At 51.5% G+C, this 71677-nt stretch overlaps 2 protein-coding genes across 2 annotated transcripts in view; both read right to left on the reverse strand.

Moving 5' to 3' along the window:
* Nucleotides 1-2943: 2943 nt before the first annotated feature.
* Nucleotides 2944-39236, reverse strand: LOC144508742 (cobalamin binding intrinsic factor-like). Its single transcript, XM_078237050.1, has 9 exons — nt 39170-39236; nt 33110-33286; nt 27711-27860; nt 23696-23848; nt 18387-18556; nt 14366-14552; nt 8488-8821; nt 7074-7189; nt 2944-3020 (listed from the first exon to the last, which is right to left on the reverse strand). Exons 1-9 carry the CDS (start codon nt 39234-39236, stop codon nt 2944-2946), a joined length of 1431 nt encoding a protein of 476 aa, XP_078093176.1.
* Nucleotides 39237-57693: 18457 nt separating this feature from the next.
* LOC144508382 (transcobalamin-1-like) overlaps nt 57694-71677 on the reverse strand; it is a 58396-nt gene continuing 44412 nt past the window's right edge. Inside the window, exon 9 of the mRNA XM_078236250.1 lies at nt 57694-58938. Within this exon, the coding sequence (XP_078092376.1) occupies nt 58877-58938 (62 nt within the window). The 3' untranslated portion in view covers nt 57694-58876. The remainder of the gene's footprint in view (nt 58939-71677) is intronic.

Genomic DNA, 71677 nt, shown 5'->3' on the forward strand with positions numbered 1-71677 from the left:
AGGGAGAGAGAGAGAGAGAGAGATGACAGGAGAGAGAGACAGAGAGTGACAGGGGAGAGAGACAGAGAGTGAAGAGAGCAGGAGAGAGACAGAGAGTGACAGGGAGAGAGACAGAGAGTGACAGAGAGAGAGACAGAGAGTGACAGGGAGAGAGACAGAGAGTGACAGAGAGGAGAGAGACAGAGGAGTGAAGAGAGAGACAGAGAGTGACAGGGAGAGAGACAGAGAGTGACAGGAGAGAGAGACAGAGAGTGACAGGGAGAGAGACAGAGACAGAGAGTGACAGGGAGAGAGACAGAGAGAGAGTGACAGAGAGAGAGAGACAGAGAGAGACAGAGAGTGACAGGGAGAGAGAGAGACAGAGAGTGACAGAGAGAGTGACAGAGAGAGAGAGACAGAGAGTGACAGGGAGAGTGACAGGAGAGAGAGTGACAGAGAGAGAGACAGAGAGAGACAGGAGAGTGACAGAGAGAGAGAGAGACAGAGAGTGACAGAGAGAGTGACAGAGAGAGAGAGACAGAGAGTGACAGAGGGAAAGGAGAGAGACAGAGAGTGACAGAGAGAGTGACAGAGAGAGAGAGAGACAGAGAGAGACAGGAGAGAGACAGAGAGTGACAGAGAAGAGAGAGACAGAGAGTGACAGGGAGAGAGACAGAGAGAGACAGGAGAGTGACAGAGAGAGAGAACAGAGAGAGACAGAGAGTGACAGAGAGAGAGAGACAGAGAGTGACAGAGAGAGTGACAGAGAGAAGAGAGAGACAGAGAGAGAGAGAGACAGAGAGTGACAGGAGAGTGACAGGAGAGAGAGAGTGACAGAGAGAGAGACAGAGAGAGACAGAGAGTGACAGAGAGAGAGAGAGACAGAGAGTGACAGAGAGAAGAGAGAGACAGAGAGTGACAGGAGAGAGAGACAGAGAGTGACAGAGAGAGTGACAGAGAGAGAGAGAGACAGAGAGTGACAGGGAGAGAAGACAGGGAGAGAGAGTGACAGAGAGAGAGAGACAGAGAGTGACAGGGAGAGAGACGGAAGAGAGAGAGACAGAGAGTGACAGAGAGAGACAGAGAGAGAAGAGAGCAGAGAGAGAGAGAGACAGAGAGTGACAGAGAGAGAGAGAGACAGAGAGTGACAGGGAGAGAGACAGAGAGTGACAGAGAGAGTGACAGAGAGAGAGAGAGACAGAGAGTGACAGGGAGTGACAGGGAGAGTGACAGGGAGAGAGAGTGACAGAGAGAGAGACAGAGAGAGACAGAGAGTGACAGAGAGAGAGAGAGACAGAGAGTGACAGAGAGAGTGACAGAGAGAGAGAGAGACAGAGAGAGAGTGACAGAGAGAGAGTGACAGAGAGAGAGAGAGACAGAGAGTGACAGAGAGAAACAGGGAGAGAGACAGAGGCTGACACTGGAATTTTACAGTCCGGCCTGCCGTGGGAATCAGGGCGGGCGAGGGGCAGGTGTCCATTGTCCTGGGGTGGGATTTTACAATTTTGGGATGAACAATCCCACCCTGCGAGACAGCGAGACAAGGAGACAGAAACTAAGATACAGAGAGAGAGGCCCACAGAGAGACTGATAGGGAAAGGCAGAGCAAGAGAGAGAGCGAGCTAGACAAAGATAGACAGGCAGAGAAACAGAGTTGGAGACACAGGGGGCGATCTGACCAAAAAAATTCCAAGTGCCAAACGAGCGTGAAAATGGGTGAAAATCACGTCAGTTTTTTTGGGCGACTTAAAAATCTTACCTGACTGCTAAAAAAAAGGGAAAACTTGAAATCTGCCAGTCGGGGGAGTGGGCGGGGCCTCAATTGCCCAAAAGCCGGCTGATAGCAGCAGGGGGCACAATTGCGCCGGTGCAGAATTCTGTGCTCTGAAAGCACAGAAATCTGTCACTGCCTCTCGCAGCTCGAGTCAGCCTCCGTGGCCGAAACCCCTGCCCCAGCTACCACTGGGCTCTGTGGATCGTAAACCACCCCCCTGTCTGGAATGACTCCGAACCTTCCTCTCCCACCCGGATTGATCGCAACATCCCCACCAGGATCACCGGCGACCCAGCCCAGAATAATCGCGACGACCCCTTCACCAACCAATCGCCAGTTGCAGAGAGGCAGCGGGCTCCCCCTCTCTGTTGACCGCTAGGTGCAGAGTGGGAGCGGCCCCCCTTCCTACCCCTACTGATCGCCGATTGCAGAGTGGCAGCAGTCCCCACACCCCCACCGAACAGCTGGCCCAGCCCCCCTCAGTTGGCCAAGCCTCCTCGGTCCCCAACCCTTGGCACTGCCCGGTGACTAGGTGAGCAGTGCCAGGGTGCCAGGTTGGCAGTGTCAAGTTGATAGGGCACACCCCTTGGCACTGACCAGTGACCGGTGGGCAGTGCCAGGGTGCCAGGTTGGCAGTGCCAAGTTGATAGGGCACACCCCATGGCACTGGCCAGAGACCGGTGGGCAGTGCCAGGGTGCCAGGTTGGCAGAGCCAGGTTGACAGGGCACACCCCTTGGCACTGACCAGTGACCGGTGGGCAGTGCCAGGGTGCCAGGTTGGCAGAGCCAGGTTGACAGGGCACACCCCCTGCCCCCACCCTCTCGGGAGGGGGGGCGGGGTTAATGGGGACCACATGTGATCCTCACCAGTGAAAACATCCCCAGGGAGGACGCAAAGGCGACAGCACCCTGAGCTCACGAATAATATTTAAACCTGTCTGTCCGAAGAAAAACTCTCAACTCTGTCCGTGCTGTTAGACAACAAGAAAGTTTAATTCCTTGCCTTCTGAGATAGTCATGCCATGAATGTTATTCTGAACAACATGTTTTGCTGTGTGATCCGTCATTGTGGAGATGAGATTTGAGGTGAAGATTTGGGAAGCACAGTCAGGAGGAGCTCGGGATGAGAGTGAGAGCTCGGGACGAGTTGGGTTCGTAGTGAATCTTGTCAATCCCATCAGGCGACTGGATTATTTGTTCGGAATGAGTCGGTGGGTGAATATTGCCAGGATGGTATCCCCGTCCGACGGTGTAAACTCTTCCAGATCTGTCATCGGATAAGAATCACAAAGTCGCAGAGTTTTACAGCACAGAGAGAGAGAGACCCTTCGGTGCGCTGTGTCAGCACCAACTGCACCTAAACACCAATCGACTCCAGTCCCATTTTCCAGCACTTGGTCCGCAGCCTTGTACGCTACGTAGTTTCCAGTGCTCATCTCAACGCTTCTGAAATGTTGGCCATGATGCCGGCGTTGGACTGGGGTGGGCACAGTAAGAAGTCTCACAACACCAGGTTAAACTCCAACAGGTTTATTTGGTAGCACGAGCTTTCGGAACTCTGCTCCTTCATCAGGTGAGAGATGATACCACTCACCTGATGAAGGAGCAGAGCTCCGAAAGCTCCTGATTCCAAATGAACCTGATGGACTTTAACCTGGTGTTGTGAGACTTCTTACTGTTCTTAAACATTGTGAGGGGTTCCCGCTTCGACCACCTCTTTAGGTAGCGGGTTCCAGACTCCCGCCACCCTCTTTTCCTCACATGGGGGAGGGGGGAGTGAGGGGAAGGGGGGAGTGAGGGGGAGGGGGGAGTGAGGGGGAGGGGGGGTGTGAGGGGGAGGGGAGAGTGAGGGGGAGGGGAGAGTGAGGGGGAGGGGGGAGTGAGGGGGATTGAGGGGGAGGGGGAGTGAGGGGGAGGGGGAGTGAGGGGGAGGGGGAGGGGGAGTGAGGGGGAGGGGGGAGTGAGGGGAGGGGGGAGTGAGGGGAGGGGGGAGTGAGGGGGAGGGGGAGTGAGGGGGTGGGGGGTGTGAGGGGGTGGGGGGAGTGAGGGGGAGGGGGGAGTGAGGGGGAGGGGGAGTGAGGGGGAGGGGAGAGTGAGGGGAGGGGGGAGTGATGGGGAGGGGGGAGTGATGGGGAGGGGGGAGTGAGGGGGTGGGGGGAGTGAGGGGGAGGGGACAGTGAGGGGGAGGGGACAGTGAGGGGGAGGGGGGAGTGAGGGAGAGTGAGGGGGTGGGGGGAGTGAGGGGGAGGGGGAGTGAGGGGGAGGGGGAGTGAGGGGGTGGGGGGAGTGAGGGGGAGGGGGAGTGAGAGGGAGGGGGGAGTGAGGGGGTGGGGGGAGTGAGGGGGAGGGGGAGTGAGGGGGAGGGGGAGTGAGGCGGAGGGGGAGTGAGGGGGAGGGGGGAGTGAGGGGGAGGGGGGAGTGAGGGGGAGGAGGGAGTGAGGGGGAGGGGAGAGTGAGGGGGAGGGGGAGTGAGGGGGAGGGGGGAGTGAGGCGGAAGGAGAGTGAGGGGGTGGGGGAGTGAGGGAGTGGGGGGAATGAGGGGGTGGGGGGAGTGAGGGGGTGGGGGGAGTGAGGGGGAGGGGGAGTGAGGGGGTGGGGGAGTGAGGGGGAAGGGGAGTGAGGGGGAGGGGGGAGTGAGGGGGAGGGGAAGGTGAGGGGGGGAGTGAGGGGGAGGGGGGAGTGAGGGGGAGGGGGGAGTGAGGGGGAGGGGGGAGGGAGGGGGAGGGGGGAGAGTAAATACAAGTTACTCTTTCAATACTGTAATTCTGCGTATAATAATAATCACAAAATGATTTTCCTCACATCCCCTCTGTCCGCCTGCCCCCCACCTTAAATCTATGCCCCCTGGTTATTGATCGCTTTACTCAGGGGAAGGTTCCTTCCGAACCACCCTGTCATTGCCCCTCATAATTTTCAACAACTCACTCAGGTCCCCCTCGGCCTTCTCTGCTCGACGGAAAACAACTCCAGCCTAACCAGCCTCTCTTCATCGCTGAGACGCTCCTGGTGAATCTCCTCTGCACCCTCCCTCGTGCAATCATATTCTTCCTGTAGTGGGCGGTACGGTGGCACAGTGGTTAACACTGCTGCCTCACAGCTCCAGGGACCTGGGTTCAGTTCCCAGCTTGGGCCACTGTCTGTGTTGAGTTTGCACATTCTCCCCGTGTCTGCATGGGTTTCCTCCCAAAGTCTAAAGATGTGCGGGTTAGGTGCACTGGCCATGCTAAATTGTCCCTTAGTGTCAGGGGGACGAGCGAGGCTAAATGCATGGGGCTCGGGAGATGGGGCCTGGGTGGGATTGTGATCAGTGCAGACTCGATGGGCTCATTCTGTACTATATGATTCTACAGTGTGGCAAGCAAAACTGTGCCAGGAATCTAGCTGTGGCCTAACCAGTGTTTTATACAGCTCCTTCATATCCTCCCTGCTCTTATATTCTGTGTTTGATCAAAGAACATGGGGTTAGATTCATTCTCTGAAACAGCTCCAACATTTGCTGAGAGATGTCACAGGGCAAGAAATGGAATGAAACCATTCACAGCTGGTGGGCAGGATTGTCGAGCTTGTGTGAGTGTGTGTGCAAGTGAGTGCGCGAGTCTGTGTGCGTGCATGTGTGTGTGTGTCTGTGCGCGTGTGAGTGTGCGTGAGTGTGCGAGTCTGTGCGTGTGTGTGTGTGCGCGTATGTGCGTGCGAGTGTGCGTGAATGTGCGCGTGTGTGTGTGTGAATGTGCGAGTCTGTGCGTGCGCGTGTGTGTGTGCGCGTATGTGCGTGCGAGTGTGCGTGAATGTGCGAGTCTGTGCGTGCGAGTGTGCGTGAATGTGCGAGTCTGTGCGTGTGAATGTGCGAGTCTGTGCGTGCGTGTGTGTGTGTGCGCGTATGTGCGTGCGAGTGTGGGTGCGAGTGTGCGTGCGAGTGTGTGTGTGTGAGTGTGTGTGCATGTGTGCACGTGGGCGTGCGAGTGTGCGTGCGAGTGTGTGCGCACACGTCAGTGCGCGTGAGTGTGTGTGAGTCATAGAATCATAGAGGTTTACAGCATGGAAACAGGCCCTTCGGCCCATCTTGTCCATGTCACCCTTTTTTTTAAAAACCCTAAACTAATCCCAATTGCCCGCATTTGGCCCATATCCCTCTATACCCATCGTACCCATGTAACTATCTAAATGCTTTTTAAAAGACAAAATTGTACCACCCTCTACTACTACCTCCGGCAGCTTGCTCCAGACACTCACCATCCTCTCTGTGAAAAAATTGTCCCTCTGGACACTTTTGTATCTCTCCCCTCTCACCTTAAACCTATGCCCTCTAGTTTTAGACTCCCATACCTTTGGGAAAAGATATTCACTATCTACCTTGTCTATGCCCCTCATTATTTTATAGACCTCTATAAGGTCACCCCTCAGCCTCCTACGCTCCAGAGAAAGAAGTCCCAATCTATCCAGCCTCTCCTTATAACTCAATCCATCCAGTCCCGGTAGCAGCCGAGTAAATCTTTTCTGCACTCTTTCTAGTTTAATAATATCCTTTCTATAATAGGGTGACCAGAGCTGCACACAGTATTCCAAGTGTGGCCTCACCAATGTCTTGTACAACTTCAACAAGACGTCCCAACTCCTGTATTCAACGTTCTGACCTATGAAACCAAGCATGCCGAATGCCTTCTTCACCACTCTGTCCACCTGTGACTCCACTTTCAAGGAGCTATGAACATGTACCCCTAGATCTCTTTGTTCTGTAACTCTCCCCAACGCACTACTATTAATTGAGTGTGTGTGTGAGTGCATGAGCGCGTGAGTGTGTGTGTGCGCGTGAGTGCGTGTGTGTGCGCGGGAGTGCGTGTGTGTGCGTGTGAGTGCGCGTGCGGGCAAGTGCGTGTGCGGGCGAGTGCGTGTGCGGGCGAGTGCGTGTGCGGGCGAGTGCGTGTGCGGGCAAGTGCGTGTGCGGGCGAGTGCATGTGCGGGCAAGTGCGTGTGCGATGAAGTGCATGTGCGGGCAAGTGCGTGTGCGGGCAAGTGCGCGTGCGGGCGAGTGCGTGTGCGGGCGAGTGCGTGTGTGTGCGCGTGAGTGCGTGTGTGTGTGCGCGTGAGTGCGCGTGCGGGCAAGTGCGGGCGAGTGCGTGTGCGGGCGAGTGCGCGAGGGCGTGGGTGTGTGGCTGAGTGTGTGGGTGAGTGCGGGGGCGAGCGCGCGGATGAGTGCGTGCGAGAGTGTGTGAATGTGTGTGTGTTTATGAGTGAATGGGTGTGTGAGTATGTGAGAGAGTTTCTGGGACAGAGGCACTTTGTTCCGATTGAATCTGCAGGGATTCCGATCCCATGTACTCACCGTTAATTTGATGATTTTGTCCGGTGATAAAATACCACTGAGTTGTGAACATGTTCGGATACAAACCGTTGATGCCAGTGATGACAACACCCCAGGGTGTCTGGAGATAGTCCAATCTGACAGGAAGACAAAGAGAAATCCATGTCAGTCTAAATCTCAGAATCAAAACCACAACTACCCCCAGACACAGACGGCTGATCAGTAATACCCTCAGTACCGAGGGAGTGCTGCACTGTCAGAGGGTCAGTACTGAGGGAGTGCTGCACTGTCAGAGGGTCAGTACTGAGGGAGTGCTGCACTGTCAGAGGGTCAGTACTGAGGGAGTGCTGCACTGTCAGAGGGTCAGTACTGAGGGAGTGCCGCACTGTCAGAGGGTCAGTACTGAGGGAGCGCTGCACTGTCAGAGGGTCAGTACTGAGGGAGTGCTGCACTGTCAGAGGGTCAGTACTGAGGGAGTGCCACACTGTCAGAGGGTCAGTACTGAGGGAGTGCCGCACTGTCAGAGGGTCAGTACTGAGGGAGTGCCGCACTGTCAGAGGGTCAGTACTGAGGGAGTGCCGCACTGTCAGGGGGTCAGTACTGAGGGAGTGCTGCACTGTCAGGGGGTCAGTACTGAGGGAGTGCTGCACTGTCAGGGGGTCAGTACTGAGGGAGCGCCGCACTGTCAGAGGGTCAGTACTGAGGGAGTGCTGCACTGTCAGAGGGTCAGTACTGAGGGAGTGCTGCACTGTCAGAGGGTCAGTCCTGAGATAGTGTTGCACTGTCAGAGGGTCAGTACTGAGGGAGTGCTGCACTGTCAGAGGATCAGTACTGAGGGAGTGTTGCAGTGTCAGCGGGTCAGTACTGAGGGAGTGCTGCACTGTCAGAGGGTCAGTACTGAGGGAGTGCCGCACTGTCAGAGGGTCAGTACTGAGGGAGTGCTGCACTGTCAGAGGGTCAGTACTGAGGGAGTGCCACACTGTCAGAGGGTCAGTACTGAGGGAGTGCCGCACTGTCAGAGGGTCAGTACTGAGGGAGTGCCGCACTGTCAGAGGGTCAGTACTGAGGGAGTGCCGCACTGTCAGGGGGTCAGTACTGAGGGAGTGCTGCACTGTCAGGGGGTCAGTACTGAGGGAGTGCTGCACTGTCAGAGGGTCAGTACTGAGGGAGTGCTGCACTGTCAGAGGGTCAGTACTGAGGGAGTGTCGCACTGTCAGAGGGTCAGTACTGAGGGAGTGCCGCACTGTCAGAGAGTCAGTACTGAGGGAGTGCCGCACTGTCAGAGTGTCAGTACTGAGGGAGTGCTGCACTGTCAGAGGGTCAGTACTGAGGGAGTGCCGCACTGTCAGAGTGTCAGTACTGAGGGAGTGCTGCACTGTCAGAGGGTCAGTACTGAGGGAGTGCTGCACTGTCAGGGGGTCAGTGTGCCGCCTACCTGAACCTTTCCGGTGAGATCCTTTCTGCCTCCTTCAGGATGTCGAGTGCCGAGGATCCCAGGGGAACGTTGAGTATCAGCCATTGGGTGAAGTTGTTGTTGACGGCGTCCATTACGGTGTAGTTGACGGAGATGTATCCCGTGGAGGAGGCGGTGGAGGCGGTGATGATCCTGGCCATGTGGACTCTGTGGGTGCGTGTCTGCGAGGTGTGGGTTGGATGTGTGGGGGTGGGTGTCGGATGGGTGGGGGTGGGTGTCGGATGGGTGGGGGTAGTGGTGGCAGCTCTGGGGTAGGCGGCAATCGGGCTCTTTCTGAATAAGGAGGGGAGGTCATCTGGGGAGAGAAGATGGTCAGATCAGTATTACTTATCTCCAGCAGCAGGGGGAGAGAGCGAGCGAGCGTGGGGGAGGAGACAATGATCGAGATTGTCAGCTCAGCTCATTTATTCGTGTCACAAGTCGGCATACCTTAACACTGCAATGAAGTTACTGTGAAAAGAGAGTTAGAGACAGAGAGACTGGGATCAAGACAACAGAGAGACAGGTGGCGTATCAGAAAGAAATAGTGGAGTGAAAGAGAGAGACAGAGACAGAGAGAGAGGGACAGAGAGAGAGGGACAGAGAGAGAGAAAGGGACGCACAGAGACAAACACACAGAGACAGGGGGAGAGAGACGCAGAGACAGAAAGGGAGAGGCAGAGAGAGAGGGACACAGAGGGAGAGAAAAAAAACAGAGAGTGAGAGAAAGACAGAGAAAGAGACAGAGAGAAAGAGACAGAGAAACAGAGAGAGAGAGACAGAGAGTGAGAGAGAGAGACAGAGAGGGAGAGAGACAGAGAGGGAGAGAGACAGAGAGAGAGAGAGACAGAGAGTGAGAGAGAGAAACAGAGAGAGAGAGACAGAGAGTGAGAGAGAGAAACAGAGAGAAAGAGACAGAGAGGGAGAGAGACAGAGAGGGAGAGAGACAGAGAGAGAGAGAGACAGAGAGACAGAGAGGGAGAGAGAGAGAGAGAGGGAGGGACGCACAAATACAGAGAGACACTGATGCGCGTCAATGAGCACATGGAATCAAGGCTTTAGTATTGAAGGCTTTAATACAGTAACAATGAAACTACTAACACGAATACACCAGTTCAGACTGAAGGGGTCCTGCCGGAGCAGGGGGTCTTATACCCTGCCACCGGAGGCGGGACCCCACTGGAATGTGCCATGGTAACACTTATAACAGGTAAACACCCTAACCCAACAACATAGTACAACCCCCACAGTAATAACACCCTAGCCCAACAGTAACATGGTAACAAACCCCAGTGGTGAACCAACGATGGTTCACCACATTCACCCCTCCTTTAAGACAAAAGGTGGCGGGGTGGACGAAAACAGACAATAACAAAAAAAAAAAAATCACAGGATTCACAAGTCCAGACGGTCTGGAGGACCGCACCGACGCTGCGATCTCCTCAACACCGGTTGCGAAACCGGAGCAGGTGCTTGTAGTGGTTCTCTCCAAGTAACGTGTGGCTGTCCCTTCAAGGACTCCCGGGCCGGCCGGCCCTGGTGAGGCGATGGTGCAGGGGATCCTGGAACGTTTGGTGGTAGTGGTGGTGGTGGTGATGATGGTGGCGCCGATCTCCGAGTCTCAGGCAAGCTGTACATGGGAGTAAAAGTGTTATGCACTGGTCCCGGTGCTGACCGCGCCACGTCTGGGGAAGTAATGAGGAGTAGTGGATTTGTGACTGGGGGAATAGGAGCGACAGGGGTTGCTACGTCCCCTGCGGGCGCCAGGTCTCTAATGGAGACAGTGTCCTCTCGCCCGTCAGGATATGCCACATAGGCATACTGAGGGTTGGCGTGGAGGAGTTGGACCGGTTCGACCAAGGGGTCGGACCTGCGAGCCCTCACATGGCGCCGCAGAAGGACGGGTCCTGGGTACGTCAACCAGGCTGGCAATGAGGTCCCCGAGGACGACTTCCGAGGGAATGAGAACATCCTCTCGTGGGGAGTAGCATTGGTTGCCGTACACAGGAGGGAGCGGATAGAATGGAGCGCATTTGGAAGGACCTCCTGCCAACGGGAGACTGGAAGGCCCCTGGATTTCAGTGCCAGTAGGACAGCCTTCCAGACTGTAGCATTCTCCCTTTCCACCTGTCCGTTACCCCTAGGGTTGTAGCTCGTGGTTCTACTAGAGGCAATCCCGAATGAGAGCAGGAATTGCCTCAAGTCGTTGCTCATGAACGACGAGCCCCTGTCGCTATGAATATAGCAGGGGTACCCGAACAGGGTAAAAAGTTCACTGAAAACCTTGATGACGGTGGCAGTTGACGTGTCCGCACAGGGGAAAACAAACGGAAACCGGGAATATTCGTCTATTATATTGAGAAAATAGACATTCCGGTCCGTTGAGGGAAGGGGGCCCTTAAAATCCACACTCAGCCTCTCAAAAGGGCGAGTGGCCTTGACCAAATGTGCCCGGTCTGGTCGATAAAAGTGTGGTTTGCATTCTGCGCAAATCCGACAGCTTCTAGTTACTGACCTGACCTCCTCCACCGAGTAGGGCAGGTTGCGGGCTTTGATGAAGTGGTAGAGTCTGGTGACTCCAGGATGACACAGATCATTGTGGAGAGCCTTCAAGCGGTCCTCCTGCATGATGGCGCATGTTCCGCGCGAGAGGGCATCCGAGGGCTCATTGAGCTTCCCTGGACGATACATAATATCGTAATTATAGGTGGAGAGCTCAATTCTCCACCGCAAGATCTTATCGTTCTTGATCTTGCCCCTCTGCGTGTTATTGAACATAAACGCCACGGATCGTTGATCCGTGATCAGGGTGAACCGCTTACCTGCCAGGTAATGGCGCCAGTGTCTGACTGCCTCCACAATGGCCTGAGCCTCCTTTTCCACCGCTGAGTGCCGAATCTCTGGGCCTTGAAGGGTGCGGGAAAAAAACGCGACGGGCCTGCCTGCCTGGTTTAGTGTGGCGGCTAGGGCGAAGTCAGATGCATCACTCTCCACCTGGAAAGGGATGGATTCATCCACCGCGTGCATCGTGGCTTTCGAGATGTCGCTTTTCAAAACCTTGAAGGCCAATTGGGCCTCCGGCGTAAGTGGGAAGGTCGTGGACTTAATGAGCGGACGAGCTTTGTCCGCGTAGTTGGGGACCCACTGTGCATAATACGAAAAGAACCCGAGGCATCTCCTCAGTGCTTTCGTGCTAGCGGGCAAGGGAAGTTCAGTGAGTGGGCGCATACGGTCTGGATCAGGGCCAATGACCCCGTTTTCCACCACGTATCCGAGGATGGCTAACTTACGCGTACGGAATACGCACTTCTCCCTGTTATAGGTCAGATTCAGGCGAGATGCAGTGCGCAGAAAGTGTTGGAGATTCGTGTCGTGGTCCTGCTGGTCATGGCCGCAGATGGTGACGTTATCCAGGTACGGGAAGGTAGCCCGCAACCCATTCTGGTCCACCATTCGGTCCATAGCACGCTGGAAGACCGAGACCCCATTGGTGACACCAAATGGAACCCTGAGGAATTGGTATAGACGACCATCCGCCTCAAAGGCCGTATATTGTCGGTCCTCTGGGCGGATGGGGAGTTGATGGTAGGCGGACTTAAGGTCTATGGTAGAAAACACTCGGTACTGCGCAATCTGATTGACCATATCAGAAATGCGCGGGAGAGGATACGCATCCAGCTGCGTGTATCTATTAATGGTCTGACTATAGTCGATGACCATCCGAGGTTTGTTCCCGCTTTTGACTACCACGACCTGCGCTCTCCACGGACTAGCACTGGCCTGTATGATCCCTTCCTTGAGGAGCCGCTGAACCTCAGATCTAATAAAGATCCGGTCCTCAGCGCTGTAACGCCTACTTTTAGTAGCGATGGGCTTGCAGCCAGGTACCAGATTTTTAAAAAGGGATGGTGTCGTGATCTTCAGGGTGGATAGATTGCACGCGGGGTGCTTTGGGCAATTTGGAGGCTGCGGCTGGTTCCCTACTGCCAGTGAAGGGAGTGGCCCACCGTACTGTAGGATCACACTCTTCATGTGGACCATAAAGTTTAGTCCGAGGATAATTGGCGCGCAAAGGTGAGGTAGCACAAGGAGCCTGAATTGCTCGTAAACTGTGCCCTGTACCTCAAGAGTTACCATACATCGTCCTTGGATCGGTACAGACCGGGACTGTGATGCCATGGAAATTGTCTGTTTGGCAGGGAGAACCCGGAGTCCACACCTTTTAGCAGTTTCAGGGTGTATGAAACTTTCGGTGCTCCCACTGTCAAACAGACAATTCACAGTTCTGCCACTAACCTTTACCTCCATCATAGAATGTTCCAGTCTGTAATGCCTGGTCTGATCCAGAGAGATCGACGCCACCGTTGGCCCCTGGGCGTCACTGCATGCTGCCGATGTGGATGCTGAGGACCCCTGCTGGTCGCTCCTAGTCGTCGTGGACCATGATGGCCGCCCCCATGAATCGCACGTGGGCGAGGGCGCCAAGCGCAGCGACTCCTGGTGGTCTTCCTCCTCCTCTGTTTGCCACGATGGCGCCGTCCTGAGATCGCACGTGGTCGGACCTCGTGGGTACTGCAACGCCGAAAGAGATGGTCTCCGTTCTGGAGGGTTACAAACTGCACTGCCGTTTTTAGGTCTGGACCTACAGACTTTGCCGTAGTGGCCTTTTTTACCGCACTGGCTGCAGATTGCCGTTCTTGCCGGACACTGTTGCCGTGGATGCTTGGCCCCACCGCAAAAATAGCATCGCTGGCCACCTGGAGCTGCCGCCGTCGTCGAATCGATCTGGGAGCGCGGGTTCGCGGGGCGAGGAGGGAGCAGAGCTTGCTCCAACCACGTTGACTGCACGTGGTCCTCGGGGTACAGCGCCAAGCTCTTCGACGCCGCCTCCAACCTCGCGGCCATCCCCATTGCCTGGGTCAAGTTGAGTTTCCCCTTTTTTAGTAATTTAAGCCTGATGTACGAGGACCCTACCCCTGCTACGAACGCGTCTCGGGCGAGGTCGTACATGTACTGCTCGGCGGAGACGTCCTTACAGTCGCAACCCCTGGCAAGCTGCAGGAGCTCATTGGCATAATCCTCTATGGTTTCGCCCGACTGCCGACGTCGTGTAGCAAGGAGGTAACGAGCATGTATCTCGTTGGGTGGCGTAATGTACCTATTCTTTAGGAGCTCGACGGCACCCTGGTAAGTGGGAGCTGCACGAATGGCTAGGTAAATCGTGTCGCTTACCCTCGCGTGGAGGACCTGGAGTCTATCACTGTCCGTAGTGATAGCTACCGAGGCTGCCAGGTAGTCCTCAAAGCACTTCCACCAATGGTCGAATGTGTTAGCTGCACCGACCGCACGTGGGTCCAGTGTCAGACGATCCGGTTTTAGAATCTGTTCCATACTCTCTGTTTACTGTATTAAATTGATGCGCGTCAATGAGCACATGGAATCAAGGCTTTAGTATTGAAGGCTTTAATACAGTAACAATGAAACTACTAACACGAATACACCAGTTCAGACTGAAGGGGTCCTGCCGGAGCAGGGGGTCTTATACCCTGCCACCGGAGGCGGGACCCCACTGGAATGTGCCATGGTAACACTTATAACAGGTAAACACCCTAACCCAACAATATAGTACAACCCCCACAGTAATAACACCCTAGCCCAACAGTAACATGGTAACAAACCCCAGTGGTGAACCAACGATGGTTCACCACAGACACACAGAGACAGACAGGGAGAGACAGAGAGGGGGGGGGACGACACAGAGAGAGAGAGAGGGACACACAGAGAGAGAGAGAAAGAGGGGCACACAGAGAGAGACAGGGAGAGGCAGAGAGAGCGCGGGAAACCCTGTCCGTGCACTGACCTGTGTCTGTGGAACAGTTCAATGTGTCGATATCCAGGAGGGTTCGGTTTTCCAAGGCCGGGATGGCGAGAGAGGCTGCCAGGGGATTACTAAACGTTCCATTGGAGATTCCCTGGAGGAGTTTCTCCACAGACTTCCGGCATTCCCAAGAACCCGGAGGGAGCAGATCCTGATTGGCAGTCAGAGCCTGAGAGAGGAGAATGGTGCCATTAATCTCCTCAAACTGTGGGCAGTGCGAAACAACAACACTGTGCATTGCTGTAGCACCTTTCCTATTGCAAAACATGGCCAGGTGCATCACCAGACAGCAAACCAGACAATCGTAAGGAGCGTATTAAAGGAGGAGAGAGCGAGGCAGAGAGAGAGAGAGAGAGTGGAGAGGTTTAGGGAGGGATTTCCAGAGCTTCGGCCTCCCCACAGCCCCAGGCAGCTGAAGGTGGGGCTGCCAATGGCGGAGCGATGGAAATGGGAGGATTGGCCAGAATTGGAGCGATTCTCAATGCCGGTTCATTGGAACTCTGGACACTCGTTATCGCATAAGAGGCAGGAGTGGGAAGAGGCCATTCAGCCCCTCAGGCCTGCTCTCCCATTCAATACGATGATGGCTGACTTTCTCCCTCACCTCCTTCCTGCCCTCTCCCTCAATTCCCCGAGTGTCGAAAAACCTCTCGATCTCGGCCTGGGGTGAACTCACCGAGGGAGCATCCGCAGGGCGGAGAATTCCAAAGATTTACCGCACTCCCAGTGAATCAATTCCTCCTCATCTCAATCCAAAATGGCCGCCCCAAATCCTGAGGCTCTGAGCCCAGGTTCTAGACGCTCCAACCCGGGTGGGTGGAAGGGGGGAGGAGACGGGGAATCAGCCTCGCCGTGTCTACCCTGTCCAACCGTCTGAGAATAGAATATCTTTCAGTGAGATCACCAGCCGTTCTTCTAAACTCCGAGAATTTCAGCCCATTCTGCACAATCTCTCCTCCTCGTTCAACCCTCTCATCCCAGCGACCAATCTATTGAATCCTCGCTGTATCGCCTCCAGTTCTGGAATATTCCCCTCAAACATGGAGATTGGAACCACACAAAATATTCAAAAATGTGGTAGCGCCAAAACTCTGTACAATTGTTGGGAGGCCTCCTTTGTCCTGTTGTCCAATCCCCTTGCAATAAAGGCCAACATTTCCTTCCCCATTGCTGGCTGTCTTTTCCTGTCAGCTTTCTGCAATTTCTGTACAATGATGCCCAAACCTTTCTGAACTCCAACATTTATTGGCCCCCTCACCTTTTTAACTGAAACTCTCTTTTCCCATTCCACTGGCCGGAGTGAAAAACCTCTCCATTACGTTCCAGCTGCCATGTTCTTGCCCAGTAAGAAGTTTAACAACACCAGGTTAAAGTCCAACAGGTTTATTTGGTAGCAAAAGCCACACCTCTACCTCTACCAAAAGCCACACCACGACCAAATAAACCTGTTGGACTTTAACCTGGTGTTGTTAAACTTCTTACTGTGTTTACCCCAGTCCAACGCCGGCATCTCCACATCATGTTCTTGCCCACACAGTCACTCTGCTGAGAATCCTCTGTGTCCTCCACATCGCTGACATTCCCAACTAGTTCCATATCGTCAGCGAAACAGGGAACATTACCCACACTCCCGTCACCGAAACCATCGAGTCACATTGTAAAGAACAAAGAACAAAGAACAGTACAGCACAGGGACAGGCCCTTCGGCCCTCCAAGCCTGCGCCAATCATGATGCTCTAACCAAACTAAACAAACCCTTCTGCCCTGACTCGGTCCGTATCCCTCTATTCCCTCCCTATTCATGGACCCATCCAGATGCCTCTTAAATGTTGTTAATGTACCTGCTTCCACCACCTCCTCTGGCAGCGCGTTCCAGGCACCCACCGCTCTCTGCGTGAAAAACCTCCCCCGCACATCTCCCTTAAACTCTCCCCCTCTCACCTGGAACCTGTGCCCCCTTGTAATTGACACTTCCACCCTGGGTAAAAGCCTCTGACTATCCACCCTGTCTGTGCCTCTCATCATTTTGTAGACCCTCTATCAGGTCTCCCCTCAGCCTCCGTCTTTCCAGTGAAAACAATCCGAGTTTATTCAACCTCTCCTCATAGCCAACACCCTCGAGACCGGGCAACATATCTGAGGCCCAGCACAGGTATACATGCAACCCCTGCCCTCCTCCCACCCCCCCACACCTCCTTTCCCTCCACTGCACTAACTTAACTCAGAGTCATAGAGGCATGGAAACAGGCCCTTCAGTCTAACTTGTCCATGCTGCCCTTTATTTTTAACCACTAAGCTAGACCCAATTGCCCACGTTTGACCCATTTCCCTGTATACCCATCTTATCCATGTAACTGTTTAAATGCTTTTTAAAAGACAAAATTGTACCCGCCTCTACTACTACCTCTGGCAGCTTGTTCCAGACACTCACCACCCTCTGTGGGAAAGAATTGCCCCTCTGGACACTATTGTATTTCTCCCCTCTCACCTTAAACCTATGCCCTCTAGTTTTAGACTCCCCTACCTTTGGGAAAAGATGTTGACTCGCTGATCTGAGCCCCTCATTATTTTATAGACCTCTATCAGATCACCCTGAAGTCTCCTATGCTCCAGGGAAAAACATTCCTGCCAACTCAAAAATAACACATTTAACTCGAGTCTGTTTTCTGCCCATTAACCAATCCTCAATCCCTTGATTACTAGTTCAGGGAGGCGACTGCTATGATAATGTCCTGTTAATTTCCTTCTTAAGGTTAGGAGAAACAGGTGATTGGTATTAGTCGTCTTTGATATAAAGAGGGGATGTCTGGGACACTGGGCAGTGCGGGGGGAGACCTGGGACACTGGGCAGTGCGGGAGGAGACCTGGGACACTGGGCAGTGAGGGAGGAGACCTGGGACACTGGGCAGTGCGGGGGGGAGACCTGGGACACTGGACAGTGTGGGAGGAGACCTGGGACACTGGGCAGTGTGGGAGGAGACCTGGGACACTGGGCAGTGTGGGAGGAGACCTGGGACACTGGACAGTGTGGGAGGAGACCTGGGACACTGGGCAGTGTGGGAGGAGACCTGGGACACTGGGCAGTGTGGGGGGAGACCTGGGACACTGGACAGTGTGGGAGGAGACCTGGGACACTGGGCAGTGTGAGGGGAGACCTGGGACACTGGGCAGTGCGGGGGGAGACCTGGGACACTGGGCAGTGTGGGGGGAGACCTGGGACACTGGGCAGTGTGGGAGGAGACCTGGGACACTGGGCAGTGTGGGGGGAGACCTGGGACACTGGGCAGTGTGGGGGGAGACCTGGGACACTGGGCAGTGTGGGAGGAGACCTGGGACACTGGGCAGTGTGGGGGGAGACCTGGGACACTGGGCAGTGCGGGGGGAGACCTGGGACACTGAGCAGTGTGGGGGGAGACCTGGGACACTGGGCAGTGCGGGGGGAGACCTGGGACACTGGACAGTGCGGGGGGAGATCTGGGGCACTGGACAGTGCGGGGGGAGAGTTGGGACACTGGACAAATCAGTGAGCTGTCTCAATTAGGAAAGACTCTGTGTCCTGACTGGGCTTCACCAAGGAGGTTTGATATTATCATCACACAAGATATTATCATCATACAATTGGGTGGCACGGTGGCACAGTGGTTGGCACTGCTGCCTCACAATGCCAGGGACCCGGGTTCAATTCTGGTCTCGGGTCACTGTCTGTGTGGAGCCTGCACTCTCTATCGTGCCTGCGTGGGTTTCCTCCGGGTGCTCTGGTTTCCTTTCACAGTGCAAAGATGTGCGGTTTAGGTTGATTGGCCATGTTAAATTCACTTTAGCGATTAGCAGGGTAAATACGTGGGATTATGGGAATAGGCCTGGGTGGGATTGTGGTCGGTGCAGACTCGATGGGCCGAATGGCCTCCTTCTGCACTGTCGGGATTGTATGAATTGAGGAGGGGTGAGGGGACTGGCAATTTGTGCCAAGAACCTTAGATAGGCCACATTGCTGGCACAGTACCTGGACCGCGACCCCGGTGGTGCTGAGATCCCCAATCGTCCCGTCACTTCGAACATTGCCAAGGATATGGGTGACTACACTCTGCAAAGCGGACTTGATCACGGGGGTTCGGTGGTTACAGTTCCCAAAGCTCATGCACCTCAAGGCAAGGGCAGCAATGGACATGGTATCTAGGAGATAATAAAATATCAGCTGTTAAAAGAAGATGGCATTGAGGTACCTCGACATATATCAAATGCACACATGGATCAGACTTGGTCCCAGCCATACTTGGAGCATAGTCCCGATCTCCATATACCTTGGTTAGACCACACTTGGAGCACTGTGCACAGGTCCGGTCTCCATATACCTTGGTTAGACCACACTTGGAGCACTGTGCACAGGTCCGGTCTCCATATACCTTGGTTAGTCCACACTTGGAGCACTGTGCACAGGTCCGGTCTCCATATACCTTGGTTAGACCACACTTGGAGCACTGTGCACAGGTCCGGTCTCCATATACCTTGGTTAGACCACACTTGGAGCACTGTGCACAGGTCTGGTCTCCATATACCTTGGTTAGATCACACTTGGAGCTCTCTGCACAGTTCAGGTCTCCATATACCTTGGTTAGACTACACTTAAGAGTACTGTGGTGGCATAGTGGTTAGCACTGCTGCCTCACAGCGCCAGGGACCGGGGTTCAATGGGTCACTGCCTGTGTAGAGTCTGCATGTTCTCCTCGTGTCTGTGTGGGTTTCCTCCGGGTATTCCAGTTTCCTTCCACAGTCTAAAGGTGTGTAGGTTAGAGAGATTGGCCATGCTAAATTGCCCCTTAGTGTCCAAAGATGTGCAGGTTAGGTGGATTGGCTGTGCTAAATTTCCCCCTAGTTTCCAAAGATGTGCGTGTTAGGGGGAATCAGTGGGGTAAACACAATAATGAGTCAATCAACAATGTGTGGGGTTAAGGGAATGGGGAGGGGGATGGCCATAGGTGAGATGCTCTGTCGGTGGGTCGCTGCAGTCTCAATGGGCTGAATGGCCTCCTTCCACATTGTTGGAATTCTATGATTCAAGCACTCCCTGTGGTAGCGAGTTTGACATTCCGTGTGTGAACTGGCCATGCCGTCTCCTGGGATCTCACTGTGTATAAAGCTGCATTTACCTCTATAGGAACGATAGCCCAATAGTGCTAGAGGCCATTGGGCCCATCAATGCTTTCTGTCGTGATCACATGGACATGAAACAGCTTAGCACAGTCCAAGGAGACGGAAGTATCGCTTTCTTAATTCATGTTTGGGATGTGGGTGTCACTGGCTGGGCCCAGTATTCATTGCCCATCCCTAACTGCCCCTTGAGAAGGTGGTGGTGAGCTGCCTTCTTGAACCCGCTGCAGTCCCGGAGGTGTAGGTACACCCACTGTGCTGTTAGGGAGGGAGTTCCAGGATTTTGATCCAGCCACAGTGAAGGAACGGCCGGAGTATTTCCAAGTCAGGATGGTGAGTGACTTGAAGGGGAACCTCCAGGTGGTGGTGTTCACCAAGCAACTTGGTGAGTTGATGCAGTGCATCTTGTTGATAGTTCACACTGCTGCTACTGAGCGTCGGTGGTGGAGGGAGTGAATGTTTGTGGATGTGGTGCCAATCAAGCAGGGGCTGCTTTGTCCTGGATGGTGTCGAGCTTCTTGAGTGTTGTTGGAGCTGCACCCATCCAGGCAAGTGGGGAGAATTCCATCACACTCCTGACTTGTGCCTTGTAGATGGTGGACAGACTTTGGGGAGTCAGGAGGTGAGTTACTTGCCACAGGATTCCTAGCCTCTGACCTGTTCTGGTAGCCACAGTATTCATATGGCTAGTCCAGTTCAGTTTCTGGTCAATGGTAACCCCCAAGGATGTTGACAGTGGGGGATTCAGTGATGGTAACACCATTGAATGTCAAGGGGAGATGGTTAGATCCTCTCCTGCTGGAGGTGGTCATTCATAGAAATCATAGAATCCCTACAGTGCAGAAGGAGGCCATTCAGCCCATCGAGTCTGCACCGACCACAATCCCACCCAGGTCCTAATCCCATAACCCCACATATTTACCCCACTAATCCCTCTAACCTACGCATCCTGGATCACTAAGGGGCAATTTAACATGGCCAATGCACCAATGCACAAACATGTCTTTCGGACTGTGGGGGGAAACCGGAGCACCCGGAGGAAACCCACGCAGACACGGGGAGAATGTGCAGACTCCGCAGAGACAGTGACCCGAGGCCGGAATTAAACCCGGGTCCCTGGTGCTGTGAGGCAGCAGCGCTAACCACTGTGCCACCGTGCCGCTCACCGCCTGGCACTCATGTGGTGTAAATGTTACTTGCCACTTGCCAGCCCAAACCTGGATATTGTCCAGATCTTGTTGATTTGAACACGGGCTGCTTCAGTACCTGGGGAGTCGCGAATGGTGCTGAACATTGTGCAATCACCAACGAACATCCCCACTGCTGAGCTTGTGACAGAGGGAAACAGAGAAAAAACATAGAAAAACTACAGCACAATACAGGCCCTTCAGCCCACAAAGTTGTGCCGAACATGTCCCTATCTTAGCGATTACTAGGCTTACCTATAACCCTCTATATTACTAAGTTCCATGTACTTAGCTAACAGCCTCTTAAAAGATCCTATCGAATCCGCCTCCACCACCGTTGCTGGCAGCCCATTCCACGCACCCACCACCCTCTGAGTGAAAAACTTACCCCTGACATCTCCTCTGTACCTACTCCCCAGCACCTTAAACCTGTGTCCTCTTGTGGCAACCATTTCAGCCCCACGAAAAAGCCTCTGACTGTCCACTCGATCAATACCTCTCAACATCTTATAAACCTCTATCAGGTCACCCCTCATTCTCCGTCTCTCCAAGGAGAAAAGGCCAAGCTCACTCAACCTATCTTCATAAGGCATGCCCCCCAACCCAGGCAACATCCTTGTAAATCTCCTCTGTACCCTTTCTATGGCTTCCACATCATTCCTGTAATGAGGCGACCAGAACTGAGCACAGTACTCCAAGTGGGGTCTGACCAGGGTCCTATATAGCTGCAACATTATCTCACGACTCCTAAACTCAATTCCTCGATTGATGAAGGCCAGTACACCATGCGCCTTCTTAACCACAGCCTCAACCGGCACAACTGCTTTGAGCGTCCTATGAACTCGGACCCCAAGATCCTTCTGATCTTTCACACTGCCTAGAGTCCTACCATTAATATTATATTCCGCCATCCTATTTGACCTGCCAAAATGAACCACCTCACACTTATCTGGTTTGAACTCCATCTGCCACTTCTCCGCCCAGTCTTGCATCCTATCAATGTCTCGCTGCAACTTCTGACATCCCTCCACGCTATCCACAACACCTCCAACCTTTGTGTCATCAGCAAACGTACCAACCCATCCCTCCACTTCCTCATCCTGGTCATTTATAAAAATCACAAAGAGTAAGGGTCCCAGAACAGATCCCTGGGGCACTCCACTGGTGACCGACCTCCATGCAGAATATGACCCATCTATAACCACTCTTTGCCTTCTGTGGGCAAGCCAGTTCTGGATCCACAAAGCAATGTCCCCTCGGATCCCATGCCGCCTCACTTTCTCAATAAGCCTTGCTTGGGGCACCTTATCAAATGCCTTGCTGAAGTCCATATATACTACATCTACTGCCCTTCCTTCATCAATGTGTTTAGCCACATCCTCAAAAAATTCAATCAGGCTCGTGAGGCATGATCTGCCTTTGACAAAGCCATGCTGACTATTCTTAATCATATTATACCTCTCCAAATGTTCATAAATCCTGCCTCTCAGGATCTTCTCCATCAACTTACCAACCATTGAGGTTAGACTCACTGGACTATAATTTCCAGGGCTATCTCTACTCCCTTTTTTGAATAACGGAACCACATCCGCAATCCTCCAATCCTCCGGAACCTCTCCCGTCTCCATTGATGATGCAAAGATCATCGCCAGAGGCTCAGCAATCTCCTCCCTCGCCTCCCACAGTAGCCTGATGTACATCTCATCCGGTCCCGGCGACTTATCTAACTTGATGCTATTCAAAAGCTCCAACACATCCTCTTTTTTAATATCTACATGCTCAAGCTTTTCAGTCCGCTGCAAGTCTGCACTACAACCACCAAGATCCTTTTCCATAGTGAATACTGAAGTAAAGTATTCATTAAGTACCTCTGCCATTTCTTTCGGTTCCATACAAACTTTCCCACCATCACACTTGATAGGTCCTATTCTTTCACGTCTTATCCTCTTGCTCTTCACATACTTGTAGAATGCCTTGGGGTTTTCTTTAATCCTGCCTGCCAAGGCCTTCTCATGACCCCTCCTGGCTCTCCTAATTTCCTTCTTAAGATCCTTCCTATTAGCCGTATACTCTTCTAGATCTCTAACATGACCTAGCTCCCTGAACCTCTTGTAAGCTTTTCTTTTCTTCTTGACTAGATTCATTACAGCCTTTGTATACCACGGTTCCTGTAACCTACCATAACTTCCCTGTCTCATTGGAACGTTGCTCTGCAGAACTCCAGACAAATATTCCCTGAAAATTTGCCACATTTCTTCCGTACACTTCCCTGAGAAAACCTCTTTCCAATTTAAGCCTCCAATTTCCTGCCTGATAGCCTCATAATTCCCCTTACTCCAATTAAACACTTTTCTAACTTGTCCGATCCTATCTCTCTCCAATGCTATTGTAAAGGAGATAGAATTATGATCACTATCTCCAAAATGCTCTCCCACTGAGAGATCTGACACCTGCCCAGGTTCATTTCCCAATACCAAATCAAGTACAGCCTCTCCTCTTGTAGGCTTCTCTACATACTGTGTCAAGAAACCCTCCTGAACACACCTAACAAACTCCTCTCCATCTACACCCCTTACTCGAGGGAGATTCCAATCGATATTTGGGAAATTAAAATCTCCCATCACGAGAATTCTGTTATTATTACACCTTTCCAGGATCTGTTTCCCGATCTGCTCCTCAACATCCCTGTTACTATTGGGCGGCCTACAGAAAACACCCAGTAAAGTTATTGACCCCTTCCTGTTCCAAACCTCCACCCACAGAGACTCCGTAGACAATCCCTCCATGGTGTCCATCTTTTCTGCAGCCGTGACACTATCTCTGATCAACAGTGCCACTCCCCCACCTCTTTTGCCTCCGTCCCTGTCCCTTCTGAAACATGGCACTTGAAGTAACCAGTCCTGTCCCTGAGTCACACAGGAAGGTCACTGATGAAGAAGCTGAAGATAGCTGGAATGCCGGTTTTCCAGGGACTCACCCACAGGATAAGTGAATTCTTCCCGGATGGAAAGCTGAACAGCAGAGCAGAAAATCTTCTCGATCATCTCAGCGGGTAAACAGATGGAAGCTTTACACAGAGCGAGGATGGCCAGACTAACCTGATGGTAATCTGTCAGAGGGCGCCCATTATCTGTGGGACAAAAATGCCAGCCGTCATAACAGAGCACGTGGCAGTGATGACAGTACCTTCCCTTCTTATCAAACCTGTAACAGGGTAAACCATCCCACAGCCCACAATAGGAGCCATTGTTGCACAGGATCTGAGAGGAGGAGAGAGATGGGTGGAGAGGTTTAGGGAGGCAATTCCAGAGCTTAGGGCCCTCCAGGCAGCTGAAGGCACAGCCTCCGATGGCGGAGCGATGGGAATCGGGGATGCTGGAGAGGCCGGAATTCAAGGAACGCAGAGATCTCGGAGGGCTATAGAGGATGGAGGAGGTTACAGAGATAGGGAGGGTTGTGCGGGCTGGAAGTGGTTACAGAGATAGGGGGGGGGGTTGTAGGGGCTGGAGGAGGTTACAGAGATAGGGAGGGTTGTAGGGGCTGGAGGTGGTTACAGAGATAGGGAGGGTTGTCGGGGCTGGAGGTGGTTACCGAGATAGGGAGGGTTGTAGGGGCTGGAGGAGGTTACAGAGATGGGGAGTGTTGTAGGGGCTGGAGGTGGTTACAGAGATAGGGAGGGTTCTAGTGATTGGAGGAGGTTACAGAGATTGGGAGGGGTGTAGGGGCTGGAGGAGGTTACAGAGATAGGGAGGGGTGTAGGAGCTGGAGGTGGTTACAGAGATAGGGAGGGGTGTAGGGGCTGGAGGAGGTTACAGAGATAGGGAGGGGGTGTAGGGGCTGGAGGAGGTTACAGAGATAGGGAGGGGTGTAGGAGCTGGAGGTGGTTACAGAGATAGGGAGGGGTGTCGTGGCTGGAGGAGGTTACAGAGATAGGGAGGGGGTGTAGGTGCTGGAGGAGGTTACAGAGATGGGAAGTGTTGTAGGAGCTGGAGGAGGTTACAGCGATAGGAAGGGCGTGGAGGGGCTGGAGGAGATTACAGATGTGGAGATGCCGGCGTTGGACTGGGGTAAGCACAGTAAGAAGTCTCACAACACCAGGTTAAAGTCCAACAGGTTTATTTGGTAGCAAATACCATAAGCTTTCGGAGCAATGCTCCTTCGTCAGATGGAGTGGTCTCTGTTCTCAAACAGGGCACAGACACAGAAATCAAATTACAGAATACTGATTAGAATGCAAATCTCTACAGCCAGCCAGGTCTTAAATGCACAGACAATGTGGGTGGAGGGAGCATTCAACACAGGTTAAAGAGATGTGTATTGTCTCCAGACAGTACAGCTTGTGAAATTGTGCAAGTCCAGGAGTCAAGCTGTGGGGGTTACTGATAATGTGACATAAAGCCAACATCCCGGTTTAGACCGTCCTCATGTGTGCGTGGAGACGCTACGACAATGGATGAATGAACACCGCTCGACAATCACCAGGCAAGACTGTTCTCTTCCTGTGGGGGAGCACTTCAGCAGTCACGGGCATTCAGCCTTGGATCTTCAGGTAAGCGTTCTCCAAGGCGGCCTTCACGACACACGACAGCGCAGAGTCACTGAGCAGAAACTGATAGCCAAGTTCCGCTGGAGGAGGTTACAGACATAGAGACGGTTGTCGGGGCTGGAGGATGTTACAGAGATAGAGACAGTTGTCAGGGCTGGAGGATGTTACAGAAATAGGGAGGGCTATAGGGGCGAGTGGAGGTTACAGAGATAGGGAGGAGTGTTGGGGCTGGAATAGGTTACAGAGATAGGGAGTGGTGTAGGGGTTGGAGGAGGTTATAGAGATTGGGACGGGTGTCGGGGCTAGAGGAGGTGACAGAGATAGGGAGAGGTGTAGGGGCTGGAGGAGGTTACAGAGATAGGGAGGGTGTAGGGGCTGGAGGAGGTTACAGAGTTAGGGAGGGGCTGTAGTGGCTGGAGGAGGTTACAGAGATAGGGGTGGGTGTAGGGACTGGAGGAGGTTACAGAGCTAGCGAGGGGTATAGGGGCTGGAGGAGGTTACAGAGATAGGGAGGGGTGTGGGGGCTGGAGGAGGTTACAGAGATAGGGAGGGGTGTAGGGGCTGGAGGAGGTTACAGAGATAGGGAGGGGTGTATGGGCTTGAGGAGGTTACAGAGATAGGGAGGGGTGTCAGGGCTGGAGGAGGTTGCAGAGGTAGGGAGGGGTGTAGGGGCTGGAGGAGGTTACAGAGATAGGGAGGGGTGTAGAGGCTGGAGGAGGTTACAGAGATAGGGAGGGGTGTAGGGGCTGGAGGAGGTTACAGAGTTAGGGAGGGGCTGTAGTGGCAGGAGGAGGTTTCAGAGATAGGAATGGGTGTATGGGCTGGAGGAGTTTACAGAGATCGGGAGGGGTGTACGGGCTGGAGGACGTTACAGGGTTAGGGAGGGTTGTAGGGACTGTAGGAATATGAAAACCAGGATGAGAATTTTTAAGTCGAGGCTTTGCTTGTCTTGAGGAAGTGGTGAAGATGATTGATGAGGGTAGGGCAGTGGACATTGTCTACATGGACTTCAGTGAAGCCTTTGACAAGGTCTCTCATGGCAGACTGGTGCAGAAGGTGAGGTCGCATGGGATTAGAGGTGAGCTGGCGTTTTTCAGACTGTGGGAGGAAACCAGAGCTCCCGGAGGAAACCCACGCAGATACGGGGAAATGCCACACAGACAGTGACCGAAGCCGGTAATCGAACCCGGGTCCCTGGCGCTGTGAGGCAGCAGCGCTAACCACTGTGCCACCGTGCCGTATTGTCTCTGATCATCCCTCCTGTCAAAATCTGTCCCTTCACATTTTGCTATCTTGAACTTCGCTTCCTGACTCCCCAAAGCCTGTCCACCATCTGCAAGGCACAAGTCAGGAGTGTGATGGAGGACTCCCCGCTTGCCTGGATGGGTGCAGCTCCAACAACACTCAACAAACCCAATACCATCCAGGACAAAGCAGTCCCGCTTGATTGGCACCACATCCAAAAACATCCACTCCCTTCACCACCGATGCACAGTGGCTGCAGTGTGTACTATCCACAAGATGCACTGCAGCAACTCACCAAGGCTCCTTAGGCAGCACCTTCCAAACCCACGGCCACTTCCGTCTGGAAGGGCAAGAGCAACAGATACCTGGGAACACCACCCCCTGGAGGTTCCCCTCCGATCCTAACTTGGAAAAATACCGGCCGTTCCTTCACTGTCCCTGTGTCAAATTCCTGGATATCCCTCCCTAACAGCACTGTGGGTGTACCTATACCTCAGGGGCTGCAGCGGGATCAAGAAGGTGGTCCATCGAGTCTGCACTGACTATAATCCCACCCAGGCCCTAACCCATAACCCCATGCATTAATCCTAGCTCGTCCCCTTGATACGAAGGGGCAATTTAGCATGGCCAATCCACCTAACCAGCACATCTTTTGGACTGTGGGAGGAAACCGGAGCATCCAGAGGAAACCCACGCAGAAATGATAGATAGAATATGATAGAATCCCTGCAGTACAGAAAGAGGCCATTCGGCCCATCGAGTCTGCACCGACCACAATCCCACCCAGGCCCTACCCCCATATCCCTACATATTTTACCCACTAATCCCTCTAACCTACGCATCCCAGGACACTAAGGGGCAATTTTTTTAGCATGGCCAATCAACCTAACCCGCACATCTTTGAACTGTGGGAGGAAACCGGAGCACCCGGAGGAAATCCACGCAGACACGAGGAGAACATGCAGACTCCACACAGACAGTGACCCAAGCCGGGAATCAAACCCAGGTCCCTGGCGTTGTGAGGCAACAGTGCGAACCACTGTGCCACCCGCATGTTGCCCCTTTCACTGCCCATGTCCCTGAGGGTGAAAGGTCATGCTCTGACCTTCCGGAGCCTCTATCCATCCCTCACAGCCCTCTTCCCCTCTGTCATTCTACCCTCCCTTCCCAGGACGGGGGTAATGATCGAAAGTTCCCTTACCCACGTGAACGATGTCCGTCCGAAGCTTTTCCATCAGTAACGCTGCCAGGTTAACCCGCTGGTCCTCGACCACCACGCTGTGCGGATCCTCGCAGGAGGCCAGGAGTGCCAAGATGTGCCAGGCTGCAGTCCCGGGAGAGAATTCGGTACCTGTCTCCGAAAGGGAGAGACACATTAACAATCCTGTCTGGAGCAGAGTGCAACCCAGCATCGGAAAGTGTGAGACACACTCCCAACTGGTAATGTACCTGAGGAGACAAGTGAGAAAAGGGTTTTCACAAAGAGAGTGGCTCTGATCGAGAACGCACGCCCTCAGAGTGAGGTGGGGGCCGCTCACAAAGGAGAACTGTATCAATATTTGAAACTGCAGGGATAAAGGTGAAGGAGCCGTGTAAATGGGACGAACTGGACTGTTCCTCGGGGGAGCCAGTATGCAATGAATGGACCAAGTGGATTCCTCTGTGTGATGCTATCACTGATTGATGAGTACAATGTGATTGGGAGAATGAAAGATGCCAAATACTCACAGGGAAGTCAGAGAGACAGAGGGTTTGGGGTTGCAGATACTGAATTCAATAACGCTGTGACAGAGAATGACTGTAAAAATAACTCACTGAGATTCCGGCCGAAAGAGGCAGAGCACAAGGAGAGAAAACATTCACACACACTCACACACTCAGACTCCCTCACACTCATTCACACACACACTCACACACTCAGACTCCCTCACACTCATTCACACACACACTCACACACTCAGACTCCCTCACACTCACACTCACTCACTCACACACACACACACGGGAGGTGGCAGTGGTACTGTCACTGGGCGAGCAATCCAGAGTGTTAGGCTGATGCTCTGGGGTTACGAGAGTTGGAATCCCACCACGGGAGACGGTGAAATTTGAATTGAGTATAAAACAAATCTGGAATTAAATATCTGCTGTTGACCATGGAACCATTGCTTGCTGTTGTAAACAGCCAGAAGCCAGGACATAAGCTCATTGATCCACTGGAGCAAGCTGAGAGGGGTGATTGAAAAGCAGCAGTGCTGGTAAGAGATTAATTGGATTAATTGAATTGTTTATTTATTTAATTAGTCAGCTAGTGTGTGTATTTTTTTGGCCTTTACTTTAACAGCAGTTTTTCAAGTTTAAAGTGAAAACTAGAAGTGGGCAGCAAAGGAGTCTGGGAAGGGTTTTTTAAGCGCGTGAAGTATAAAAGGTAGGCTGCAGTATACAGCGGGCAGCATCGGGAGCGGGCAGGGGAGTGTGTGGGAAGCAGAGTGTGAGCTATAAGACTTTGGCTCACAGGGCTTAGGCTGAAAGGGCGAGTAGGGGTGAGTTGAATTCATTTTTGCACTTTCTACCTGGTACTGGCAAGGTATCGAGAGGGGATGGGTGTGCAGGCAGTGCTATGTTCCTCTTGCACTATGTTTGAGGTGAGGGATGACGACAGTGTCCCTACTGATTACACCTGTGGGAAGTGCACCCATCTGCAGCTCCTCCAAAACCGTGTTAGGGAACTGGAGCTGGAGTTGGATGAACTTAGGATCATCAGGGACGCAGAGATGGCCATAGACACAAGCTTTAGGAATACAGTTACTCCGAGGATTGAAAACAGATGGGTGACGGTGAGAGGGGCTGGGAGGAAGCAGTCCGTGCAGGGATCCCCGGTGGTCGTTCCCCTTAGCAACAAGTATTCCGCTTTGGATACGGTTGAGGGGGATGACATACCAGTGGGGAGCCGCAGTGAGAGGATCTCCAGCACTGTGTCCGTCTCTGTGGCTCGGGAGGGAAAGGGGGAGAGCGGGAGGGCGATAGTTATTGGGGACTCGTTAGTTAGAGGGATAGATAGGAGGTTCTGTGGCAGCAAAAGAGACTCACGGATGGTATGTTGCCTACCGGATGCCAAGGTCCGTGATGTCTCAGACCGTGTTTTCCAGATTCTGAAGGGGGAGGGGAAACAGTCACAAGTCGTGGTGCACATTGGTACCAATGACATAGGTAAGAGAAGGGACGGGGATTTAAAGCAGGAATTTCTGGAGCTGGGCTGGAAGCTGAGAGCCAAGACGAAACATGTGGTCATCTCTGGTACGTTGCCGGTACCATGTGATAGCGAGTTGAGGAACAGGGAGAGAGTGCAGTTAAATATGTGGTTGCAGGGATGGTGTAGGAGGGAGGGTTTCAGATACGTGGATAATTGGAACACGTTCTGGGGAAGGTGGGACCTGTACAAACAGGACGGGGTGCACCTGAACCAGAGGGGCACCAATATCCTCGGAGGGAAATTTGTTACGGCCCTTCAGGGGGGTTTAAACTAATTTGTCAGGGGAGTGGGAAAGGGAGTTGTAGTCCAGAAGTCAGTGAGGGTGGTGAGGTATTGGGGAAGGTATCAGGGTCAAGGGTGGGTACTGGTAGACAGGAAGGTGGGTTGAAGTGTGTCTACTTCAATGCAAGGAGCATCCGGAACAAGGTAGATGAACTTGGGGCGTGGATTGGTACTTGGGACTACGATGTTGTGGCCATTACGGAGACGTGGGTAGAACAAGGACAGGAATGGTTGTTGGACGTTCCGGGGTATAGATGTTTCACTAAGTGTAGGGAAGCTGGTAAAAGAGGTGGAGGAGTGGCATTGTTAATCAAGGATAGTTTAACGGCTGCAGAAAGGCACTTCGTGGGGGATCTGCACACTGAGGTAATATGGGCTGAAGTTAGAAATAGGAAAGGAGCGGTCACGTTGCTAGGAGTTTACTATAGGCCCCCAAATAGTAATAGAGATGTGGAGGAAGAAATTGCTAAGCAGATTATGGATATGTGTGGGGGTCACAGGGTAGTTGTCATGGGGGACTTTAACTTTCCAAATATTGATTGGAACCTTTGTAGGTCAAATAGTTTGGATGGGGCAGTTTTTGTGCAGTGTGTGCGGGAGGGTTTCCTGACACAATATGTGGATGGGCCGACTAGAGGTGAGGCCACATTGGATTTGGTACTGGGAAATGAACCGGGCCAAGTGTTAGATTTGGTTGTGGGAGAGCAATTTGGAGATAGTGACCACAATTCGGTGTCTTTTGTTATTGCAATGGAGAGGGATAGGGCCATACGGCAGGGCAAGGTTTACAATTGGGGGAGGGGTAATTATGATGCGATTAGGCAAGAATTAGGGGGCATAAGTTGGGAACAGAAACTGTCAGAGAAAGGAACTAATGAAAAGTGGAATTTTTTCAAGGAACAAATACTGGATGTCCTTGATAGGTATGTTCCTGTCAGGCAGGGAGGAAATGGCCGAGTGAGGGAACCATGGTTCACAAAAGAGGTGGAATGTCTTGTGAAAAGGAAGAGGGAAGCTTATGTCGGGATGAGGAAACAAGGTTCAGATGGCTCGATTGAGGGTTACAAGTTAGCAAGGAATGAGCTGAAAAAGGGGCTTAGGAGAGCTAGGAGGGGACATGAGAAGTCCTTGGCGGGTCGGATCAAGGAAAACCCCAAGGCTTTTTACTCTTATGTGAGGAATAAAAGAATGACCAGGGTGAGGTTAGGGCCGGTCAAGGACAGTAGTGGGAACTTGTGTATGGAGTCAGTAGAGATAGGCGAGGTGATGAATGAATACTTTTCTTCAGTGTTCACCAAGGAGAGGGGCCATGTTTTTGAGGAAGAGAAGGTGTTACAGGCTAATAGGCTGGAGGAAATAGATGTTCGGAGGGAGGATGTCTTGGCAGTTTTGAATAAACTGAAGGTCGATAAGTCCCCTGGGCCTGATGAAATGTATCCTAGGATTCTTTGGGAGGCAAGGGATGAGATTGCAGAGCCTTTGGCGTTGATCTTTGGGTCCTCGCTGTCCACGGGGATGGTGCCAGAGGACTGGAGAATGGCGAATGTTGTTCCTCTGTTTAAGAAAGGGAATAGAAATGACCCTGGTAATTATAGACCGGTTAGTCTTACTTCGGTGGTTGGTAAATTGATGGAAAGGGTCCTTAGGGATGGGATTTACGACCATTTAGAAAGATGCGGATTAATTCGAGATAGTCAGCACGGATTCGTGAAGGGCAAGTCGTGCCTCACAAATTTGATAGAATTTTTTGAGGAGGTAACTAAGTGTGTTGATGAAGGTAGGGCAGTTGATGTCATATACATGGATTTTAGTAAGGCGTTTGATAAGGTCCCCCATGGTCGGCTTATGATGAAAGTGAGGAGGTGTGGGATAGAGGGAACGTTGGCCGATTGGATAGGCAACTGGCTGTCTGACCGAAGACAGAGGGTGGTGGTCGATGGAAAATTTTCGGATTGGAGGCAGGTTGCTAGCGGTGTGCCGCAGGGATCAGTGCTTGGTCCTCTGCTCTTTGTGATTTTTATTAATGACTTAGAGGAGGGGGCTGAAGGGTGGATCAGTAAATTTGCTGATGACACCAAGATTGGTGGAGTAGTGGATGAGGTGGAGGGCTGTTGTAGGCTGCAAAGAGACATAGATAGGATGCAAAGCTGGGCTGAAAAATGGCAAATGGAGTTTAACCCTGATAAATGTGAGGTGATTCATTTTGGTAGGACAAATTTAAATGTGGATTACAGGGTCAAAGGTAGGGTTCTGAAGACTGTGGAGGAACAGAGAGATCTTGGGGTCCATATACACAGATCTCTAAAGGTTGCCACTCAAGTGGATAGAGCTGTGAAGAAGGCCTGTAGTGTGTTAGCTTTTATTAACAGGGGGTTGGAGTTTAAGAGCCGTGGGGTTATGCTGCAACTGTACAGGACCTTGGTGAGACCACATTTGGAATATTGTGTGCAGTTCTGGTCACCTCACTATAGGAAGGATGTGGAAGCGCTGGAAGGAGTGCAGAGGAGATTTACCAGGATGCTGCCTGGTTTGGAGGGTAGGTCATATGAGGAAAGGTTGAGGGAGCTAGGGCTATTCTCTCTGGAGCGGAGGAGGCTGAGGGGAGACTTAATAGAGGTGTATAAAATGATGAAGGGGATAGATAGAGTGAACGTTCAAAGACTATTTCCTCGGGTGGATGGAGCTATTACAAGGGGGCATAACTATAGGGTTCGTGGTGGGAGATACAGGACGGATATCAGAGGTAGGTTCTTTACGCAGAGAGTGGTTGGGGTGTGGAATGGACTGCCTGCAGTGATAGTGGAGTCAGACACTTTAGGAACATTTAAGCGGTTATTGGATAGGCACATGGAGCACACCAGGATGATAGGGAGTGGGATAGCTTGATCTTGGTTTCAGATAAAGCTCGGCACAACATCGTGGGCCGAAGGGCCTGTTCTGTGCTGTACTGTTCTATGTTCTATGTTCTATGTTCTTCATCAGTTCAATGACATCAATGCTGGGCTGTCAGTGGCACCGACGTATCAGGAGAGATAGGGAAAGAGAAAGTGTCTGACACACGTCCATACCATCCTCTACCACATCCTGTTTCAGCAGTCTCAGGATCTGTCCCTCTCTGCTCAGGTCATGCTGTCTGGCCAGGCGGAGAGCGATGAGTGCGTGGGGATCTGGGCGTGTCCCCTCCATGGACCGCAGCAATGCTCGGAGGAAGAAGGCGACTGGGCCACGCGCCGGGACTGGAGTTCCTGCAGGAATGGGAAGTCTGCTATTTAAACCGCACCTTTTACAACCTCATCATAGAATCGGAGAACACCGGCACTGCAGGAGGCCATTCTCCCCATCATGTCTGCACTGATTGTCTGAACCAGCATCTCACTTCGACCCCATCCCCGCAACATCACATATTTACCCCATAACATATACATAATAGGACATTAAGGGGCAAGATGATTCTCTGACAGTGCAGCACTCCCTCAGTACTGACCCTCTGATAGTGCGGCACTCCCTCAGTACTGACCCTCTGATAGTGCAGCGCTCCCTCAGCACTGACCCTCTGACAGTGCAGCGCTCCCTCAGTACTGACCCTCTGATAGAGCAGCGCTCCCTCAGTACTGACCCTCTGACAGTGCAGCGCTCCCTCAGTACTGACCCACTGACAGTGCAGCGCTCCCTCAGTACTGACCCTCTGATAGTGCAGCGCTCCCTCAGTACTGACCCTCTGACAGTGCAGCGCTCCCTCAGTACTGACCCTCTGACAGTGCAGCGCTCCCTCAGTACTGACCCTCTGACAGTGCAGCGCTCCCTCAGTACTGACCCTCTGATAGTGCAGCACTCCCTCAGTACTGACCCTCTGACAGTGCAGCACTCCCTCAGTACTGACCCTCTGACAGTGCAGCACTCCCTCAATACTGACAATCTGACAGTGCAGCACTCCCTCAGTACTGACCCTCAGACAGTGCAGCACTCCCTCAGTACTGACCCTCTGACAGTGCAGCACTCTCTCAATACTGACCCTCTGACAGTGCAGCACTCCTTCAATACTGACACTCTGACAGTGCAGCACTCCCTCAGTACTGACCCTATGAAAGTGCAGCACTCCCTCAGTACTGACTCTCTGACAATGCTGCACTCCCTCAGTACTGACCCTCTGACAGTGCTGTACTCCCTCAGTACTGACCCTCTGACAATGCTGCACTCCCTCAGTACTGACCCTCTGACAGTGCTGCACTTCCTCAGTACTGACCCTCTGACAATGCTGCACTCCCTCAGTACTGACCCTCTGACAGTGCTGCACTCCCTCAGTACTGACTCTCTGACAGAGCAGCACTCCCTCAGTACTGACCCTCTGACAGGGCGTCACTCCCTCAGTACTGATCCTCTGACAGTGTAGCACTCCCTCAGTACTGACCCTCTGACAGGGCGACAATCCCTCAGTACTGACCCTCTGACAGTGCGGCACTCCCTCAGTACTGATCCTCTGACAGTGTAGCACTCCCTCAGTACTGACCCTCTAACAGTGCTGCACTCCCTCAGTATTGACTCTCTGTCAGTTCTGACCCTCTGACAGTGCTGCACTCCCTCAGTACTGACCCTCTGACAGTGCAGCGCTCCCTCAGTACTGACCCTCTGACAGTGCAGCACTCCCTCAGTACTGACCCTCTGACAGTGCAGCACTCCCTCAGTACTGACCCTCTGACAGTGCAGCACTCCCTCAGGACTGACCCTCTGACAGTGCGGCACTCCCTCAGCACTGACCCTCTGAAAGTGCAGCACTCCCTCAGTACTGACTCTCTGACAATGCTGCACTCTCTCAGTACTGACCCTCTGACAGTGCTGCACTCCCTCAGTACTGACCCTCTGACAATGCTGTACTCCCTCAGTACTGACCCTCTGTCAGTGCTGCACTCCCTCAGCACTGACCATCTGACAGTGCAGCACTCCCTCAGTACTGACTCTCCGACAGTACGGCACTCTCTCAGTACTGACCCTCTGACAGTGCGGCACTCCCTCAGTACTGACACTCTGACAGTGCAGCACTCCCTCAGTACTGACCCTCTGACAGTGCAGCACTCCCTCAGTACTGACCCTCTGACAGTGCAGCACTCCCACAGTACTGACCCTCCGACATTGCAGCGCTCCCTCAGTACTGACCCTCTGACAGTGCAGCACTCCCTCAGTACTGACTCTCTGGCAGTGCGGCACTCACTCAGTACTGAACCTCTGACAATGCAGCACTCCCTCAGTACTGACCCTCTGACAGTGCAGCGCTCCCTCAGTCCTGACCCTCTGACAGTGCGGCATTCCCTCAGTACTGACCCTCTGACAGTGCAGCACTCCCTCAGTACAGACCCTCTGACAGTGCAGCACTCCCTCAGTACTGACCCTCTGACAGTGCGGCACTCCCTCAGCACTGACCCTCTGAAAGTGCGGCACTCCCTCAGCACTGACCCTCTGACAGTGCGGCACTCCCTCAGCACTGACCCTCTGAAAGTGCAGCACTCCCTCAGTACTGACTCTCTGACAATGCTGCACTCCCTCAGTACTGACCCTCTGACAGTGCTGCACTCCCTCAGTACTGACCCTCTGACAGTGCTGCACTCCCTCAGTACTGACTCGCTGACAGTGCGGCACTCTCTCAGTACTGACCCTCTGACAGTGCTGCACTCCCTCAGTAATGACTCTCTGACAGAGCAGCATTCCCTCAGTACTGATCCTCTGACAGTGTAACACTCCCTCAGTACTGACCCTCTGACAGTGCTGCACTCCCTCAGTACTGACCCTCTGACTGTGCTGCACTCCCTCAGTACTGACCCTCTGACAGTGCGGCATTCCCTCAATACTGACCCTCTGACAGTGCAGCACTTCCTCGGTACTGACCCTCTGACTGTGCTGCACTCCCTCAGTACTGACCCTCTGACAGTGCAGCACTCCCTCAGTACTGACCCTCTGACAGTGCGGCATTCCCTCAATTCTGACCCTCTGACAGTGCAGCACTTCCTCGGTACTGACCCTCTGACACTACAGCACTCCTTCACTACTGACACAATAACAGTGCAGCACTCCGTCAGTACTGACCCACTGACAGTGCAGCACTCCCTCAGAACTGACCCTCTGACAGTCAGGCATTCCCTCAGTACTGACCCTCTGACAGTGCTGCACTCCCTCAATACTGACCCTCTGACAGTGCAGCACTCCCTCAATACTGATACTCTGACAGTGCAGCACTCCCTCAGTACTGACCCTCTGACAGTGCAGCACTCCCTCAGTACTGACCCTCTGACAGTGCAGCACTCTCTCAATACTGACCCTCTGACAGTGCAGCACTCCTTCAATACTGACACTCTGACAGTGCTGCACTCCCTCAGTACTGACCCTCTGACAATGCTGCACTCCCTCAGTACTGACCCTCTGACAGTGCTGCACTCCCTCAGTACTGACTCTCTGACAGAGCAGCACTCCCTCAGTACTGACCCTCTGACAGGGCGACACTCCCTCAGTACTGATCCTCTGACAGTGGAGCACTCCCTCAGTACTGACCCTCTGACAGGGCGACACTCCCTCAGTACTGACCCTCTGACAGTGCGGCACTCCCTCAGTACTGATCCTCTGACAGTGTAGCACTCCTTCAGTACTGACCCTCTGACAGTGCTGCACTCCCTCAGTACTGACTCTCTGACAGAGCAACATTCCCTCAGTACTGATCCTCTGACAGTGTAGCACTCCCTCAGTACTGACCCTCTGACAGTGCTGCACTCCCTCAGTATTGACTCTCTGTCAGTACTGACCCTCTGACAGTGCTGCACTCCCTCAGTACTGACCCTCTGACAGTGCAGCACTCCCTCAGTACTGACCGTCTGACAGTGCGGCATTCCCTCAATACTGACCCTCTGACAGTGCAGCACTCCCTCAGTACTGACCCTCTGACAGTGCAGCACTCCCTCAGTTCTGACCCTCTGACAGTGCAGCACTCCCTCAGGACTGACCCTCTGACAGTGCGGCACTCCCTCAGCACTGACCCTCTGAAAGTGCAGCACTCCCTCAGTACTGACTCTCTGACAATGCTGCACTCTCTCAGTCCTGACCCTCTGACAGTGCTGCACTCCCTCAGTACTGACCCTCTGACAATGCTGTACTCCCTCAGTACTGACTCTCTGTCAGTGCTGCACTCCCTCAGTACTGACCATCTGACAGTGCAGCACTCCCTCAGTGCTGACTCTCTGACAGTGCGGCACTCTCTCAGTACTGACCCTCTGACAGTGCTGCACTCCCTCAGTACTGACTCTCTGACAGAGCAGCATTCCCTCAGTACTGATCCTCTGACAGTGTAGCACTCCCTCAGTACTGACCCTCTGACAGTGCTGCACTCCCTCAGTATTGACTCTCTGTCAGTACTGACCCTCTGACAGTGCAGCACTCCCTCAGTACTGACCCTCTGACAGTGCAGCACTCCCTCGGTACTGACCCTCTGACACTGCAGCACTCCTTCACTACTGACACAATAACAGTGCAGCACTCCGTCAGTACTGACCCACTGACAGTGCAGCACTCCCTCAGAACTGACCCTCTGACAGTGCAGCACTCCCTCAGTACTGACCCTCTGACAGTGGAGCACCCCCTCAATACTGACCCTCTGACAGTGCAGCACTCCCTCAGTCCTGACCCTCTGACAGTGCAGCATTCCCTCAATACTGACCCCCTGACAGTGCAGCACTCCCTCAATACTGACCCTCTGACCTTGCAGCACTCCCTCAATACTGACCCTCTGACAGTGCAGCACTCCCGCAATACTGACCCTCTGACAGTGCAGCACTCCCTCAGTACTGACCCTCTGACAGTGCAGCACTCCCTCAGCACTGACCCTCTGACAGTGCAGCACTCCCTCAGTACTGACCCTCTGACAGTGCTGCACTCCCTCAATACTGACCCTCTGACAGTGCAGCACTCCCTCAATACTGACACTCTGACAGTGCAGCACTCCCTCAGTACTGACCCTCTGACAATGCAGCACTCCCTCAGTACTGACCCTCTGACAGTGCAGCACTCCCTCAATACTGACCCTCTGACAGTGCAGCACTCCCTCAATACTGACACTCTGACAGTGCAACACTCCTTCAGTACTGACCCTCTGACAGTGCAGCACTCCCTCAGTACTGACTCTCTGACAATTCTGCACTCTCTCAGTACTGACCCTCTGACAGTGCTGCACTCCCTCAGTACTGACCCTCTGACAGTGCAGCACTCCCTCAATACTGACCCTCTGACAGTGCTGCACTCCCTCAGTACTGACTCTCTGACAGAGCAGCATTCCCTCAGTACTGATCCTCTGACAGTGTAGCACTCCCTCAGTACTGACCCTCTGACAGTGCTGCACTCCCTCAGTACTGACCCTCTGACAGTGCAGCACTCCCTCAGTACTGACCCTCTGACAGTGCAGCACTCCCTCAGTACTGACCCTCTGACACTGCAGCACTCCTTCACTACTGACACAATAACAGTGCAGCACTCCGTCAGTACTGACCCACTGACCTGCAGCACTCCCTCAGAACTGACCCTCTGACAGTGCAGCACTCCCTCAGTACTGACCCTCTGACAGTGGAGCACCCCCTCAATACTGACCCTCTGACAGTGCAGCGCTCCCTCAGTACTGACCCTCTGACAGTGCAGCATTCCCTCAATACTGACCCTCTGACAGTGCAGCACTCCCTCAATACTGACCCTCTGACAGTGCAGCACTCCCTCAGTAATGACCCTCTGACAGTGCTGTACTCCCTCAGTACTGACCCTCTGACAGTGCAGCACTCCCTCAGTACTGACCCTCTGACAGTGCAGCACTTCCTCAGTACTGACCCTCTGACAGTGCAGCACCCTCTCAATACTGACCCTCTGACAGTGCAGCACTCCCTCAGTACTGACCCTCTGACAGTGCAGCACTCCCTCAGTACTGACCCACTGACAGTGCAGCGCTCCCTCAATTCAAAAGGAATTGCTGTACTTCATCATGGGGCTCACACCCAGGACATTCTCCCTCGGAGGTGATAATTCCCCTCTTTGAACCTTGGTTATGTGTTATTCTTGCATCTCCTGACAGTGTGTGTGACCCACACACACTCGAATAATGTCTCACTTACCACACAGCTGACAGAGGATTGCAGTGTGAATAGGCAGTAGGAGGATGAGGAGGGTTAGTGTTGACATTGCGATGGCTCTCTCTGTCTCAGCTCGTTCTCTGCTCCTCATTCTACAGCAGCCGGTTATATATCCAGCTCCCACCCACCTGACCAGATGCCTGGAGACTCCCAACCTGTGGGAGGAGGAAGCTGTGTTTCTTCCACACTGGAATGTGCAAATCGAGAACTCTCTGCACTCCAGCTCTCCACTTCTCTCCCTCTCTCTCACCAACCTTTACTCCTTCCTTCTCTCCACCTCCTTCTCCCTCTCTCCCTCATTAATTTATCTCTGTCGACGCCACTTCCACTTTCCCTCTCAATGTCCATGACTGTCGTCATTCCTCTCTCTCACTCTCTCTATCCTCCATTCCCTCTCTCTCACTCCCTTTATCCCTCATCCCCTCTCTCGACCTCCCATCCCCTCTCTGTCCCCCATCCCCTCTCTCTAGCTCCCTTCCCCTCTCTATCTCCCATCCCCTCTCTCTAGCTCCCATCCTCTCTCTATCCCCCATCCCCTCTCACTATCTCCCATTCCCTCTCTATCTCCGATTCCCTCTCTATCTCCCATTCCCTCTCTCTTGCTCCCATCCACTCTCTATCTCCCATTCCCTCTCTATCTCCCATTCCCTCTCTCTAGCTCCCATCCACTCTCTATCTCCCATCCCCTCTATCTCACATTCCCTCTCTCTATCTCCCATAGAATCCATAGACTCCCTACAGTACAGAGGGAGTCCATTTGGTCCATTTAGTCTGCACCGACCACAATCCCACCCAGCCCCTATTCCCGTCACCACTCATATCTCCCCTGCTAACCCCCTGACTCGAGGGTCAATTTAGCATGGCCAATCAAACTAACCCGCACATCTTTGGACTGTGGGAGGAAACTGGAGCACCCGGAGGAAACCCATGCAGACACGGGGAGAATGTGCAAACTCCACACAGACAGTGACCCGAGGCTGGAATTGAACCCATTTCTCGCTCACAAAATTTCTATCTTTCTCTCTCTCTTCCTCTGCCTATCTCTCGCTCTCTCCCATATAAATCTTTCCTTCTATCTCCTTCCTACTCTCCTCCATGTCTCTCTCTCTCCCTCTCTCCCATTTCTCTCTCTCACACAATTTTTCTTTCTCTCTCTCCCCCTCTCTGGTCGCCACACTACCGAAAGGACGTGGAGGCTTTCGAGAGAGTACAGAGGAGGTTTACCAGTATGTTGCCTGGTATGGAAGGGCTTAGTTATGAGTAGAGATTGGGTAAACTGGGGTTGTTCTCACTGGAAAGACGGAGGATGAGGGGTGACCTAATAGAGGTGTATAAAATTATGAAAGGCATAGATAGGGTGAACGGTGGGAAGATTTTTCCCAGGTCGGTGGTGACGTTCACGAGGAGTCATAGGTTCAAGGTGAGGGGGGGGAGGTTTAACACGGATATCAGGAGGACATATTTTACGCAGAGGGTGGTGGGGGCCTGGAATGCGCTGCCAGGCAAGGTGGTGGAGGCGGACACACTGGGAACGTTTAAGACTTATCTCGATAGCCACATGAACGGAGTGGGAATGGAGGGATACAAAAGAATGGTCTAGTTTGGACCAGGGAGTGGCACGGGCTTGGAGGGCCGAAGGGCCTGTTCCTGTGCTGTATTGTTCTTTGTTCTTTGTTCTCTTGTGCATCTCTCGCTTTCTACCTCACCTATCTTTCTTTGTATCCCATTCTCGCTCTCCTCCATGTCTCTGACTCTCTCTCTCTATCCCAATGTCTTCTTGTCTTTCTCTCAATCTCTCCTTGCCTTCCTCTCACACTCTTCCATGTCTCTCTGTCTCACAATTTCTCTCTCTGTCTCTAGCTCTCTGTCACCGTCACTCTCTCTCTCTTCCTCCAAGTCCTTTTCTTTTCTCTTTTTGTCTCCCTTTCCCCTGTCGCTCTCATCTTCTCTCTCCCACTGCTTGTCTCTCTCTCTCTCAGTCTTCCTTCTTTCTCTCTGCGTCTCTCAATGCCATCGTCCTGTGCTGAGTCATTCATTGGTTCCACCTTAGTTCTGAATCTGGCTGCAACAACAGGCACTTTGGTCAATGAAAATGAGAGGGTTCCGGAAGAAACCAGAAAAATAGAGAAGAGAGAGAGGGGGAGACAAAGGGAGAGCAACTCTCACCTGCTTCACCCCAGCTATCACCGACAGACACCGCAGTTGGTTCGCTGACAATGTGGCACTGACATGTGTAGCTTAATGTGACGGACCTAATCGTCACTGTGTGCACAGCAAGCTCCCACAGTGTGATAATATTCACAATCTGATCTTGTCCAGTGTTGATTGGCTGAGGGATCAAAATTGACTTCAGGGCAACAGGGGGAACTCAACCCTGCTCACCTTCGTCGTGGGATCAATGCTTCCACCAGGCACGGCACATCAACCCTCAGCTTAATATCGCTGTAAAAGAGCTACCTCTGACAGTGCAGCACTCCCTCAGTACTGACCCTCTGACAGTGCAGCACTCCCTCAGTACTGACCCTCTGACAGTGCGGCACTCCCTCAGTACTGACCCTCTGACAGTGCGGCACTCCCTCAGTACTGACCCTCTGACAGTGTGGCACCCACTCAGTACTGACTCTCTGACAGTGCAGCACTCTCTCAGTACTGACCCTCCGACAGTGCGGCACTCCCTCAGCACTGACCCTCTGACAGTGCAGCACTCCCTCAGTACTGACCCTCTGACAGTGCGGCACCCCCTCAGTACTGACCCTCTGACAGTGCAGCACTCCCTCAGTACTGACCCTCTGACAGTGCTGCACTCCCTCAGCACTGACCCTCTGACAGTGCGGCTCTCCCTCAGTACTGCCCCTCTGACATAGAGGCATAGAAGGTTTACAGCATGGAAACAGGCCCTTTGGCCCACCTTGTCCATGCCGCCCTTTTTTCTTTAAACCCTTAAACTAATCCCAATTGCCTGCATTTGGCCCATATCCTTCTATACCCATCGTACCCATGTAACTGTCTAAATTTTTTTTAAAAGATGAAATTCTACCCGCCTCTACTACTACCTCTGGCAGCTTGTTCCAGACACTCACCACCCTCTGTGTGAAAAAATTGCCCCTCTGGATACTTTTGTATCTCTCCCCTCTCACCTTAAACCTATGCCCTCTAGTTTTAGACTCCCCTCCCTTTGGGAAAAGATATTGACTATCTACCTTGTCTATGCCCCTCATTATTTTATAGACCTCTATAAGGTCACCCCTCAGCCTCCTACGCTCCAGAGAAAAAAGTCCCAGTCTATTCAGCCTCTCCTTATAACTCAATCCATCAAGTCCCAGTCGCATCCTAGTGTAACCCCCTGCTGACAACTATATGCTCTGACCAGCTGAGTTAAGTAAAGCTGTACCTGGGATGTGCTTGATGTTATGAGGGGCTACTATGTAAATGTTCAATTAACAGGATCCTGAGTTCTTAGCGGTTGGTGTTGAGCTAGGCTAAATTTCCTATTTACCAATAAATGTCAGTACAGGCGTGAATGCAAAGGATTAGTGTATGCAGTTGCAATCTAGAGTAATAACCTATTAATAATAGCGCGGTGCCTGCTAAAATGGTAAGTATGTAAACCTTATAATAAGAAAAGGTTCAGGACAACCATGCAAAAGGAATAAAAAAAATAAATTTATTTTCTTGCATTGTTGCGTCTCATAAAACAGGTAAAGAGTCCCAAACTAAAGATTTTTCAATTAAACAGTTTCAACCCTGAGAAATGTTCAAAATATTACCAAGCGCTTGGATTTATAAATGTTGGGGCCCATACGTTGGTGCACATATGAAGAAAACACGCCCTCAACAACACACTGCTGATACCGTTCAGTGCCTGATATTATAGTCTCCAGTTACTCACGCAACCACGACACACACAGTCCAGAAGGGTCTGCGAGCGGGAAGATGATACAGCAGGAAAGGAATGCAGCAAGCTGTCCGTGTAGTGACGCAGGTCCAGTGCGCTGAAGTCTGTCCTCCTCGGCAGTGCTACTTAGCAAGTTAGCTTCAGCTAATCCTCGTTCTCTCCGTCTTCTCAGAGAAACTACGCCCGGCGTTTATAGCTGACTGTCCCTCACCGGCAGTTTCTAGCAGAAAAGTCCACGCTTGAGAGTACAAGACGATGCGCTTTACACTTTTTCTCAACAGTGATGAAAATAACAAACAGGACGAAACCTTGCTGCTTTTCACTTCAAACTGGAAAAAACGAGTGACTAAACTGTGACAAACACGAGCTTTAACTGCACAGTAATATTTGTGCCCATACTGTGAAGTATGTTCGTCGACAAATATTATTTGCCTTGACGTTAAAACTGGGTTTTTACCGCATGGAAGCAGCTCCTCTTCCCCACGTGTGTCTCCCCACTGCAGCTTCCTCTCCCCCACGTGTGTCTCCCCACTGCAGCTTCCTCTCCCCCACGTGTGTCTCCCCACTGCAGCTTCCTCTCCCCCACGTGTGTCTCCCCACTGCAGCTTCCTCTCCCCCACGTGTGTCTCCCCACTGCAGCTTCCTCTCCCCCACGTGTGTCTCCCCACTGCAGCTTCCTCTCCCCCACGTGTGTCTCCCCACTGCAGCTTCCTCTCCCCCACGTGTGTCTCCCCACTGCAGCTTCCTCTCCCCCACGTGTGTCTCCCCACTGCAGCTTCCTCTCCCCCACGTGTGTCTCCCCACTGCAGCTTCCTCTTCCCCACGTGTGTCTCCCCACTGCAGCTTCCTCTTCCCCACGCGTGTCTCCCCACTGCAGCTTCCTCTCCCCCACGTGTGTCTCCCCACTGCAGCTTCCTCTCCCCCACGCATGTCTCCCCACTGCAGCTTCCTCTTCCCCACGTGTGTCTCCCCACTGCAGCTTCCTCTCCCCCACGTGTGTCTCCCCACTGCAGCTTCCTCTCCCCCACGTGTGTCTCCCCACTGCAGCTTCCTCTCCCCCACGTGTGTCTCCCCACTGCAGCTTCCTCTTCCCCACATGTGTCTCCCCACTGCAGCTTCCTCTCCCCCACGTGTGTCTCCCCACTGCAGCTTCCTCTCCCCCACGTGTGTCTCCCCACTGCAGCTTCCTCTCCCCCACGTGTGTCTCCCCACTGCAGCTTCCTCTCCCCCACGTGTGTCTCCCCACTGCAGCTTCCTCTCCCCCACGTGTGTCTCCCCACTGCAGCTTCCTCTCCCCCACGTGTGTCTCCCCACTGCAGCTTCCTCTCCCCCACGTGTGTCTCCCCACTGCAGCTTCCTCTCCCCCACGTGTGTCTCCCCACTGCAGCTTCCTCTCCCCCACGCGTGTCTCCCCACTGCAGCTTCCTCTCCCCCACGTGTGTCTCCCCACTGCAGCTTCCTCTCCCCCACGTGTGTCTCCCCACTGCAGCTTCCTCTCCCCCACGTGTGTCTCCCCACTGCAGCTTCCTCTCCCCCACGTGTGTCTCCCCACTGCAGCTTCCTCTTCCCCACGTGTGTCTCCCCACTGCAGCTTCCTCTCCCCCACGTGTGTCTCCCCACTGCAGCTTCCTCTCCCCCACGTGTGTCTCCCCACTGCAGCTTCCTCTTCCCCACATGTGCCTCCCCACTGCAGCTTCCTCTCCCTCACGTGTGTCTCCCCACTGCAGCTTCCTCTCCCCCACGTGTGTCTCCCCACTGCAGCTTCCTCTCCCCCACGTGTGTCTCCCCACTGCAGCTTCCTCTGCCTCCCGCCGCTTTTCTTTTCCCCTCCCCCTAAGTAATCTGATTGGCTTAAAGTGCAACTCTCTAGAAAACGGATTGCCTTAGCTTACATCACTCAAACAAACAGTATCTGTTCACGGGATTTGGCCCAGGAAACAGCATATTGAAACTCACAAGAAAACAAAGAAGAATGGGAAATGTCTTTTTCATTAAATTTACCCATATTTCAAGAAAACACACTCTTTTCATTTTTCTTTCATTTCTCCTTATTTTTTCAGGTCCCGATACTAGTAAATCTTTTCTGCACTCTTTCTAGTTTACGAATATCCTTTCTATAATAGGGTGAGCAGAATTGCACTAAGTATTCCCATTGTGGCCTGAACAATGTCTTGTACAACTTCAACAAGACGTCCCAACTCCACTATTCAATATTTGGACGAATGAAACCAAGCATGCCGAATGATTTCTTCACCACTCTGTCCACCTGTGACTCCACTTTCAAGGAGCTATGAACATGCATCCCCAGATCTCTTCATTCTGTAACTCACCCCAACACCCTACCATTAACTGAGTAAGTCCTGCCTTGGTTCAATCGACCAAGGTGCAGCAGTCCTTCAGTACTGATCCTCTGACAGTGCGGCACTCCCTCAGTACTGACCCTCTGACAGGGCGGCACTCCCTCAGTACTGACCCTCTGACAGTGCAATACCCCCTCAGTACTGACCCTCTGACAGTGCAGCACTCCCTTGGTACTGACCATCTGAGATTGCAGCACTCCCTCAGTACTGAACCTATGACAGTGCAGTACTCCCTCAGCACTGACCCTCTGACAGTGCAGCACTCCCTCAGTACTGACCCTCTGACAGGGCGGCACTCCCTCAGTACTGACCCTCTAACAGTGCAACACCCCCTCAGTACTGACCCTCTGACAGTGCAGCACTCCCTTGGTACTGACCATCTGAGATTGCAGCACTCCCTCAGTACTGAACCTATGACAGTGCAGTACTCCCTCAGCACTGACCCTCTGACAGTGCAGCACTCCCTCAGTACTGACCCTCTGACAGTACAGCACTCCCTCAGTACTGAACATATGACAGCGCGACACTCCCTCAGTACTGCCCCTCTGACAGTGCAGCACTCCCTCAGTACTGACCCCCTGACAGTGCAGCACTCCCTCAGTACTGACCCTCTGACAGTGCAACACTCCCTCAGTACTGACCCTCTGACAGTGCAGCACTCCCTCAGCACTGACCCTCTGACAGTGCAGCACTCCCTCAGTACTGACCCTCTGACAGTGTGGCACTCCCTTAGCACTGACCCCCTGACAGTGCAGCACTCCCTCAGCAATGTTCCTCGGACAGTGCGGCACTCCCTCAGCACTGATCCTCTGACAGTGCGGCACTCCCTCAGTACTGACCATCTAACAGTGCGGCACTCCCTCAGCACTGACACTCTGGCAGTGCAACACTCCCTTAGTACTGACCTTCTGACAGTGCGGCACTCCCTCAGTACTGACCTTCTGGCAGTGCGGCACTCCCTCAGTACTGACCCTCTGACAGTGCGGCACTCCCTCAGTACTGACCCTCTGACAGTGCGACACTCTCTCAGTACTGACCTTCTGTCAGTGCAACACTCCCTCAGTACTGACACTCTGACAGTGTGGCACTCCCTTAGCACTGACCCCCTGACAGTGCAGCACTCCCTGAGCAATGTTCCTCTGACAATGCAGCACTCCCTCAGCACTGATCCTCTGACAGTGCGGCATTCCCTCAGTACTGACCATCTAACAGTGCGGCACTCCCTCAGTACTGACCCTCTGACAGTGCAACACTCCCTCAGTACTGACCTTCTGACAGTGCAGCACTCCCTCAGTACTGAGCTCCTGACAGTGCGGCACTCCCTCAGTACTGACCCTCTGACAGTGCAGCACTCCCTCAGTACTGACCTTCTGACAGTGCGACACTCCCTCAGTACTGACCCTCTGACAGTGCGGCACTCCCTCAGTACTGACCCTCTGATAGTGCAACATCCTCTCAGTACTGACCCTCTGACAGTGCAGCACTCCCTCAGTACTGAACCTATGACAGTGCGGCACTCCCTCAGTACTGACCTTGTGACAGTGCAGCACTCCCTCAGTACTGACCCTCTGACAGTGCAGCACTCCCTCAATACTGACCCTCTGACAGTGCAGCACTCCCTCAGTACTGACCCTCTGACAGTGCAGCACTCCCTCAATACTGACCCTCTGACAGTGCAGCACTCCCTCAATACTGACCCTCTGACAGTGCAGCACTCCCTCAGTACTGACCCTCTGACAGTGCAGCACTCCCTCAATACTGACCCTCTGACAGTGCAGCACTCCCTCAGTACTGACCCTCTGACAGTGTGGCACTCCCTCAGCGCCGACCCTCTGACAGTGCAGCACTCCTTCAGTACTGACCCTCTGACAGTGCAGCACTCCCTCAGTACTGACCCTCTGACAGTGTGGCACTCCCTCAGCGCCGACCCTCTGACAGTGCAGCGCTCCCTCAGCACTGACCCTCTGACAGTGCGGCACTCCCTCAGTACTGACCCTCTGACAGTGCAGCGCTCCCTCAGTACTGACCCTCTGACAGTGCGGCACTTCCTCAGTACTGTTCCTCTGACAGTGTGGCACTCCCTTAGCACTCATCCCCTGACAGTGCAGCACTCCCTCAGCAATGTTCCTCTGACAGTGCTGCACTCCCTCAGCACTGATCCTCTGACAGTGCGGCACTCCCTCAGTACTGACCATCTAACAGTGCGGCACTCCCTCAGCACTGGCCCTCTGACAGTGCAACACTCCCTTTGGACTGACCCTCTGACAGTGCAGCACTCCCTCAGTACTGACCCTCTGATAGTGCAGCACTCCCTCAGTCCTGACCTCGGGAGAGTTGGGCCGGTTATAGTGATTGTCTCTTGGCTTTTGGGGTCTCAAACCCACCCTCGAGGTGGCAGGGAGAGACTCCATCCCGGCAGCTCTGCGAATACAGTGATTGAGTCTCAGCTGTATCATAACCTACCCCTCAGTTCGCGTGAGCTCAGGAAAACTGTCAGCCAGTTCCAACTGTGGTGAGATTTAGAAATAACTGAGGATGGCTCTGTGGCACAGTGGTTAGCACCGCTGTCTCACAGCACCCGGGACCCGGGTTCGTTTCCCAGCCTTGTGTCACTGTCTCCGCAGAGACTGCACGTTCTCCTCGTGTCGGCGTGGGTTTCGTCCGGGTGCTCCGGTTTTCTCCCACAGTCCAAAAGACGTTAGGTGAGGTGCATTGGCCGTGCTAAATTCTCCCTCGGTGTACCCAAACAGGAGTGTGGCGACTCGGGGATTGTGGTGTGAATGTTAGCCAACTTGTGACGCTCATAAATGAACTTAAACTTAATTCATCACAGCGATTGGACCATCTTCCTGAGGCTACAGTGCCCTTTCAGAAGCTTTGTGAAGGATTTGTACCAATGCAGGATAGGAAGGATTGGTGGGCAGCTGGGCTGTGAATTGATGCAAAGGACTGGATGATTGATGCACCATTGAATTGGTTACGAAGCAGAACCTTGCTTGGCAATGTTGGAGGTGACTCCCCACAGGTGGCTGACACAGACCTTTCTACCTGGGAGCTTGCCTTTCATCTCCTGTGCTTTCCAATGTCCTCCCCTGATTGTTCCTGTGCTTTGAGATGCTGGAACATCCGTAAAGCGTGCCACACATGGATTCGGGGAATCAATCACTGGGAGACTGGAATAGGATTCTCCCCCCGAATCGTGGCTAAGCTCACACAGCCTATTCGCACCTCCCCACTTTTGCCCGACCTTCTCACTGCTTCAGCTCATCCACTGCGCAAACCCCCATTCTGTCTCTCCCTTAACTCTCGACTGGGCAATTCCAGCGCACCGCCGCCTGCCCTCCCAGACTCCAAACTCCGCAAGCTCCAGCTCCAGTAGTCTGCAGCCGGTGTCTGAACTCGCTCCTGCTCCTGCTCCCCAACCCCGCACCCCCCCCCCCCTCTCCGGTCACCAGTCTACACAGGAACTGGTGCAATTGAGAAACTTTCCTCCAGCCCCAACAACCATCCCTATCTCTGTAACCTCCTCCAGCCCCTACACCCCACCCTATCTCTAATGACCTCCAGCCCCGACAGCCCTCCCTATCACTGTAACCTCCTCCAGCACCCACAACCCTCCCTATCACTACAAACTCCTCGAGCTCCTACAACACTTCCTATCTCTGTAACCTCCTGCAGCCCCTACAATCCGCTCTATCTCTGTGACCTCCTTCAACTCCTACAACCCTCCCTTTCCCTGTAACCTCCTCCAGCTCCTACAGCCCTCTCTATCTCTGTAACCTCTTCCAACCCCTCCACACCTCCCGATCCCTGAAACATCCTCCAGCCCCGACAGCCCTATCTCTGTAACCTCCACCAGCCCCTACATCCCTATCTCTGTAAGCTCCTCCAGTCCCTACAACCCTCCCTCTCTGTAACCTCCTCCAGTCCCTACAACCCTCCCTATCTCTGTAACCTCCTCATCCCGACAACACTCCTTATCTCTGTAACCTCCTCCAGCCCCTACAATCCTCCCTTTCTCTGTAACCACCTCCAGCCCCTACAACCCACCCTATCTCTGTAACCTCCGCCAGTCCCTACAACCCTCCCTATCTCTGCAAACTCCTTCAGTCTCTACAACCCTCCCTATCTCTGTAACCACCTCCAGTCCCTACAATCCCCCCTATTTCTGTAACCTCCTCCAGTCCCTACAACCGTTCCCTCTCACTGTAACCTCCTCCAGTCCCTACAACCCTTCCTATCACTGTAACCTCCTCCAGCCCCTACAACCCTACCTATCCCTGTAACGTCCTCCAGCCCCAACAACCCTCTCTATCTCTGTAACCTCCGCCAGCCCCTACAATCCTATCCCTGTACCCTCCTCCAGCCCATACAGCCCTCCCTATCTCTGTAACCTCCTCCAGTCCCTATACGCCCTCCCTATATCTGTAACCTCCTCCTGTCCCTACAATCCTCCCTACCTCTGTAACCTACTCCAGTCCCTACAACCCTCCCTATCACTGTAACCTCTTCCAATCCCTACACACCTCCCTATCCCTGTAACCTCCTCCAGCCCCTACAGCCCTCCCTATCTCTGTAACCTCCTCCAGTCCCTACAACACTCCCTATCTCTGCAAGTTCCTCCAGCCCCTACAGCACTCCACATCACTGTATCCTCCAGCCCTCCCTATCTCTGTAACCTCTTCCAATCCCTACACACCTCCCTATCCCTGTAACCTCCTCCAGCCCCTACAGCCCTCTCTATCTCTGAAACCTCCTCCAGCACTGACACCCCTCCTTATCTCTGTAACCTCCTCCAGCCCCCACAACCCTCCCTATCTTTGTAACGTCCTCCAGCCCCTATGATCCTCCCTATGTATGTAACCTCCTCCAACCCCCCCTATCCCTGTAACCTCTTCCAGCCCCTACAACCTTCCCTATTCCTGTAACCTCTTCGAGACCCTACAGCCCTCCCGGTCTCTTTAAAGTCCTCCAGCCCCTACAGCCATCCCTATCTCTGTAACCTCTTCGAGACCCTACAGCCCTCCCTGTCTCTGTAAAGTCCTCCAGCCCCTACAACACTCCCTATCTCTGTAACCTCCTCCAGCACCTGCAACCCTCCCTATCTCTGTAACATCCTCCAGTCCCTACAACCCTGCCTATGTCTGTAACCTCCTCCAATCCCTACAACCCTTCCTATCTCTGTAACCTCCTCCAGCCCCTACAACCCTCCCTATCCCTGTCACCTCCTCCAGCCCCTTCAGTCCTCTCTATCTCTGCTACCTCCTCCAGCGCCGAACACCCTCCCAATCTCTGTAACCTACTTCAGTCCCTATAACCCTCCCTATCTCTGTGACTTCCTCCAGTCCCTACAACCCTCCCTATCTCTGTAACCTGATCTAGTCCCGAGAACCGTCCCTATCTCTGTAACCTCTTCCAGTACTTGCAACCCTCCCTACCTCTGTAAGTTCCTCCAGTCCCTTCAACCCCCCCATCTCTGTAGGTTCCTCCAGTCCCTACAACACTCCTTATCTCTGTAACCCCCTCCAACCCAAACAACCCTCCCTTTCTCTGTAACCTTCTCCAGCCCCTACGACCCTCCCTATGTATGTAACCTCCTCCAACCCCCACAACCCTCCCTACCCCTGTAATCTCTTCCAGCCCCTACAACCCTCCCTATTCCTGTAACCTCTTCGAGACCCTACAGCCCTCCCTGTCTCTGTAAAGTCCTCAAGCCCCTACAACCCTCCCTATCTCTGTAACCTCTTCGAGACGCTACAGCCCTCCCTGTCTCTGTAAAGTCGTCCAGCCCCTACAGCCCTCCCTATCTCTGTAACCTCTTCCAGCACCTGCTACCCTCCCTATGTCTGTAACCTCCTCCAGTCCCTACAACCCTCCCTATCCCTGTCACCTCCTCCAGCCTTCAGTCCTCTCTATCTTAGTTACCTCCTCCAGCGCCGAACACCCTCCCAATTTCTGTAACCTCCTCCAGTCCCTATAACCCTCCCTATCTCTGTGACCTCCTCCAGTCCCTACAACCCTCCCTTTCTCTGTAACCTGATCTAGTCCCTAGAACCGTCCCTATCTCTGTAACCTCTTCCAGTACGTGCAACCCTCCCTATCTCTGTAAGTTCCTCCAGTCCCTATAACTCTCCCTATCTGTGTAACCTCCTCCAGCCCCTACAACCCCTATCTTTGTAACCTCCTCCAGCCCCTACGACCCTCCCTATCTCTATAAGCTCCTCCAGCCCCTAAAACCCTCCCTATCATGTAATCTCCTCCAGCCCCTACAACCTCTATCTTTGTAACCTCCTCCAGCCCCTACGACCCTCCCTATCTCTGTAACCTCCTCCAGCCCCTACAACCCCTCCCTATCTCTATAATCTCCTCCAGCCCCTACAACCGTCCCTATCTCTGCAACATCTTCCAGCCCCTACAACCCCTCCCTATCTCTGTAACCTCCTCCAGTCCCTACAACCCCTCCCTATCTCTATAATCTCCTCCAGCCCCTACAACCGTCCCTATCTCTGTAACCTCTTTCAGCCCCTACAACCCCTCCCTATCTCTGTAACCTCCTCCAGCCCCTACAACCCCTCCCTATCTCTATAATCTCCTCCAGCCCCTCCAACCGTCCGTCTCTGTAACCTCTTTCAGCCCCTACAACCCCTCCCTATCTCTGTAACCTCCTCCAGCCCCTACAACCCCTCCCTATCTCTGTAACCTCCTCCAGCCCCTACAACCCCTCCCTATCTCTGTAACCTCCTCCAGCCCCTACAACCCCTCCCTGTCTCTGTAACCTCCTCCAGCCCCTACAACCCCTCCCTATCTCTGTAACCTCCTCCAGCCCCTACAACCCCTCCCTATCTCTGTAACCTCCTCTGGGATGGGGAATGTTGGGTGAGGGGGCAGCGGTCAGCCTGCTGGTGCAGTCGGGACTGAAGGGGAGATTCGGGGCAGCCGTGGATGGGGGTAACTGTTGGGGGTGGGGGGGGGATTCTGAAGATCGCAGCAGGGCAGGAGTGGGGGGTCGGCTCGGGCATGGTCGGGGGGGGGGGGGGCAGCGTTCGGGCCATGGGGGGGGCGGTGCGTGGGTCAATCGAGCTGGTCAGCAATCGGGACGCCATCAGTGAGGGGTCACTGCGCATGCGCAGATCACGGCGCTGACAGAGCGGCGCATGCGCAGTAGCCGCTCGGCGCCTCGATTCCAGCTGCTCCAGCGAGAATCCCGCCCCCTGAGATTTAATGGTATTCCCGCTGGTGGCCACTGCAGCGCACAGAGTGTGGGAGATTCTTCTCTGAACTCCCACTGGAAAAAACAGCGTGAATTACTCCAGTTTTCACCCAAATTCAACACTTAGAATTGTTCTGGGAGAATTCCAGCCTCCAAGTTTGCAGATGCTTGAGTTGTTTTCTTATTCTGCATTACTGACTGAGACATCAGTGATATTACTTGGATCAGTTCTCTCATCAACTCCATCATTATTCAGGGAATTTCAAATTGCGGAACTCCATTCCCTCCATCTTTTTCATTTCCTCCATTTTAGAACAAAGAATAAAGAAAAATACAGCACAGCAACAGGCCCTTCGGCCCTCCAAGCCAGCGCCGATCATGTTGCTCTATCTAAACTCAAAAGAAACCTTCTTCCCTGACTCGGTCCGTATCCCTCTATTCCCTCCCCATTCATGTACCCATCCAGATGCCTCTTAAATGTTGCGAATGTGCCTGCTTCCACCACCTCCTCTGGCAGCGCGTTCCAGGCACCCACCACTCTCTGCGTGAAAACCTCCCCCGCACATCTCCCTTAAACTTTCCCCCTCTCACATTGAACCTGTGCCCCCCTTGTAATTGACACTTCCACCCTGGGAAAATGACTATCCACCCTGTCTGTGCCTCTCATCGTTTAGACCTCTATCAGGTCTCCCCTCCATCTTTCCAGTGAAAACAATCCTAGTTTATTCAACCTCTCCTCATAGCCAACACCCTCGAGACCAGGCAACATCCTGGTGAACCTTCTGTGCATTCTCTCCAAAGCTTCCACATCCTGCTGGTAGTGTGGTGACCAGAACAGCACACAATACCCCAAATGCGGCCTTACCGAGGTTTTATACAGCAGCAACATGATTTCCCAAGTCTTGTATTCAATGCCCCGGCTGGTAAAGGCAAGCATTCCATACGCCTTCTTCATCACCTTGGCCACCTGTGTTGCCACTTTTAGGGAACTGTGGACCAGCATGCCCAGACCCCTTTTAGAGCATAAGATATAGGAGCAGAATAAGGCCCTTCAGCCCATTGCGTCTGCTCCACCATTCAATCATGGCTGATATGATTCTCTTCCCCATTCTCCTGCCTTCTCTCTGTAACCCTTGATCCCCTTATGATCAAGAATCTATCTATCTCTGTCTTCAAGACACTCAATGACCCGGCCTCCCCAGCCCTCTGTGGCAATATGTTCCACAGATTCACCACTCTCTGGCTGAAGAAATTCCTCCTCACCTCAGTTTTAAAGGAGCAAATCTTCACTCTGAAGTTGCGCCCTCGAGTTCTAGTCTCTTGCACTAGTGGAAATATCCTCTCCGTGTCCACTCTATTCAGGCTTCTCAGTATTCTGTAAGTTTCGGTGAGATCCCCCCCTCATCCTTCAACACTCCATCGAGTACAGACCCAGACTCAACCGCTCCTCATATGACAAACTTTTCATTCCTGTGATCATTCTGTGATCCTCCTTTGCACCTCCTCCAACACCAGCATATCCTTCCTTAGGTATGGGGCCTGGGGTTTTTTGTTCTGAAGTCTAAAAATTCCATTGTTCTTTTCACAATGAAGTTTGTTAGATTTGCATTTTAATTCCACATTCAACCAATTGTTTGGGTAGATTGAATCGGAGTAGGACTTATTCAATTAATGGTAGGGCGTTGGAGAGAGTTATAGAACAAAGAGATCTCGGGGTACAGGCTCATAGCTCCTTGAAAGTAGAGTCACAGATGGACAGAGTGGTGAAGAAGGCATTCGACATGCTTGGTTTCATTGGTCAGAACATTGAATACAGAGTTGGGACATCTTGTTGAAGTTGTACAAGACATTGGTAAGAACAAAGAACAAAGAACAATACAGCACAGGAACAGGCCCTTCGGCCCTCCAAGCCCGCGCCGCTCCCCGGTCCAGGATTGAATCCTGAATCCAGGATCCCCGCCCAATTTTCCAGCCTATCTACATACTAATATCCTATCCACCGAGCTGTCCCTCACAGCTACGATGCTTTGTTCATCACAACCTATTGACTCACCCCCAGCCCCCCATTCCAGACCATGTGATCTCCAGGGAGAGGCGAAAAGCCAGAGTGAAAACCCCAGGGCCAATATGGGGAAAAAAAATCTGGGAAATTCCTCTCCGACCCCCTGAGGCGATCGAAACGAGTCCAGGAGATCACACTGGCCCTGATCGGAAAATGCTTCCCAACCCTATTCATTTCCACTTCCACGAACACCTTATGAATTCCCTGCCCCCGAGACAGGTTCCCAACTATCCGCAGTCTCGCTCTGTACTGGCACCAGCAAGATGATCATAGAATGAAGCCTTGAAACGAGAAACAAAGAACAATTAGCCCGCGCCGCTCCCTGCTCCAAACTAGACCACTCTTTTGTATCCCTCCATTCCCACTCCAAGGCCACACCTGGAATACTGTGTACAGTTCTGGTCACCCTATCATAGAAAGGCTGTTATTAAACTAGAAAGAGTGCAGAAAAGATTTGCCAGGATGCTGCTGGGACTTGATGGTTTGAGTTATAAGGAGAGGCTGGATAGACTGGGCCTTTTTTCCCTGGAGCATAGGAGGCTTAGGGGTGATCTTGTAGAGGTCTATAAAATAATGAGGGGCATCGATCAGTTAGATAGTCAACATCTTTTCCCAAAGGTAGAGAAGTTTAAAACTCGAGGGCATAGGTTTAAAGTGAGAAGGGAGAGATCCAAAAGGGTCCAGAGGGGAAAAGTTTTCACACAGAGGGTGGTGAGTGTCTGGAATATGCTGCCTGAGGCCGTAGTAGAGGCGGGTACAATTTTGTCTTTTAAAAAGCGTTTAGTACAGTTACACGGATAACATAGAAACATAGAAACATAGAAGATAGGAGAAGGAGGAGGCCATTTGGCCCTTCGAACCTGCTCCGCCATTCATTACGATCATGGCTGATCATCCAACTCAATAGCCCAAACCTGCTTTTTCTTCATGACATTTGGACCCATTGGCCCCAAGTGCTATATCCACCTGCCTCTTGAATACATTCAATGTTTTGGCAAGGGTAAGATAGGTATAGAGGGATAAGGGCCAAAGGTGGGCAACTGGGACTAGCTTAGTGGTTTTAAAAAAAAGGGCGGCATGGACAAGTTGAACCGAAGGGCCTGTTTCCTGCCTTAAACCTCTATGACTCTAAGACTCGAATTCTCTTTTGTCATTTGCAAACTCCTTCGAACATGCAAGTTGACTTCATGTGGGCCTCAGAATACTGGTTTTCCTCCAATTGCATGTTGTCTGCAATAAGTCTCTCATTGTGTTCACAGTAGTTTTTGAAAGTGTGTTAAGATCACTATTACCAACTGCCTGTTGCAATCCAGTTGTCATCACATTACTGCCCCCACAAGCCAAATCATTACCAAGGATGAAACCTATTCCTCCAAGCAGTAATTTAGGAATAATCCCCACTGTTACAATTCCATTCACAAATTACTGCTTAAATTAACTACAAAAAAACAGGTTCATCCCTTCCTATGACTAATATTCCTTCCTTCCTCAGAACCATTAACGACTGACATCCTCCCATATCTCTCAAAATTTTAATTTATTTATTCACTTTGTGAGACATGTAAGTGAAAACTTCACCCTTTGAAACAAAACTACTGGAATCGCCTGTAATCATTGAATCCCTGTAGTGCAAAAGGAGGCCATTCGGCCCATCGAGCCTGCACTGAGCACAATCCCAGGTCCTACCCAACATATTTACCCTGCTAATCCCCCTGACACTAAGGTCAATTTAGCACGGCCAATCAACCTAACCAGCACATCTTTGGACTGTGGGAGGAAACCAGAGGTTAGGTTGATTGGACATGCTAAATTAATCCCTGTGTCCCAGGATGTGATAGGTTAGAGGGATTAACACGGTAACTAAGTGGGGATAGGGCCTGGGTGGGATTGTTGACGGTGCAGATGCAATGGGCTGAATGGCCTCCTTCTGCACTGTAGGGTTTCTATGACTGTGGGAGGAAGCCAGGGCACCCGGAGGAAAGCCAAGCAGAAACGGGGAGAATGTGCAAACTCCGCACAGAATTGAACCCGGGTCCCTGAAGCTGTGAGACAGCAGTGCTAACCACTGTGCCACCGTGCCAACCAGGGTTGGTGAATCTTCGGAATTCTCTACCCGAGAGAGCTGGGGATGGTCCGTCATTGGATGCGTGTTCAAGACTGAGATCGAGCGATTTTTGGGCACCAAAGGAATCGTGGGATCGGTTCAGCAAGTTGAGGTAGAAGATCAGCCATTTTCTTACTAGGTAAGCAGGTTCAATGGGGCTGAATGGCCTCCTCCAAAATATATAAATGCATGGGGGGAAGCCACCGAATAGCTGAAGGCAATAGTCTGTGTAAGACAGAAATTAAATGACATTTCAGGATATATATTGCAGAGAATCTTTATTTGGTTGAGGAAAATCTGAAGACAAAATGGACAAAATCTACAGAGACTTTGTTGGAAGATGGAGATTGAGTGGGAGTGCGACACATTTACAATGAATAACTTCACCAGATAAAGGAACAAGGATTGAGCCAATCACCAAGTAACAACACAAAGAAATGGACAAATATGTGTCATTGGTGGGAAGGTTCAGCAAGCCCAAAACACATCTCATAATGGACAGAGCATCATGGCCAGACTTCCCCCTTCAGCCAGGTCAAAGAAAGTGATTCTCAGCAATGTCTTCACATAGAGAGATAGGGCAAGGGGGAGAGAGAGAGAAGGAGAGAGAGAGAGGAGGAGAGAGAGAGAGGAGAGAGAGAGAAGGAGAGAGAGAGCGGAGAGAGAGAGGAGAGAGAGAGAGGAGAGAGGAGAGAGAGAGAGAAGGAGAGAGAGAGAGGAGGAGAGAGAGAGAGAGGAGAGAGAGAGGAGAGAGAGAGAAGGAGAGAGAGAGGAGAGAGAGAGAGAAGGAGAGAGAGAGAGAAGGAGAGAGAGAGGAGAGAGAGCGAGAAGGAGAGAGAGGAGAGAGAGCGAGGGAGGAGAAAGAGAGAAGGAGAGAGAGAGAGAGGGAGGAGAAAGAGAGAAGGAGAGAGACAGAGAGGGAGGAGAAAGAGAGAGGGGGAAAGTGTGGGAAAGAGAGAGGGAGAGAACGAGTGAGAAAAAGAGAAAGAGAGATAGGGAGATGGAGGAGAGAGACAGAGAGAGGGGGAGAGAGAGAAAGGAGAGAGTGAGAGGGAGAGAAAGAGAGTGACGAATGCAGAGACCTCAGAGAGTTGTAGGGACTGGAGGAGGTTACACAGATAAGGAGGGTTGTAGAGGCTGGAGGAGGTTACTGAGATAGTGGAGGTTTGAAGGGGTTGGAGTAGGTTACAGACATAGGGAGGGTTGTAGAGGCTGGAATAAGTTACAGACATAGGGAGGGTTGTAGGGGCGAGAGGAGGTTACAGAGATAGCGAGGGTTGTAGGGGCTGGAGCGGGTTACAGAGATAGGGAGGGTTGTAGGGGCTGTAGGAGGTTACAGAGATAGGGAGGGTTGTAGGGGCTGTTGGAGGTTACAGAGATAGGGAGGGTTGTAGGGGCTGGAGGAGGTTACAGAGATAGGGAGGGTTGTAGGGGCTGGAGGGGGGTACAGAGATAGGAAGGGTTGTGGGGGCTGGAGGGGGTTACAGAGATAGGGAGGGTTGTAGGGGCTGGAGGGGGTTACAGAGATAGGGAGGGTTGTAGGGGCTGAAGGGGGGTACAGAGATAGGGAGGGTTGTAGGGGCTGGAGGGGGTTACAGAGATAGGGAGGGTTGTAGGGGCTGGAGGGAGGTACAGAGATAGGGAGGGTTGTGGGGGCTGGAGAGGGTTACAGCGATAGGGAGGGTTGTAGGGGCTGGAGGGGGTTACAGAGATAGGGACGGTTGTAGGGGCTGGAGGGGGGTACAGAGATAGGGAGGATTGTGGGGGCTGGAGGGGGTTACAGAGATAGGGAGGGTTGTAGGGGCTGGAGGGGGTTACAGAGATAGGGAGGGTTGTGGGGGCTGTAGGGGAGGAGGGAGATGGACATTGATATAGAGGATAAGGAGAATTTGAAGTTTACAGAGCGGGGAGTGAACAGGGGGTGATTTGCCAGCTGGTGACATTGCAAACAGGGAGGAGACATTTTGGAATGGCGAATGAGCTGGGAGAGGGGCCAATTCGTCGAGCAGACGCCCCTCACACTCCCAGTCACACTCCTTGGCCAGCATTGGATCGAGGTCAGTAACGGCTGAGCTTCACAACGACTCGTTCCCCATTCGTGGGTATGTAACTCCCGATGCCTGAAAGAGAAATGAGAATTCACATCAGGAAATTCGCTCCCAATGCTGAATAACAAGAAGGGAAGGAGGCAACAGAGAGACACCAGGCAGGAAAGGAAGAGTTAATATCTGGAACTAATAACCCAATGTAATTACTGGATTAATAATTCCGAGTACAGTAGTGTAGGGGTTATGCTACAGGATTAATAATCCAGGGTACGGTAGTGTCGGGGCTATGTTACAGGATTAATAATCCTAGGTACATGTGGTGAACCATAGTTGGTTACCACTATGAGTGCTGAGCCATGGATGGTCAGCACTATGGGTGTTTGTAGATATGTTACTGTAATTACTGTTGGGGTTAGGGTTGGGCTGTCCTACCTGTTGATATTGTTCTGTGGTACACTCCAGTTGGCTCCGCCTACCTGGGGAAGTATAAAGGTCACTGCACTGCCTGGTGACCCTTTAGTCTGGGATTGTATTGTATATGGTGTGCTCCATTCTTGTTAGTAATAAAAGCCTTTATTTCCCGGGTACAATCTAGCCTCCCGAGTGATTTAATCGCGCATCAATTTTATTACTAACAAAATTTTGAAGAAAAAAAAACCATGGAGCAAATGTTGAAACCCGATCGGCTTACCTTAGATCCACGAGCGGCAGGAGCGTCGAACACTTTCGACCATTGGTTAAAGTGTTTTCAAGACTACATCGATGCCTCAACAGCCATTCAAAACGACGCCGATAGACTGCGGGTCCTCCACGCAAGGGTAAGCGACACCGTATACTTATCAATCCGCGATGCCCAAGACAACATAGGGGCCATCGAACTACTTAAGAAACGGTACAACAAACCGCCAAACGAGATCCATGCTCGCCACCTTCTAGCCACTCGTCGGCGGCAGCCCGGCGAAACGACAGAACAGTACCTGGGTGAACTCCAGCAGCTCGCCAGAGCCTGCAACTGCAAGTCAGTGTCGGCGGCCCAGTATACGAACGACTTGATCCGAGATGCGTTTGTGGCGGGAATCGGCTCGTCGTACATTCGCCTCCGGCTGTTAGAGCAAGGTAACCTAGACCTCACTAAGACAGTAGAATTGGCTGACGCTATGGAAACGGCCTCCAGAAGTCTAGAAACGTACCCCACCGACCACGTGGGAACATCGTGGCAAGTACAGCCACCGACTCAACTTTATTCAGCGGCTCCGAAAAACTGCGCGATTGTGTTTCCAACCTCGGACCTGACGACGGCGGCAGCTCCAGGAGGCCCGCGGTGTTACTTCTGTGGATTGGCGAAACACCCTCGGCAGCGATGTCCAGCTAGAACGGTATTGTGCTCCGCGTGTGGAAAGAAAGGGCATTATGCCAAAGTCTGCAGGACCAAACTACCCTCCAAGCATAGCAGTGCGGCGTGTGATTTTCCAGAGCCTGTCTCCTTGTCTCCAGGGTCTTCGAGGTCTTCCACCACGTGCAATTCCAGAGCGCCGCCATTCCTGACGACGGAGACGCAAGACACGTGTGACCTGCAGGGGCCGCCACTTTTAGCGCCACCGACCACGTGCGATCCATGGGTGCAGCCATTTTGGTCGGCACCGACCGCAGACGACCAGCAGGGGTCATCTTCATCAACCATCTCAGCTGCCTGCAGTTGCACCCAAGACCCAATGGTGGCGTCAATCATCCTGGACCAGGCCAAGCCTCACAGACTCGACAAGTCCATGATGGGCATAGAGGTAAATGGACGCCAAATTCATTGTTTGTTTGACAGCGGGAGCACGGAGAGCTTCATTCACCCTGACACCGTGAAACGGTGCGGTCTCTGAGTACGGACTGTCAGACAGACAATTTCTATGGCGTCGAGGTCCCGGTCTGTTACCGTGCTAGGGAGCTGCATGGTCAACCTAACGGTGCGGGGCACAGTTTACGAGAACTTCAGGCTCCTTGTGTTACCGCACCTTTGCGCTCCGATACTCCTGGGACTAGACTTTATGGTCCACCTGAGGAGTGTAACCCTGCAGTACGATGGGCCACTCCCTCCACTTTCAGTGGGAGCACAGCAGCCTCCAAATTGCCCAGCACGCTCCACGTGTAGCCTCTCAACACTCAGAATCACCCCACCATTTTATTCGAGAATCTCGTGCCAGGCTGCAAGCCCATCGCAACCAAGAGCAGGTGTTACAGCGCTGAGGATCGGATCTTTATTCGATCTGAAGTTCAGCGGCTCCTCAGGGAAGGGATCATCCAACCTAGCTCTAGTCCATGGAGAGCGCAAGTCATGGTGGTTAACACTGGAAACAAACCCCGGATGGTCATAGACTATAGTCAGACCATTAATAGATATACGCAGCTGGATGCGTATCCTCTCCCGCGCATATCTGACATGGTCAACCAGATTGCGCAGTACCGGGTGTTCTCCACCATTGACTTGAAGTCAGCTTACCACCAGCTCCCCATTCGCCCAGAGGACTGAAAATACATGGCCTTTGAGGCGGATGGTTGTCTTTATCACTTTTTAAGGCTTCCCTTTGGCGTCACGAATGGGGTCTCGGTCTTCCAGCGTGCAATGGACCGAATGGTGGACCAGAACGGGCTGCGGGCTCCCTTCCCGTAAGTGGATAACGTCACTATCTGCGGCCATGACCAGCAGGACCACGATGCCAACCTCCTTAGATTTTTACGCACTGCGTCTCGCCTGAATCTGACCTACAACAGGGAGAAGTGTGTATTTCGCAAGCGCCGCCTAGCAATTCTCGGATACGTGGTGGAAAACGGGGTCCTTGGCCCTGATCCAGACCGTATGCGTCCCCTCCTTGAACTTCCCCTGCCCACTAGCATCAAAGCACTGAGAAGATGCTTAGGCTTCTTTTCATACTATGCACAGTGGGTTCCCAATTATGCGGACAAAGCCCGTCCGCTCATCAAGTCTACCTCCTTTCCCCTAGCAACAGAGGCTCGCTTAGCCTTTGAAGGGATAAAAGCCGACATTGCGAAAGCCACGATGCACGCTGTTGATGAGTCCATCCCCTTTCAGGTGGACAGTGATGCATCTGATTTCGCCCTGGCCGCCACACTTAACCAGGTGGGCAGGCCCGTCGCCTTTTTCTCTCGCACCCTCCAAGGCCCTGAAATTCGGCATTCTGCGGTGGAAAAGGAGGCCCAGGCCATTGTGGAGGCCGTTCGGTATTGGCGCCATTACTTGGCGGGAAAACGGTTCACTCTGCTCACGGACCAGCGGTCCATGGCGTTCATGTTCAACAACACGTTACGGGGTAAGATCAAAAATGATAAAATCTTGAGGTGGAGAATCGAACTCTCCACCTACAACTATGATATCATGTACCGTCCAGGGAAGCTCAATGAGCCTTCAGACGCCCTGTCGCGTGGAACATGTGCAAGTGTGCAGGAGAATTGATTACAGGCCCTCCACAATGATCTCTGCCATCCGGGAGTCACTCGGCTCTTCCATTTCGTAAAGGCCCGGAATCTACCCTACTCAGTGGAGGATGTCAGGTCCATAACCCGAAGCTGCCAGGTATGTGCTGAATGCAAACCGCACTTCTACCGACCTGACAGGGCACACCTCATTAAGGCCACTCGCCCTTTTGAACGACTGAGTGTGGACTTCAAGAGCCCCCTTCCTTCAACAGATCGGAACGTGTACTTCCTCAATGTGATTGACGAGTACTCACGATTCCCTTTTGTCATTCCCTGTTCTGATATGACCGCTGCCACGGTTATCAAAGCATTACAGGATCTTTTCACCCTGTTCGGTTACCCCAGCTATATCCACAGTGATAGGGGCTCGTCATTCATGAGTGACGACTTGAGGCAATACCTGCTCTCAAAAGGGATTGCCTCAAGTAGAACTACGAGTTACAACCCTAGGGGTAACGGACAGGTTGAACGAGAAAATGCTACAGTCTGGAAGGCTGTCTTACTGGCATTGAGGTCTAAAGGTCTTCCAGTCTCCCATTTGGCAAGAGGTACTCTCTGATGCACTCCATTACATCCGTTCACTCCTGTGTACGGCAACCAACGCTACTCCACATGAGAGGATGTTTTCCTTCCCTAGGAAGTCTTCCTCTGGGACCTCATTACCGTCTTGGTTGACGTACTCAGGACCTGTCCTCCTGCGGCGGCATGTTAGGACCCGCAAGTCCGACCCTTTGGTTGAACAGGTCCATCTCCTCCACGCCAACCCTCAATATGCCTATGTGGCATATCCTGACGGGCGAGAGAACACGGTCTCTATTAGAGATCTGGCACCTGCAGGGGACTTGGAAACCCCAGTCGCTCCCTCACCCCTAGTTAGGGACCCCCTGACCCATATCTCCCCCCTGACACGGCGCGGGCACTATCGGGACCACCACTTAACCCTCTTACTCCCGTGTACAGCTTGCCTGAGTCCAGGAGATTGTCGCCACCTCGAGGCGTGCTCGAGTCCAGCAGATTGTCGCCACCTTGTGGTCCACCTGTCCGTGAGGAACTGGAGGAGTCACTGGACACCGCCTTGGAGAGAAGGTCACCACGGTTACCAGAACCGGCGTTACCGCCAGTGTTGAGGAGGTCGCAGAGACGGTGCGGTCCTCCAATACGACTGAACTTGTGAATATATGAACAGTTGTTCTGTTTTTTTTTGCCCCGCCGCCCTTTGTTTTAAAGGAGGGGTGAATGTGGTGAACCATAGTTGGTTACCACTATGAGTGCTGAGCCATGGATGGTCAGCACTATGGGTGTTTGTAGATATATTACTGTTGTCACTGTTGGGGTTAGGGTTGGGCTGTTCTACCTGTTGATATTGTTCTGTGGTACACTCCAGTTGGCTCCGCCTACCTGGGGAAGTATAAAGGTCACTGCACTGCCTGGTGACCCTTTAGTCTGGGATTGTATTGTATATAGTGTGCTCCATTCTTGTTCGTAATAAAAGCCTTTATTTCCCGGGTACAATCTCACCTCCCGAGTGATTTAATCGCGCATCAGTACAGTAGTGTAGGGGTAATGTTACTGGATTAATAATCCAGGGTACAGTTGTGTAGGGCCTATGTTACAGGATTAATAATCCTAGGTGCAGTAGTGTAGGGGTTATGTAACTGGATTAATAATCCTGGGTACAGTAGTGTAGGGCCTATGCTACTGGACTAATAATCCTGGGTACAGTAGTGTGGGGTTATGTCACTGGATTTATAATCCAGGTTTCAGTAGCGTAGGGCCTATGTTACTGGATTAATAATCCTTGGCACAGTACTGTAGGGGGTATGTTACTGAATTAATAATCCTGGGTACAGTACTGTAGGGGGTATGTTACTGGACTAATAAACCAGGGTACAGTCATGTAGGGATTATGTTACTGGATTAATAATCCAGGGTACAATAGTGTAGGGGGTAGGATACTGGATTAATAATCCTGGGTACAGGAGTGTCGGGGTTATGTTACTGGATTAATAGTCCTGGGTACAGTAGTGTAGGGGCTAGGTTACTGAATTAATAACCCTGGGTGCAGGAGTGTAGGTGTTATGTTACTGGATTAATAATCCAGGGCACAGTAGTGTAGGGGCTATGTTAATGGATTAATTATCCTGGGTAAAGTAGTGTAGGGGTTATGTTACAGGATTAATAGTCCTGGGTACAGTAGTGTATGGGTTATGTTATGTGATTAATTATCCAGAGTACAGTAGTGTAGAGTTTTGTAACTGGACTAATACTCCAGGGCACAGTAGTGCAGCAGTTATATTATTGGACTAATAATCCTGGGTACAGTAGTGTGGGGGCGATGTTACTGGATTAATAATCCAGAGTACAGTAGTGTAGGGTTTATGTTACTGGATTAATAATCCTGGGTACAGTAGTGTGGGGGTTATGTGATTGGATTAATAAACCAGGGTACAGTAGTGTAGGGGCTATGATACTGGATTAATAATCCAAGGTACAGTAGTGTAGGGGTTATATTACAGGATGAATAATCCTGGGTACAATAGCATAGGGGCTATGTTACTGGATTAATAATCCTGGGTACAGTAGTGTGGGGGTTATGTCATTGGATTAAGAAACCAAGATACAGTAGTGTAGAGGTTATGTTACCGGATTAATAATTCAGGGTACAGTAGTGTAGGGGTTATGTTACTGGATTAGTAATGCAGGGTAAAATCATGTAGGGGTTATGTTACTGGATTAATAATCCTGGGGAAAGTAGTGTAGGGGTTACATTACTGAACTAATAATCCTGGGTACGGTAGTGTAGGGTCTATGTTACTGGATTAATAATCCTGGGCACTGTAGTGTAGGGGTTATGTTACTGCATTAATAATCCAGGGTACAGTAGTGTAGGGGGTATGTTACTGGACTAATAGTCCTGGGTACTGTCGTGTAGGGGTTATGTTGCTGGATTAATAATCCAGTGCACGGTAGTGTAGGTGTTCTGTTACTGGACTAATAATTCTGGGCACAGTAGTGTAGGGGTTATGTTACTGGATTAATAATCCAGGGTACAGTAGTGTAGGTGTTCTGTTACTTGACTAATAATCCTGGGTACAGTAGTGTAGGAGTTATGTTGCTGGATTAATAATCCTGGGGACAGTAGTGTAGGGGTTATGTTACTGGATTAATAATCCAGAGTACAGTATTGGAGGGGTTATGTTGCTGGATTAATAATCCTGGGTACAGTAGTGTTGGGGTTATTGTACTGGATTAGTAATCCAGTGCACAGTTGTGTAGGGCCGATGTTACTGGATTCATAATCCAGGGTACAGTAGTGTAGGTGCTATGTTACTGGATTGATAATCCAGGGTAGAGTAGTGTAGGGGTTACGTTACTGGATTAATAATCCTGGGGACAGTAGTGTAGGTGTTATGTTACTGGATTAATAATCCTGGGGACAGTAGTGTAGGGGTTATGTTACTGGATACATAATCCAGGGGACAGTAGTGTAGGGGTTATGTTGCTGGATTAATAATCCTGAGTACAGTAGTGTAGGCGTTATATTACTGGATTAAAAATCCAAAGTACAGTCGTGTAAGGGTTACGTTACTGGATTAATAATCCTGGGTACAGTCGTGTAGGGGTTATGTTTCTGGATTAATAAACCAGGGCACAGTAGTATAGGGGTATGTTACTGGATTAATAATCCTGGGTAGAATAGTGGAGCGGCTATGTTATTGGATGAATAATCCTGAGTACAGTAGTGTAGGGGTTATGTTCATGGATTAATAATCCGGGGTACAGTCGTGTAGGGGTTATGTTCATGGATTAATAATCCTGGGCACAGTCGTGTAGGGGTTAAATTACTGGATTAATAGTCCAGGGCACAGTCGTATAGGGGTATGTTACTGGATTAATAATACTGGGTAACATAGTGGAGCGGCTATGTTATTGGATGAATAATCCTGAGTACAGTTGTGTAGGGGTTATGTTATTGGATTAATAATCCTGGGTACAGTAGCGTAGGTGTTATGTTCATGGATTAATAATCCTGGGTACAGTAGTGTAGGGGTTATATTACTGGATTAATAATCCAAAGCACAGTATTGTAGGGGTAATGTTGCTGGATTAATAATCCAGGGGACTGTAGTGTCGGGGTTATGTTACTGGATTCACATTCCAGGGGACAGTAGTGTAGGGGTTATGTTGCTGGATTTATAATCCAGTGTACAGTAGTGTAGGGGTTATGTTACTGGACTAATAATCCTGGGTACAGTAGTGTAGGGGTTATGTTTCTGGATTAATAATCCAGAGTACAGTCGTGTTGGGGTTATGTTACTGGATTAATAATCCTGGGTACAGTAGTGTAGGGGTTATGTTCTTGGATTAATAATCCTGGGTACAGTAGTGTAGGGGTTAAGTTACTGGATTAATAATCCTGGGTTCAGTAATGTAGGGGTTATGTTACTGGATTAATAATCCTGCGTACAGTAGTGGAGGGCCTATGTTACTGGATTAAAATTCCAGGGTACAGTAGTGTAGGCATTATGTTACTGGACTAATAATCCTGGGTGCATTAGTGTAGGGGCTATCCTACTGGATTATTAATCCAGGGTACAGTCGTGTAGGGGCTATGCTGCCGGATTAATAATCCTGTGTACAGTAGTGGAGGGGTTATTTTACTGGACTAATAATCCTGGGTACAGTAGCGTAGGGGTTATGTTACTGAATTAATAATCCTGGGTACAGTAGCGTAGGGGTTACGTTCATGGATTAATAATCCTGGGTACAGTAGTGTAGGGGTTATATTACTGGATTAATAATCCAAAGCACAGTATTGTAGGGGTTATGTTGCTGGATTAATAATCCAGGGGACTGTAGTGTCGGGGTTATGTTACTGGATTCACATTCCAGGGGACAGTAGTGTAGGGGTTATGTTGCTGGATTTATAATCCAGTGTACAGTCGTGTTGGGGTTATGTTACTGGATTAATAATCCTGGGTACAGTAGTGTAGGGGTTATGTTCATGAATTAATAATCCTGGGTACAGTAGTGTAGGGGTTATGTTACTGGATTAATAATCCTGGGTACAGTAGTGTAGGGGTTATGTTCATGAATTAATAATCCTGGGTACAGTAGTGTAGGGGTTATGTTCATGAATTAATAATCCTGGGTACAGTAGTGTAGGGGTTATGTTACTGGATTAATAATCCTGCATACAGTAGTGGAGGGCCTATGTTACTGGATTAATAATCCAGGGTACAGTAGTGTAGGCATTATGTTACTGGACTAATAATCCTGGGTGCATTAGTGTAGGGGCTATCCTACTGTATTATTAATCCAGGGTACAGTCGTGTAGGGGCTATGCTGCTGGATTAATAATCCTGTGTACAGTAGTGTAGGGGTTATGTTACTGGATTAATAAACCAGGGTACAGAAGTGTAGGAGTTATGTTTCTGGATTAATAATCCAGGTTACAGTAGTGTAGGGGCTATGTTACTGGATTAATAATCCTGGGTACAGTAGTGTAGGGGTTATGTTACTGGACTAATAATCCAGGGTACTGTCATGTAGGGGTTATGTTACTGGACTAATAATACAGGGTACAGTACTGTAGGTGTTCTGTTACTAGACTAATAATCCTGGCTACACTCGTGTAGGGGTTATGTTACTGGACTAATAATCCAGGGTACAGTAGTGTAGGTGTTCTGTTACTAGACTAATAATCCTGAGTACAGTAGTGTTGGGGTTATGTTACTGGATTAGTAATCCAGTGCACAGTAGTGTAGACGCTATGGTACTGGATTAATAATCCAGGGTACAGTCGGGTAGGGGCTATGTTACTGGATTCATAATCCAGGGGACGGTAGTGTAGGGGTAATGTTACTGAATTAAAAATCCTAGCTACTGTAGTGTAGGGCCTATGTTACTGGATTCATAATCCTAGGTACAGTAGTGTCGGGGTTATGTTGCTAGATTAATAATCCTGGGTACAGTAGTGTCGGGGTTATGTTACTGGATTAATAATCCAGTGCACGGTCGTGTATGTGTTCTGTTACTGGATTAATAATCCTGGGTACAGTATTGTAGGGGTTATGTTGCTAGATTAATAATCCAGTGGACAGTAGTGTCGGGGTTATGTTACTGGATTCACATTCCAGGGGACAGTAGTGTAGGGGTTATGTTGCTGGATTAATAATACTGGGTACAGTAGTGTAGGGGTTGTGTTGCTGGATTTATAATCCAGTGTACAGTTGTTTTGGGGTTTTGTTACTGGATTAATCATCCAAGGTCCAGTCGTGTAGGGGCTATGTTAATGGATTAATAATCCTGGGTACAGTAGTGTCGGGGTAAAGTTACTGGATTAATAATCCTGGGCACAGTCGTGTAGGGGTTATGTTACTGGATTAATAATCCAGGGCACGGTCGTATAGGGGTATGTTACTGGATTAATAATCCTGGGTACAGTAGTGTAGGGGTTATGTTACTGGATTAATAATCCTGGGTACAGTAGTGTTGGGGTTATGTTACTGGATTAATAATCCAGTGTACGGCAGTGTAGGTGTTCTGTTACTGGACTAATAATCCTGGGTACAGTAGTGTCGGGGTTATGTTGCCAGATTAATAATCCAGTGGACTGTAGTGTCGGGGTTATGTTCCTGGATTCACATTCCAGGGGACAGTAGTGTAGGGGTTATGTTGCTGGATTTATAATCCAGTGTACAGTAGTGTAGGGTTATGTTACTGGACTAATAATCCTGGGTACAGTAGTGTAGGGGTTATGTTACTGGATTAATAATCCAGAGTACAGTCGTGTTGGGGGTATGTTACTGGATTAATATTCCTGGGTACAGTAGTGTAGGGGTTCTGTTACTGGATTAATAATCCAGTGTACGGCAGTGTAGGTGTTCTGTTACTGGACTAATAATCCTGGGTACAGTAGTGTCGGGGTTATGTTGCCAGATTAATAATCCAGTGGACTGTAGTGTCGGGGTTATGTTCCTGGATTCACATTCCAGGGGACAGTAGTGTAGGGGTTATGTTGCTGGATTTATAGTCCAGTGTACAGTAGTGTAGGGTTATGTTACTGGACTAATAATCCTGGGTACAGTAGTGTAGGGGTTATGTTACTGGATTAATAATCCAGAGTACAGTCGTGTTGGGGGTATGTTACTGGATTAATAATCCTGGGTACAGTAGTGTAGGGGTTATGTTCATGGCTTAATAATCCTGGGTTCTGTAGTGCAGGGGTTATGTTACTGGATTAATAATCCTGCGTACAGTCGTGGAGGGCCTATGTTACTGGATTAATAATTCAGGGTACAGTAGTGTAGGCATTATGTTACTGGACTAATAATCCTGGGTGCATTAGTGTAGGGGCTTTCCTACTGGATTATTAATCCAGGGTACAGTCGTGTAGGGGCTATGCTGCTGGATTAATAATCCTGTGTACAGTAGTGTAGGGGTTATTTTACTGGACTAATAATCCTGGGTACAGTAGAGTGGGGGTTATGTTACTGGATTAATAAACCAGGGTACAGAAATGTAGGAGTTATATTTCTGGATTAATAATCCAGGTTACAGTAGTGTAGGGGCTATGTTACTGGATTAATAATCCTGGGTACAGTAGTGTAGGGGTTATGTTACTGGACTAATAATCCTGGCTACACTCGTGTAGGGGTTATGTTACTGGACTAATAATCCAGGGTACAGTAGTGTTGGGGTTATGTTACTGGATGAGTAATACAGTGCACAGTAGTGTAGACGCTATGGTACTGGATTAATAATCCAGGGTACAATCGGGTAGGGGCTATGTTACTGGATTCATAATCCAGGGGACAGTAGTGTAGGGGTGATGTTACTGAATTAAAAATCTTGGCTACAGTAGTGTAGGGCCTATGTTACTGGATTAATAATCCTGTGTACAGTAGTGTAGGGGGTATGTTGCTGGATTAATAATCCTGTGTACAGTAGTGTCGGGGTTATGTTACTGGATTAATAATCCTGTGTACAGTAGTGTAGGGGTTATGTTACTGGACTAATAATCCTGGGTAAAGTAGTGTCGGGGTTATGTTACTGGATTAATAATCCAGTGCACGGTAGTGTAGGTGTTCTGTTACTGGACTAATAATCCTGGGTACAGTAGTGTCGGGGTTATGTTGCTAGATTAATAATCCAGGGGACTGGAGTGTCGGGGTTATGTTCCTGGATTCACATTCCAGGCGACAGTAGTGTAGGGGTTATGTTGCTGGATTTATAATCCAGTGTACAGTAGTGTAGGGGTTATGTTACTGGATTAATCATCCAAGGTCCATTAGTGTCGGGGTAATGTTACTGGATTAATAATCCTGGGCACAGACGTGTAGGGGTAATGTTACTGGATTAATAATCCTGGGTATAGTAGTGTAGGGGTTATGTTACTGGATTAATAATCCTGGGTACAGTCGTGGAGGGGCAATGTTACTGGATTAATAATCCTGGGTACAGTAGTGTAGGGGCAATGTTACTGGACTAATACTCCTGGGTACAGTCGTATAGGGGTATGTTACTGGATTAATAATCCTGGGCACGGTAGTGTAGGTGTTCTGTTACTGGACTAATAATCCTGGGTACAGTAGTGTCCGAGTTATGTTACTGGATTAAAAATCCAGAGTACAATATTGTAGGGGCAATGTTACTGGACTAATAATCCTGGGTACAGTCGTATAGGGGTTATGTTACTGGATTAATAATCCAGGGTACAGTAGTGTAGGGGTTATGTTACTGGACTAATAACCCAGTGCACGGTAGTGTAGGTGTTCTGTTACTGGACTAATAATCCTGGGTACAGTAGTGTCCGAGTTATGTTACTGGATTAATAATCCAGAGTACAATATTGTAGGGGTTATGTTGCTGGATTAATAATCCAGGGGACTGTAGTGTCGGGGTTATGTTACTGGATTCACATTCCAGGGGACAGTAGCGTAGGGGTTATGTTGCTGGATTTATAATCCAGTGTACAGTAGTGTAGGGGTATGTTACTGGACTAATAATCCTGGGTACAGTAGTGTAGGGGTTATGTTACTGGATTAATAATCCAGAGTACAGTCGTGTTGGGGTTATGTTACTGGATTAATAATCCAGAGTACAGTCGTGTTGGGGTTATGTTACTGGATTAATAATCCTGGGTACAGTAGTGTAGGCATTATGTTACTGAACTAATAATCCTGGGTGCATTAGTGTAGGGGCTATCCTACTGTATTATTAATCCAGGGTACAGTCGTGTAGGGGCTATGCTGCTGGATTAATAATCCTGTGTACAGTAGTGTAGGGGTTATTTTACTGGACTAATAATCCTGGGTACAGTAGT

Source organism: Mustelus asterias, chromosome 20, assembly GCF_964213995.1.
Source record: "Mustelus asterias chromosome 20, sMusAst1.hap1.1, whole genome shotgun sequence".
Taxonomy (NCBI): domain Eukaryota; kingdom Metazoa; phylum Chordata; class Chondrichthyes; order Carcharhiniformes; family Triakidae; genus Mustelus; species Mustelus asterias.

Bases quoted from the DNA above. Each gene is read 5' to 3' on its own strand.
- LOC144508742 (XM_078237050.1), bottom strand. From the start codon at position 39,236: ATGTCAACACTAACCCTCCTCATCCTCCTACTGCCTATTCACACTGCA. The intron at 18,557-23,695 runs GTGAGTCCCTGG...ATTATCTCCTAG, and splicing joins AGAATTCACTTATCCTGTGG to ATACCATGTCCATTGCTGCC. The intron at 3,021-7,073 runs GTGAGTACATGG...ATCCGATGACAG, and splicing joins ACAAAATCATCAAATTAACG to ATCTGGAAGAGTTTACACCG.